Genomic DNA, 70,974 nt, shown 5'->3' on the forward strand with positions numbered 1-70,974 from the left:
TTTCTTGTAGCGTCATGCTATGAAAAGAAATCAAACACAGAGGTTGTATGCTCTTAAATCTCGCAGGAGGGCAAGCGATCAAAGTATATAACACGTTTACGTAAAGCGAGAAAAAAGAACAAGACGATCCGGCAGCTGTTTTGATCGAGAAATTCGAAGCATATTGCAAGCCAAAGAGGAATATAACATACGAACGGCATTTATTCAGTTATTTCAGTACACGTATATGCAAGATGTGAACGAAACCATTGATGCGTATGTTACTGGACTTAGACTACAAGCTAAGAACTCAGAACTGCGCTCTTTGTAACGAACTAATTCGCGATAGAATCGTAGTTGGAGTCCGAGATGATGCAGTACGAAGTTGATTACTTCGCGAAGCTGACTTAGATTTGCAAAGAGCTTTAGCTATTGTCGAGCAGGTGAACAGACTCGAAGCCATATGGAAGCCTTAAGGCCGGCGCACACTAGAGCTATGTGCTTAGCAAAAAGTCATTCGTGGCCATTGGCGTAAGCCAGTTGCTCTCGTGTGCAGGCGACTTTTCCGGCGACTTTGGTCATTCGTGCCACTTACGGCAAATATCTAACATGTTTGATCATTTCTGCCTCGCGTGCCGAAATCTTTCCGTGTGCAGCAAACTGAAAGTTATCTGCTTATGGATTGTCTTAACAGCGCATGCGTAATATACGAAAGTAAACATCCAAGATGGCGTACAGATTGCAAAAACAAAATTATGGATGAAAATGAAGACGAAGAGGTGTTGTTATTTTTGTTGCTGTTGCGTAGGACTAGACTAAACACCGTTATCCAAGTGCTATTAATTATATTACCTGTTTGAGAAAGCTCACTAGCTATTTCTGCAAAGCGCATTCCCGTTTCTTTCTGTTTCTGAAATCTGCAAAGTTCACATCATATAAACAACTGTATTCTGACCAAAGATCAACCAGTTTGTTTTCCAATATGGCCTCAGCCACCAATTCGTTTTGCTTTGTTTGCACCGCTATCTTTGATGTTTATTTTTGTATATGACGCATGCGCTGTTAAGACAATCCATAAGCAGATAGCTTTCAGTTTGCTGCACACGGAAAGATTTCGGCACGCGAGGCAGAAATTATCAAACATGCTAAATATTTGCCGTAAGTGGCACGAATGACCAAAGTCGCCGGAAAAGTCGCCCGCACACGAGAGCAACTGGCTTACGCCAATGGCCACGAATGACTTTTTGCTAAGCACATAGCTCTAGTATGCGCCGGCCTTTAAAAATGCAACGAGCACAATTGACGAAGCAATAAAGGACTCGTTATGGTCAAGCGTGTTGACTCGAAGACAAGGAACCAGCGAACGCCCTAAAAAGAACAACTGAGAAATGTTCAGTGCAAGTACTGCGGAATGTTACATCAACGAAACAAAAGCAAGTGCCCAGCAGTTGGTGAGAAATGTGGTAAGCAAAACCAAGGTATGTAAAAGTGTGATAAAAACTCATTCACTAGACACTCATGAACTGTATGTAGGTGCGTTAGAGCAGCAAAAAGAGGTAAACAGTGTTAGCAGTACAGGGACCGGTTGCTCGAAAGGCGTTTAGCTTAAACGGTGGATAAGCTAAATTTTAAAAATACTCTCATACATCTTGTAAATGACTGAATTTGCATCGTATGCGTTTAATTTGTACTTCCATTGAAAATTTAACTTTTTACATCAAAATATCTCAGCTCGGTTGTTCAATAAATCGATAATTTTGTTTTCCATTTTCAACTTATCCACCGTTTAATAAGCTAAACGCCTTTCGAACAACCGATCCCTGAGGAAGAGTGGAATATAACAGTATAAGTTTACAATCAGGGGCCGGTTGTATAAAAACGTATTTAACTTTATCTATGATTAGCGCTAATCACTGTAGGTAAATCCTTAACTATGATTAGTTAACTACACGACTTAACTGCGTTGCACAAAGCGTAGTTAGTCGGATGATTAACTAATCACGTAGTTAACTTGCGTGGAGCTTGCGGGGGGTTGTTAAGCAGAGATATAGCATGAAGTATCTCGAAATTATTGACCGCTATTATTGATTTTGGACTTGTAATTACAAAAAATTACAGTATTTTGATTTGAAATAGTGTAAAAAATGCAATAAAACTAGGAAAACGTTCAATTTAATTCAGCGAAAACGGCGCTCTTAATATAAAAAGGTCCCTTTGAGTCAAACTACCGGGTGCAGTTGAAAATGGAGTTGGCTAATCGTTGCTAGGATCATAATTTGGCATCGACACGTCTCCCGAAGCAAAAATATACCTCGTTGCTGCCCAAATGACAAAAATAAAGGCATATTGAAAGTTTAAAAGCTTCGACGGGGCCTTTTCTGAGTGGATAACGGTTGACAACCCTGGTATGTGTTCAGTGGCGTAGCCAGCCTGACGATTTTGTCCCGCCATGTAAATTTCCAGTTATTATAATTATCCATGTCTTTAGAAATGTATTGTTTTCACAGTCAGTGAACACTAAGATATTAGCATAGCGGGACAAATCGACAGGCTGGCTACGCTACTGTATGTGTTGATTTTAATGTTTTCTCACTCCTCAAAAGCTCAAGACGCCATTTTTAACTATGATTTGGAAAGTTAACGATGCCCTTGAGGATAGTTAACTTTAACTACTTTTTAACTACAATTAACGCTAACTAGCTACGTTTTTACACAACTGGCTTAACTACGTGATTAGAGTTAAATTACGTTTTAACTACTGTTGGGTGGTTAAAAAGTAGTTAAAACGTAGTTAAGAGTTTTATACAATCGGACCCTGCTTTCAGAGTTCAAACTAGATACTAGCACTACTGCCACTAAACTTGTTACGTATAGTGGAAAAGAGCTTGAAGGAACAGTCGTATTACCAGTAAACTATAGAGGCAGACAGTATCCGCGGGAGTTCTATGTTGTGAACAAGCAATCTTATCTCCACTAGCAGTATTGGTTGTCTTCCAATAACGTAACATAATTATAGAAATTGACAAGAACGTGAGACCAGTCCAATTCCTGTAGCTCTTCCTTCAAAAATTCAAGAAGAATTATATCGTATGCAGAAGTTAGAGTTGTAACGCCAAACACTACACCAACAGAATTGGTCTCGTCGCTGGTTACGGTCGTTAAACCAAATAAGATCCGCTTGAGCATCGATCCAAAAGATCTTAACGAGACGGTGAAGAGAGAGTATTGAAAACTGTCGAAGATGTTCTGACTAGACTACCTGAAGCCAAGATATTTTCGACTTTGGATGCTACAAGTGGATTTTGGCAAATCCCTCTGGATGAAGAGTCCTCATTTCTGACCTGTTTCAACACTCCATTTGGACGTTATAGGTTTAAACGCCTGCCCTATATTTGGCATCAAATCTGCTCCTGAAGTCTACCAACGAGTCGTGGAAGAATTGTTTGGTGGTTTAGAAGGTTTTGAAGTGATTGCTGATGATTTAATGATTTGGGACGAAATGACGAGGGGCACGACCGCGCCTAAAGAAGGTTCTCGACCCAGCCCGAGAAGCTCAACTGAAATTGAACAAAAAGAAATGCAAGATACGAGTTACGGATCGAGGTGTCGTATATCGGACATACGATCACGTCGGATGGAATCAAGCCAGACCAAGAAAAATTACAAGCCATTCGGATGATGCCTGAGTCAAACACGAAGCAGGATATACGACGATTCCTCCGTATGATACAGTACCTCGCAAAGTTTATTCCAAACCTGTCTGAGAAAGCAGCTCCACTACGATCCCTGCTGAAGTAGGATGTAGCCTGCCAGTGGAACGATGAGCATCGGAAAGCTTTTTCAAATATTGAAGGAAGATTGCGCGAAGCAGCCAACATTAAGTTATTCCGATGTTTTGAAGCCAGTAAAGATATCCTGTGGTAGCAGCAAATCTGGGCTTGGAGCTGTTTTGGAACAAGACGGACAGCCCATAGCGTATGCGTGGCGAGCTTTGTCAGATGCCCCAAAACGATACCTACAAATAGAAAAAGAACTTTTGGCCATCGGCTTTTCGCGTAACAAGTTCAACCAGTTTATATATGGAAAGACCATCTAAGTGGAAACTAACCACAAACCATTAATGAGCATTTTCACGAAACCTCTTAATGACTGTCCGATGACATTGCAACGAATGCTACTTCGCCTGCAACAGTACGATTTACAAGTTACCTACAAGAAAGGCACCGAATTATATGTAGCCGATACCGTGAGCAGAGCTTATCAAGAGGTCGATCTAAACGATATAATTATATCCACAAAGAAGAGCTAGAAATACACATGGTACTGCCTGTTTCCCGTCGAAGCTAAAACGTTTACAGGAGGAGACACAGAACGGTCCAGTCTTACAACGGTTGAAACAAGTTATCGTCGATAGGTGGCCACAACACAAGTCCCATTTATCCCCATCTATTCAGAGCTATTGGGGCTATAAAGAAAAGCTGACCATCTGCGATGACCTGATCCTCAAAAGAAGCAAGATGGTAATTACGGCTGTGTTGCGGAAAGAAATACTCAAGATTATACATCAACCTTACCTCGGAGTTGAAGCAAGTAAACGACGAGCTCGCAAAGCATTGTTTTGGCCTGAAATGGACAAAGAGATTGAACAGCTAGTCAAATCCTGCAGCATATGTAACCAAAACAAGCTACAGCAACCATCCGAGCCACTGAAGCCCCACCCGACTCCGTCTAGATCGTGGCAGCAAATTGGAGTGGATATCTTTACGTTTCATGGAAACAGGGACGGATCTAGGTTTTTTCGCACGTTAGTGAAAATTATCGGAAGTGAAAATGGGGAGGTGGGTCAATTGCCCCCCTCCCCCCCACGAGATTAAGAAAATTCCAAAATTATTAACTTATCATCTGAACACGAAATTTATACAAAAATTATGCGCGAAAAGTACGCATTAAAAATGTCTTAAAGTTTACTGAGCCTTCAGTTTTAATAGCAGAAACATGTGTGTCGAAATAAAGGGCAATAATAGGAAATAACATCCATGAATACGGTCAATTTGTAAGCCTGAATATTATTCATAACTGTTACAGCATAAGCTAGTATTGCTCCAAGCTATGCTACATGCCAAATATTATGGGTCTAATGCCGCTTACACTTTACAGTAAGAGTCAAAGTAGGGAAATATTGTTTATATTGTATATTTTTAGATATAGGGCCGTGTGTTCGAAAGGCGTTTAGCTTATAAACGGTGGATAAGTTCAAAATGAAAAACAAAATTACCTATTTGAATAACTGAACTAAAAAATTTCGATGTAAATAGTTTAATTTTCGATGGAAGTGCATATTTAATGCAAAAGAAGTAGGTTCAGTCATTCACAAGATGTATGAGAGTATTAAGTTTTAAACTTTTGCTTATCCACCGTTTAACTGAGCGCCTTTCGAATAACCGGCCCCTGCAGGCTACCCCATGAAATGGGCACGGGTACCCATTTTAGCCGTGCCGTGGCAATAAATCGAGTGTAGTGTAAACGGGCCTTAAATTCCATCTAAAAACGAGTATTCGGGAGGAAACCCTTGACATTAAAACCCCCATACTGCTCTATCTCTTGATTATCACTTAAACTGTAATCATGCAATTAAATTGATTGCGAATAGCCAATAGTGACATTTATGCCCATTAATTTTTGTGACAAAATCAAATACTTATCCCACATCGCGCCCCCGTTTATACTATACTGGATTCAAATAGTCACGAAATCGTTTTAAGGTGTTTTACGATATATTTCTTCACAAAACTTTTTCATCCTGCAGACCATGTTAAAGCAATGATGCTATCAAAATTTTGGGCTATAGAACTCCCTCTGACATGGCTAATTTTGATGTCGTGACAATGCGAATCTGCTATCGTGTAAACAGGGCCTAAGTGATCTATTCATTTGCATTGTTCTATTTTTACAATTTAAATATAAAGCTTAACAAAGAGCATATTTTGGGTAGGGCAAACATAAAAATATTGTGGGAACGGGTTAAAATAACCCAGAGATCCGAGTACCAAAAAAGTCATAGTTGAAGTAATTTCGTTCCACAGCAATGAAATAATGCATCTTGGATGCTCATACTGTATATCCATAGTATGAAAATGGCATTTAGTAAGGATATTGTAAACTCCATACTATTTCCATAACATGGATTTTGGAAGAAATTTCTAGTGCGTACTTCCCGTGCTAGCGGTGGCGAGAGGAAAAATGGTTGAGCAGTTGTATTAAAAAAAGACATGAGATAATTTATCCCGTTCCTGTTGTTGCTAGATATTTAGGTTTTAAGCCTGTCTGAAACGTTCAAAAAAAAACACCTCTATATTACAGTTCGTAGAGGTTTATGTTAATTTTTGACATTTTTTCCATTTCAGTTTCGAGAGCTTTTTTGCTAGAAGTCTGGTATTACAGTTTCAGTCAAGACATTCCTTGCCTGCTGTTGCTAAACACTACACTCTCAAAGGAAAAGGCATTCAAATAGAGGTAAGATAACATTCATATTCTATGTATAGCTTGTATTTAAAGAAATAAAAAGTCTTGTAGAAAGGATACAATCTGCTTGGTTTTAATATAGTAATGGACAGAAATGTAAACAAACGGAGCGAACAATTTCTAAACTTCATGATTGTCAAGTAATTTAGTCGTGTTCATATCCGACCAGCTTACATTTCTATATCGGTACTTCTTCTTTTCGCTGTTAAAAAACTTTGAAAAACGCTCCTTTGCGCTTAATTAGAGATCTCCGAGAGAACGCCACTACTGTCGCTAGCCATTTTGGAACGTTTACTGCACTGCACATAAAATTATGTAATTTTCTTCAATCATCATACAACAATTAGTGTTCCACATAATTATACCCTACCACCTTCAATCATACGAGTTATATCCTGTTTCAGTTTTAAACAATGAAAATCGGTGCACCGAATTTGCCATAATGTATTGCTCTTTTCTGATGAATTAAGAAATGTATTGAACGACCAAATTTACCCGAGTCATGTGATGTATTTCCTTGCTCAAATGCATGTTACACGTATGATGATCAGTCTCATCTTCTTCATGTATTTTAGTGGAGTTCTGGTCAATTGTAATCATGATATTCCATTTTGCAACTGTTACTTAAAAAATGAAAAGAATAAGATACAAAAGACTGCATGGCCAAAAATATGCTTAAACAAAAGTCGACATGAATTTATTTCAGTAAGGTTCGTACCGACAAATTGCGTACCTATTGTTGTGAATGACTTTTGAACACAAAAAATATTGTGGTTGGTAAAAAAAATATATCTAACTTGAAGCGGTAATGATTATTTCCGCAGTTTTTAAACAAGAACGAATTTTCACAAAGCCACACGCATTTCATCCGCACCGATTACGATCAACATGCGGAATTCTTCGTCGACAGGTGATAAAAATGCAGAGTTAACTAAAAAATTAAACAGCATGCACAGGTAATGAAAGTAAAGACGATTATATTTATTTTATTAAAGACGAGCAATTTTCTTTTTTGTTCTGCTTATGCGTCGGCGCAGGAGACGCAAGAAGGACTATACTAAATATGGTTTTCGACGAAACCGGATCGATTTCGTAGAACACATGCACGCATGTATAAAGGCCTTTTAACTCACGCTCACTTTTTATGCTACACTAAATTTATCAAACATCAAAATGTGTACCCGTACCAAATTTTGTTAGCGTTCAGCGTACCAATACAAAGACTGGGCACAAATGAAATTGGTAGGGGTACACCATTTTAGCATTGCCGTCCCGATAAATTGAGTGCAGTTTAAACGTTCAGACTATTCTAAGATTTGAACACTGAGAAAATTGGGTACGATGACGAATTTTAGCCACGCTGTGCAAAATTGTACGAGTAGTGTGAATGGGAAATTCCGTGGGAAATCTAATACGTAAGAACATTGAATCATTATAATGAATGAAAACTCTCTTTTATGCTCAACATGACTATATATTCTTTACACTGAAATCTTTACTTATGCTACAAATCTAACTTACCATGCATTTGTATACGTAAGGCACTCAGTAAGACGTGAAGTTGAATAAAAATGTATGTCTCAATTTGTCTTAAATGCGTATTCAAATCAGACTAAAGATCAGACTTACGTAGCCTGGCAATCTTCAGATCGATTCTATCAAGAACGTATTTACGTTCATTAGTCTCTTATTACGACGCCGACATGCCCTGTCCATAGTCGTTTCGAATAGAATTAACATATGCTATTGCCTGATTCTAATTTAGTTAGTTGTTTCTTACATTATCTTAGGCTACTATCGCTTTCCGATAAAATAGATATTTTTCAACATAAAAAGAACCCCCCCCCAAAAAAAAACAACTCCAAAACAATAATATTAATTTTCAAGCTTGTGCCATTAGCTAGTATGCTTATTCTTCGACGCGTGTAGCTATATATGTTTTTTCTGGGCATGTGTTATTTGTTTTCGTTGTAATGCAATCGGAGGAATGCGTCGCATGGGACCTCGTTTTCCGTTTGCATTTTCTCCGTTTGAACATTGTTCAATAATTTTGATATAAATAAATCAATAAGTACATTAGAGAATTAACGAAAATTTTCCAAAATTAAAATGATGTACTGAGCGACAAATTTTATTCGGCGCAGGTGATGTATTCTCTTGTTCAAATGCAAATTTCGCGCACGATGATCAGTCTCATCTTCTTGATGTATATTGGTGGAGTTCTGGTCAATTGTAATGATGATATTCCTTTTTGCCGCAAACACTTGAAAAAACTAAAGGAGGAAATAAGAGACTGGCGAGAAAGATGCTTGAACGAAAGTCGGCATGAAATTATTTCATCAAGTTGTGGAGCAGAAAAGGAATATTATAAGGAAAGGATGCGCACGCACAGTAAAATGTGTTTCTATGCAGGTAAAGAATGTTTTTGCACCTGTAGATCTACTCCTTCCGTGAGTCCTAACCCAACTCCAGATTTACAAAACTTTATACGCAAAGAATATTGTACAGTCCATCGAGCATCAGTTACCACTGTTGTGACTAAAGTTCATATGACAAACCCTCGGTTAATCTAGTTGTTGTTATTCACACAGTGGGCGTCAAAAGTCTGAGTCCTGTCATTTTAATGTCGCATTAATATAACGACGGCACTACATGCGCATACAATCACGATATAGGACTTAAAAAGATTGCCGCTGCTCTAATATCTTGATGACCTGTTTTACGTTTCAAAACACGCATCTGACATGGAGTCATTGGAGTGAACCAGTTTTGTTAGCACTCCTGCATGGTTCAATTCTATTCCAACTGCTGTGTTTTAGTTATATTTAAATCCTCACAATTAATAAGAGCTCTACTTGATTGACATATGTTTATATACATTACCACAAATTTTCGACATGATAATTTGCATGTATACTAGTCTGCATTCAATGACCTTCAACTTTTACTATATAAAATATATATAGTAAATATACAAGACTTGAAAATGCCGTTGACCTAGACCTTGCCTACTGTTTGCCGACCTCTAGATCGGTAAAGCAGCAGTTTAGAAACGTTTTGGTGACCGACTTTTTTAGCTTGGGCGTTTCTGCAATCTGCCAAATTTAAACTATATTGCTCAAAGTTTTGTCCGTGCTCTTACAACAAACTTATAAAATCGCTCACATTGATTCGAATATTTCGATTCAGGTAGTTGATGAATTGACGTGTAATATACCAAAAAAATGTTAAAGATATTGTCTTTCGTATTTGTGTAAAAACTTTTCTGTACGGCTCGGATTTTTACTGGAATCACTTTAAAAAATGTTATCAGTCTTATCAGGGACTTGAATAATACGAAGGCTATAACGTATACATATTTGTTCACAATCAGTTGGCAGAACGTAGAAATACCTAAGGTAACTATTCGATCATTAAAACGTTGGGAAACGGCTGTTCTATTGAGCCAGAGGTCGGCAAACAGTAGGCAAGATCTAGGTCAACGGCATTTTTAGATTTTGTGTATTTACTATATGTATTTAGTGGTAAAGGTTGAAGGCCATTATGCTGAAAGTTAAATGCAAATTAATAGAAATGCAAATTATCATATCGCAAATTTCTAGTAATGAATTAGTAGTATGAATTTAATGTCATATCTATTATTAGTAATAGGTTACTACACCAACATTGATTAAGGACACTCCACTGGTTTTCCTTATACTCTCTTTCCATGATTCCATCCTCCTTTGCAGGAGTGTCTCTTGGTCTCCCAGATCTTCATTTGATTGAATATGAACCTGATTAACAAAACGTTTCCAACTTTTCCTTCCACACATGCATATAACCTCACCTCAATTTTTTGCTTTCTCATCCCATCATTGTTCGACAAAAAGAAAAACCCGCATTTTCTGTACAATTTAAATACCATACGAATTAACGAGAAAACATTAGGGGGGGTTTCATTACTATCATAAAATACGCAAGTTAAAATCAAGATATTATCCAATCTCCATCTCACGATGCGTTTTTTATGATTTATTTCTAAATAAGTAAAAATTATCGACTTGACTAAGACTTTTGCCTCCCTCTGTAATTTATGCTATATCAATTCTTGATGTAAAATCACAACGGAGGAATACTACATCCGTATGCCCACCCGAAATCATCTAATCATGCCGAGATCTTGTCAGGCATCATCATGTTATGACTGAGAAAAATACAGAATTACTATCGTCAAAATAGTATTGAAGTTTGTTTTGTGATGACCTAGAGCTTCCGTAGGAACCGTAGAAACCCAGACATGCATATACGATAGGACATACTTTTGTAAGAAATTCTACTTTTCTGTATACACATCTCATACCAAAATTATATATACGCATGTGTTGCTCTGCCAAGCTCTATATAGAGCTTCCTACATTTGCATAAAATTTTCCACGTACTTATAAATAGATCATTTTTAGGACCCTATCCCGAACCTTACCTACTTGTTCGCCTCCCGGCGGAAATCGTTGCAACTGATTTAGAATCTCTCGATACCACTGTGCTTATCCGCGGACTAAAACATAGCGCATTCAAATATGGGCTAGAATTTGACTATATGGAAAAGAAAATTTACTTCACAGAAGCACGCCATATTTATCGGATGAATTTCGAAGGTGGAAACAAAGAAATCTTTGTGGAGAACACTGACCCCGTTGATATAGCAATTGATTGGAAAGGACGTCGCATATTTTGGATTACTTCAAAGAATCAGCGCCGTAAAATTATGGTTATGAGTTTAGACCGAGGGAATACGATTGCAAAAGTTTTTGTCGACAATGAATGGATGACATGCCTCGAAATTGATTCTGCCGCAGGGTAAGTAAAGTGTGAATTAAGCCGGTATAAATTGTACACATTTCCTCTAATACGTGCATATTTTGAACAGTTGCAATAATGAACTGATTTACTCTACTTTGCATGTTTTTTAATATCGATATTAATTATTTTGTTAAATAATTATTTGGCTTCAAAATTTTCTTCACTCTCTTTTTTCTGCTGACAAATCTTAATTGGTCCACAGCGTGTGCCGGATCGATTTCCTACTGAGCCAATTAGAACGCGCAATTTTAAATAAGGAATTTTTTATTCTTCATATAGATACATTTTTTGGGCTAATTTTCACAATTCAAATGATCTTCGACAAAGACATTTGGTTGGAAATAATAATATACGAGATTATACGATATATCAAGGTTTTTATCTAGAATTTGTTAAAGATATCGCCTTAGACTACCAGAAAAGGATAGTTTACGTCACTACAGGAAAAAACAGGCTGGTTGCAATTAATTACACCAATGAAGTGATTGGATCAGGTTATCGCTATCCAGTGGATATATATGAAACTTTGATTTACTTTCAGAAGAAAAAATCACCGGCGGATAACATTATGGAAATGAATTTGGTCAACAGAAATATATCGCGCTATATTACTTTACCTAAAAACTCCGTTCCAAAACGTTTTATTGTCGTGCACAAATCTTGACAATTTGAAGGTAGGTTATAGGAATGCATCGTATAGGAAAAGTACATTAATAAAACTTCGCACGGTAGTTGAGATTGTCGTATTTGGACGACGGGACACGGGCATCAATTGAGGGAAGCTCATTCTGAAATTCTATAATGTAAGCGCGCGGAAAGACATTATTTTGGAATTTAAATGGGGTCATCACTCTATTACTAATGTAATATTTTTATCTCTTTTTTTGTAAAAATTGATTCAATGACCAAGATATCTTTAAATCATGTTTATGAATTGAGAGATCGAGGGTTACTGGCTTGTCATATGCCGCGAGTATTTCTTTCCATTATAGCTATAACGTAACCTCTTAATTACATGGATGGGGTATTTTACTGCGAACTAAATAAAACACTCGTAGAACTCATATGCCACTATATCCGGGGTACAGTGCGGATATATTCGGTATGTCGTTTGGGGGTGACATAACGAGTTTTAAAAATTTTCCCGCCATTTTCATTGTGGTTGTGAGAATACAAATGGTCTTTGGTTCGTATAATTATTTTTTTAAAACGAAGTTAACGTTGGAAACACAAACGAAACCACTCAAAATACATCTTTCGATAAGTAAAATTTATTCTATTTAATTAATATATAGGATTTAATTTAAAAAATATTCTCTTCAATAATTGTATTTTGCGGCTTATATACTTGTCGTCTTTGTGTGTATTTTGTCATTCATAATTTAGTCCATATTATAAACAGAACATTACACGGTTTGCTCAAAGATATGGATTTTATGTTTTCGTGACAAAAACAGTGTCTTATTGTATAATATTGTTTTGCCACTCGAGCATAAAATCCATATCTACTATAGCAACTGTGTAATATCCTATATCCAGCCTCGTACCCAGGCGCTTTATTGGAAAACATAAAGGCTGCATTCAGCGTAATATAGAGATCTGTGGCTGAGATGTGCGAGCGCGCAGGGGTGCTTGGGGAGGACGCGACAAATGAAGCCAGTGTGACCAGATTTGGTAATTTTAATTACTTTTGGTAATATTTCACGATTTTCTGGACTTTTTTGGTAATTGAGTAAATTTAGTAATATTTTTGGTAAATTCGTCTAAAAGTTAGTAATATTTTAGTAATCTGCTGTAATGACACAAACTGTCATTCAAAAATTCATCCCAAGCTGTACCTACCCCCACCGGCACCGACCTTTATGCGTGAAATCCATTTCAAACAATAGATATAATCATCTTATGGGGCTAGATGAGGTTACAACTCAATTATTGTTTCAATTGGATTCAACGCAACCAAAATGCAACGCTTCAATTATGCCTAAGAATACTTGTTAAATCAATATTAGCTGTAAAATTCCCAGTAATTGATATTCATAGCGTGAAACCTATCTGTTTTATCAAAAAGACCCTAAAAGGCGGCTCTCTGAAGTGCGACATTGAGTTGAAACTCAAAATTTTGTGTGGGTGGAACACTGGGGATAGTAATTTTTAGCTTTTGGTAATTTTTAGCTTCATTTAGTAATTTTTGATAGGTTGATTTGGTAATTGCCTCTCGAAAAGTCTGGTCACACCATAGGCAGCCCAGACTTTGACTTGCGCGTGTGATACTCGCGCGCGTGTCGCGCTTACGTTGTTTACTTCGTCTATATATTATGACAAGGTAGGAAAGAGTTTATCAAAATATGACAGATATACCTTCGTAAATGTATAATTATCTAAAAAATTACTTGAAGAAACGCCACAAAAACTACAACCTAATAATTACCGATGATTAAACTACATTATCCTGCAGTTTCCATGTTTTTAAACAACATCTAAAGCCTTCAAATTAGCGAAATAAAACAGGAATTCATACGGAATTTTGAGAAAACTATCCGAGGGTCACTCCGCCTAAGGAAACGTCATCTTTTTTGAGATATTAACCAAACGCTCATTGGTTCTCATTGGTGGTCCCGCAGGTAAGCCAATGAGCGTTTAGCTAATATTTCAAAAAAGATGACGTTTCCTTAGGCGGAGTGACCCTCGGATAGTTTTCTCAAAATTCCGTATGAATTCCTGTTTTATTTCGCTAATTTGAATGCTTTAGATGTTGTTTAAAAACATGGAAACTGCAGGATAATGTAGTTTAATCATCGGTGATTATTAGGTTGTAGTTTTTGTGGCGTTTCTTCAAGTAATTTTTTAGATAATTATACATTTACGAAGGTATATCTGTAATATTTTGATGAACTCTTTCCTACCTTGTCATAATATATAGACGAAGTAAACAACGTAAGCGCGACACGCACGCGAGTATCACACGCGCAAGTCAAAGTCTGGGCTGCCTATGGTCACACTGAATGAAGCGCCTGGCAGAATATGCAACAAATATGGCGCCGGAGGACGATTTTATATTCATATATTTCATAGATGCAAATGAGCAAATTACCGTACACCCTATCACCGGGCGGTACATTTGGGAAAGATTTTGTGCAAAAATTATCACTGCGTTGTATTATTCATCATTTTCGAATATTAAGGCGCAAACAGTTATTTACGAGCGCTGAAAGAAGAGTATCTACTCGAATACAGGGGCGGATCTAGGGGTAGTCACACCGATCACGCGACTAACGTAAAAATTTCGCACTAATTGAATGCAGTGAGATTATATTTTTCAGATCGCAGTCCTGTTGTAAATTTGTACAGTCGCATAATAATTTTTGCGCTTGATAAATTAAATAAACACTGATCTCGTTCGATTTCCTCGCTCCTGAATGCAGACTTGTGCAATCTTTTCATTCGTTTCTATGGAGACAAAAATTCTGCTCGTTCTGGAGGTTTGGTCTGCTCGTTTTGGAGGTTGGTTAGGGGCGTTTCTCATCAATCTGATTGGCCCATTCGGTAGTTTCCATGGAGACAAAAATTCTGCTCGTTTTGGGGTTGGTCTGCTCGTTTTGGTCTGCTCGTTTTGGGGGTTTGGTCTGCTCGTTCTGGAGGTGTGCCTGTGAGCTTTCGTTTTGAGCTTTTCGGATGACTTCATGCAGAGAAAGCTTTAGCAGTCGAATACAGTTCTTTGCAACGGACGCTATTTGTGGCACTGATAACCATTGCTGATAACATGTTGTCGAGTAATTTTGCTATGGAGGTTTGTTTTCATAATATACTCGTTTGCGTAACGAATTGAGAAGTGTAATGTCGAGTGTTCTACGCGAAGGTAAATTTAATATTCACTCTCTGTTCATGTTTATTTAAACTATTCTCCGATAATACTATAACTTAATATAAACTATAAACCGAACGATAACATAAGCTGTATATTTCACTTGGACTTTGAAGCTGCCTTTATTAGCATTTATTTGCATTCGCCCGCCGCCGGTCAAATGTCATAAAATTATATTAATATTTAGAATTTGGAGTCGTTCATATTCTCATTTGTTGTATTGTTTATTCATATTAGCTGAGCGTGAGCTGGTGTGTTATATCTGTATTATTTAAAAGTGTGATAGATTTTGAATTTTGAATATGAATATTTGTAAAATCATGTTATGTCTGTATGTTTATATGTCTGCACCGTAGAAATAAAATCCAGACATGTTTAATAGTATTATATATTAATGTTTGTTATGTGGCCCGCGTGTTTCTGCTATAAACTTATAAAGCAATTTTGCTTTGACCAAGCTCAATACAATAAAGGTGTGATTTATATCGAATCAGCTAGTAAACTGTGAAATATAACTAATTTCATCAATCTAGGGGGGAGCGAAAATTCCTCTTACTCTGTAAACGTAGTATTGACCTGCGAAAATTTTGACTAACGTAAAAAAAATCCTAGATCCGCCCCTGCTCGAATATGCAATGATTTACATCAGATTTAGGTTGCACATTTCTTCCATCTGTTTGACTTCTTTATTAATTTGGTTTTCTTGGGAATCTGTTATTTTAACACCTCCAGAAACACTAAGAATTTTGACTTTGACCTGGTACGTTTTTATCAATGCTGAGTTTAATTTGAATCTAAGTTTGTAACCCCCTTAGCCAGCTCAATGTTTCCATCATCTAATGCAGTAATAGCAGCAGTTGATTCTGTTCATCTAAGCCATTTTCCATTACATTAAGTTCATTCTGCATTACAGAAATATTATCATTCTGCATTACAGAAATATTATGGTTTACTACCATGTGGTTTCATTAACAAATTAGTGTAAATAACTGTATTAAATGTTAAGAAAAATTAACTATTGAAACCTATGTAGAGATTAATTCATTAATATTCCTTTATAACACCAACACTCTTTGGTATACTGTACTTTACATGAAATTCAACTGGTGTACCACAAAGCAAACAATAGACTTAATTCATCCCTACAGCAATATACTTATTTAATATTCATTTTTTGTAAACTTACGTTCTGATTGGTCGATTTGTACCACGTGAGTGAATTTTATATAGCAACAACGCCACGGCAGTGCCGTTATAGGATTTATTGCACGATCAAAATGGCGGCAATAAACAAAAAATTTGCCGAACTTAGTTAAGAAGAAATTAATGTAATTATAGATGAATCCACACCGAAAAATACTAAACGGGCAACCGGTTAGGGTGTTTTATAGTATTTAAAGGTAAGCATTTGTTGTTTATTTAAGTTTTAAAATTATATAAAGTCTTTACGAGTTTACTCAAAATGAATATTAAAAGCATTAAAGCACTCTTTGTTTGTGTATTATCGGGTTTTACATGCACTCGTTCACAAACAAGGAACTCGAAGTTCAATACTGCACTCGGCTTCGCCTCGTGCAGTATTGAACTTCTCGTTCCTTGTTTGTGAACTCGTGCATGTAAAACCCGATAATGCACTCACAGAGTGCTTTAATCCTTAAATACATCACACAATGTAGATGAAGGTTGTGTACAGTATTCCAAGAAATTACTATAATACATGTATAAATTATATTGTTCCATAGTCCTATCTACTACATTATACTCTCAAAAGGAGATACATATTTTCACATCCAACAACTATTTTCTTTTTTGTAGAATGTGGGAAAATTTCTTTAATTCCCCGTGTCAAAGTATTCTTTTTATTATCAGAATGCCATGTAAACTCATTAATAATGTCTGTTTTTCATGGACATTGGAGTCTTCACAATAGTCCAACAACCTTTCTAATTCAGAGCATAAATTTGGTGATTTATATCTTCCACTACCTATGAAAAGCACAAATATGTATAATTTATGAATAACAGCCCCAATTTCTGACAATCGAGTCTTGATATATAATATGTACTTATGTTTATTCTTAAATTCCAAGCATTGGGGTTAAAGCATGTTTCCCTGCTGAAATGATTCTTTTCCTCCCTCTTTTTGTGGGGTGCTGGTAACAATCTGACCTGGAGTTTGTTATTGTATATCACTAGTAACACGCATATAAATTGCAACTTGATAGCATATTTGATATAGAATAAAAATAAAAATGTATTATTGTTTAATTAATATCAATAGAGGAAATATTTAAATCTCAAGGCAACTAAGCACTCACCTCTAACACTCAATTCTTGATTCTTCGATACCAAACGTATACCTTTCCTCCTCCAAGCTTGATGATACTTTTGTAAGGAAATTAAGATGAATTTAAATAGTGTTAAATACTGCGCGACTGCATAGTAACACAGAGGAGTATACCCATACACTGTTTACGAAACGAGATTTGTCAAAATAGTCGTATTAAAATAAAAAAATTCAGTATAAAGCTACCTTCAAATGATAGTTCTTGAAACGATCGTTCCAAATCATCCATAATTTTGATCGCAGGTTCAATTCTTCTTCAAAATATATCTACATATTGTAGTCTTCACGCATTTCTCACTTTTTGCAAAAATGGGAGCCGGAAATCTGCATATTCTGCCAGGCGCTTCGTTCTCCCGTCGCGTCCTCCCCAAGCACCCCTGCGCGCTCGCACATCTCAGCCACAGATCTCTATATTACGCTGAATGCAGCCTTTATGTTTTCCAATAAAGCGCCTGGGTACGAGGCTGTCCTATATCTATACTGATCGGTTTGTCGATGGTGACCGCTAAAATAGGTTCACCACAAAAATTATAGCATGCATGCACGTTACTTTGAACTATGACATGTGATATTGTCCCTCGGTCGATAAAACTGATATCACCCAGTGAACTTAAATAAGACTGGAACACTAGCTGTCTGACTTTCCCTCATTAATGATTGAAGCCAAGGCGGACAATGAAGCCGCCCTTGTAGGTGTAAAACACGCGTGTTTTTTGCGTGGGCAAGTCACAAAGGGCGCCGGAAGCGATGGAAGAAATTTTGTAGTTTTTGTATAAATCATACCAGCTTTTTACGCTCCTTCAAACAATTTTCAAGGGAAAAGATATTTCATGAAAAGAATGCGCATTCGACTGAAGTTGCGACTATTTTAGGCCCATATATTTGAAAACAATTTGAAAATAATAAATGTGTTTTTGTTTTCGTCGGGCACGATGTTTGTTTACAAGGTTTTCTTGAGCAATGCCGCGCACAAATGCTTTGCTGTTTCGTTAAATTTATCCAAACGTTCCTCTTATAGAATACATGCTATATTTTGGGTTACTGTTATCTAAAAATGTCTGTAAATTGAATCTAAAGACGAGCTTTAAAAATGCTGCCATTTTCCCTGCCAAATTTCGGCGCCGGAGCCGGAGGACGGATCATATCTACAAGAAAGGCTTCAATTTCTGCCATCTTGACTTCAAACTTCCGGGAAAGGGCCTAATTTTTCCAATTTATTTTGTAGAAGGTTGTCCTGTTGAAAGTTGTGGTCCCTTACGTTATTGTATAAATAACGGCACGTTCTCGTGTTTATGTGAATGGGGATACACAGATATTGGACAGACATGCACAGGTATATTACACACTAGAAATACATAGATACAAAATTCCGTCGCCTGAAGCAATAAACATATGTTTCCATCACAAAAACAATCAATTTCCGTAAAAACAATCAATTTCAAAAGAAACTAATAATGCTGAACGTGAATATATATGCATGAATATTAGCACTTAGTGTCTTAGCGATCTTTCGCGGCCCTTGCCTATGTGTGTGTTATTAGGTGCAAACCATTTAAAATTTTGGGAAAACTTGCTTTTTGAGAACGGTTTGAAAACTTGCTTTTTGTTTTTATTTTAGATATCGATGAATGTTTATCATCCCGGCCATGCAATTTAAATGTAAGTTCATGCGAAAACACAGTTGGCTCGTACAAATGTTCGTGTAAAAAAGGATACAGTTTGCTCTCGGATGGAAAGACATGTGTGACAGGTACACTATGTATATATATATATATCATGCAATTAGCTGCAGTGTGCTTTAAAATTTGTTTTAATTAATCCGGTTTAATTTCATGAATTTTTAACACAGTTCACAGTAATGAATAATGATAGCAGTGGCGTAGCCAGCCTGACGATTTTGTCCCGCTATGTAAATTTCGAGTTATTATGATTATTAATGTCTTTAGAAATCTATTGTTTTCACAGTCAGTAAACACTAAAATATTAGCATAGCGGGACAAATCGACAGGCTGGCTACGCTACTGAATGATAGTAATTCTCCTCATAAATTAAAGGAGAAATTAATACTATATAATATATAGACATGCATACACAAGAAAGTTTCATATCAATGTGTAGTGAACGATAGTAATTTTTTCGCTTACATGCATGAAGACCAGAAGTATTCGATTCCAGAATTTGGGCGGTTAGGCCACAGTACAAACACTAAGAGAAAAGTCGAAATTTATCCTTTCCCGCCTGCATGTTACGCATCGTGCATAGGCGTACGGGGCAGGGGGCAGGAGGGGAACGCCCCCCAAAAAAGGAATCAAGAAATACGAGAATCAAGAAATTCGGGCGACGTTCAGCCGAAAATTTCGGGCAAACTAAAAAAGGGTTACATACCTAGAATTTGCACATCCGGCGCTTTGCCACGGTGTCAGTTTTCTTGCCAAAGCTCACTAAACTATTTCTGGTAATCGCTGTTAAACCAAATAAAATTTATTTATTGTTACATAAGTTTATTGTGTAAGTTATTTATATAAGTTTATTGTTACAAATCTGGTAAAAGTTAATACTCGGAGACATTGTATAGTGATTCAAAAATTCGGGCGATTTTTTTTGCCGCCCCAAACAAACTTGCGGCCGTACGTACCTGTGTTCTCTGGTGAAAGGAAGACGGGAAAGAACAAATTCTAACGCCTGCTCCAAACTTGTCGGCTGCCGCATGAAAGGTTTCCTAGGATGAGTTAAATTTTCATCTGTTTTCACCATCGCATTATCCTGCGAGAAAACGGGCGAAGTTCAATGACTAAAATATTTATTTACGAATAAAGGAACTGGTATATGTCATGTATCATGCAGTTATCGATACTCGTTTCACTTCGCATCAAATGTGGTCCGCTATAACATCCGCCTAAGATAGACAATAACACCTATCATTTTAGCCAGTTTTTATTTAATTTAATTTACAAAGTTATTATGCGCTAAACCTATAAGTATTCTAAAGCGCAAGCTTTATGCCACTAATTTCGGCGAAGTTGTTAGACGAGGCAGCAAAGTTTCTCCTTAGTTATATCCTGATTACACCAGTTCCTATTTCCTTCTAATTGCATGTGTCCATAATGATTGTCAGTAGAGCATCACCATTGTAACTCGTAACCTTTAGACAGAGCCCCCTGTGTATCAATTTATTATGTACATCGTATTCTTTTAGTTCATAATGAAAATAATATCTTCACAATACGCTCTGGTTTTGGTTACGCCTACGTCCATCTTTCTAGCGTCAATAACTCGGCTGAATGGCTTGGAATATCTTACACATCCCCTCCTGCTCAATTTCGTTTCATAAATCAGAACGTGATACAGGAAATAGGCACAGAGAAATGTATCACAGCAAGGGCTGACATGTTCATGGATCTTACCTTTATCTGCGATGGACCCTTCGCTCTCAGGTGGCATTACGAACCCTTTTTTGAATCTTTGATTTTGCTGTATTTGAAAACAAAGTTCTGCTTCGTCGCGTATAGAACATCGGCGCCTCCTAAAGTCAGACCAGGTTTGACTTCCTGCAGCCTTTATAGTGACACTGTTGTTTTGGAAAGCTTGAGTTTACAGCTTATATAATTTAATAATTATCACACCCTGCATCCTGGTGCCCGACCACGTGTTTTTCATGTTACCAAAATTTGGTTTTCGAACGTAATGAATGTTATTGTGCAACTTTATTTTGGCACGAGAGTATCGGAATTCACCTCATGTAAGAATACCTATAAAGAAATGTAGAACAATCACAAGATAAATCATATTTGTTTTGATGGGAATTTTTTCACATTGGGGCCGATTTAGCAACAAGTTATAGTTATCATCCTTCCGCTTTTCCGGCACAGCATAGCCTAGCTCACCGCGAGTGTCATAAAACAGTTTTTAGAACAAAAAATAAATATAATGAATGTGAGAAACGAAGAGGCATATATGTATGTCCTCATCACTGTCTTGGATTTTTTGAGTGAATAAAAAAGTAGTTTATTTCTCAAGACTTTAAACTATTGCTATCTTTTAATGTGGTGTTTAACTTCGAGAGGTTTAGGAACTGTGGGCCTTTTTCAAATATCTTGCTTCCCATTTGTTGTTTAGATGCACGCCTCAATATCTATTGTTGTTATCATAATATCATTATCTATAGTTCGGCCGAGAGCAAGAAGTTTGAAAAAGGCGTTATTAAGATACAAAATGCGTATAAAATTACTTGCAACAAAGTCGTTGTAAATTTGTTGCCAATTGCTCTGGAGCAACAAAATTTGCACTAAAGTAGAGGGAAGTGCCATTTGAAATGTCGTGAAAAATCGTTTAGTTTACAAAACAAAAGACATTTTCGGTAATTACGTCACAGCATTATCGTTTTAAATTCATTTAGAACCACCTTAAATGAGATGGATTTCAAGTTTTACTCTCCCAAGCTATGTGCAAAGATGCAAAACATCCTCCTATAACCCGTGCTTGAAAAATAATTTTTCATTTTGACCGATAAGTATGGAAATAAGCCATAACGCGGGAACGAGGCTTGCAGTCTTGGCCCTTCAGCCTCGTTCTCGTTTTATGGCTTATTGACACATTTATTGGTCAAAACAAAACAAAATTTCATGCATGTGTTGAAGAAAGATGTTTTGCATCTTTGCACGTGGCTCGTGAGAGTAAACCTGAATTCCATTTCATTTAAGGTGCTTCTAAATTTAAAACGTTGTGATGTTAAAATGTTGCGACGTGATTACCGAAAAGGTCTTTTCCTTTAAAAGCAAGCTCAATGCTTTGAAACCAAGGCATTTCATAACAGCAATTGTATAACTACATGAAATATTTTAGGTTCGTCATTTGTGTAGCTCATCCTGCTCTGCAATTTTTTGTGTTCGTTATAATAGTGAAAAGAATTTAAAATTTCTTAAGAAATAAATAATTATATACAGGTTGTATCAAAAACTGCAAACGTTTATAAATCAGACATTTATGAAATAAACTGTTGCATAATTTAGTACTATTTGTTCACAAAGGTGTGTAAAACACAATTCATCGTCAAATTGAGTATGGAATTTTTGTGACTGTTCGATTTAGTGAAAACAATTAATTTCTTAAGAAATAATTCATTTTATTATAATATACCACTTGTCAAAGTTTGGTGTTCGTATCATTTCATTGGTCGAGAGCGAATCACGCGAGAGTGACGAAATTTTGATGTCCCAGCGCGACCCTGTGCAAAGTGAGGTAACGTGTATCTCATGGGAAATAACAACTTTCATCACGTGCGGCGCACCTGGACGTGCGACCTTTTGACTGTTCATCCATTCGAAATTATGTCTTTTATGAATAGATATTTCATTGTTCAACTTGTAGTTTCTGGTTTTTCTTTGACAAGTGGCATAGATTAAAAATTTGTTTACTGAGAACTCAGAAAACATTATGTTTTGTGGACCAGCTCTCGGGTCCACAAAACATAACGTTTCCTTCGTTCGCAGTAAATAAGTGTTAAATATACAGGTTGTATCAAAAGCTGCGAACGTTTATAAAATCAGATATTTATGAAGTAAACTGTTACATAATTTAGTACTATATTTGTTTCCAAAGGTGTGTAAAACACAATTCATTATCAAATTAAGTCATAGGCGGCCATAAGTTATATTATTATTATATAAGACTGTTCAGACAACATGAGCGTCGCGCGAGGTCAGGGAGATCAGTTCTGGGCCGCCTATGATTAAGTATGGAATTTTTGTGACTGTTCGAATAACAAGAAAACGTTTTCAAATCCCAGAGGTAGTAACAATTAGCAGAACGGTATTGACATGCTATTGGCAGTATCAATTTAATAAGTATGCAAGTTATAGTGTTTGCAATTTTTAAAAAACACCCTGTATAGCATCAAACTTGCATAATAGAACTATATCACCGCACGTCAAAGCTACGTTCAATGACAGTAAGAGCACAGGCGCGGTCTACAAAATCTGCAATTTAAATGGACTAAGGGGCTGTTCACATTAATTTCACTGGACGCTTTGGACAGCCAGGTCTTATCTAAACTTTCTGGAAAATTTTTGCACTTGATTTTCGCAGTGAACACACACCTTGGCGAGGCCATCGTGCATAATTATAGCTATACATATATCTGAATAAGATTAAGACTGAAAAGTCTGTAGATTTCCATTACTAAACTCTGGCTGTTCAAGTCCATTTACACTGAAAAAATCAATTTCATCAAAGCTAGACGTGTATGTATATAAGAAGTGAGTAAATGATATAGTAAGTTTGCACTAAGCCTAGGAGTTAGAAGTGGCATGACCTATGTCTGTAAAATTATGTAAATGTTTGATGTTAATGTTTGATCAGGAAATAATAAAGTCCTAACTTGGTATTATGTTCACAGAAATTTGTGTTGATTTGTGGTCTGAAGTATCGTAATATTCGTATTTTGGAAACATATTATATAGGAGATTATTCACAGCGCGAAATGATATCACTCCTATGTAAAGTGTGATTTGGGAATAAGGTAAAAAAGGCCATCAAATACAAATATGGGCATCACAATAGAGGCGTGGCATAACAAGCAGACTAAAAACTTCATCATTGCTCAGTTGCAATGAAGGTATAGGTCTGGGAACAGGGGCGTAAAAAGAATGATAGTTGGCGGAGGGGGGAAGGCATTAGGTGTTTGTTTATTCATATATTTTATTCAGTTCTGCCTAACGGATTTCTTTTGTAAGTGCATTAGCTTGGCCGCTATCTTCGAAGCCAAATTTGAAGATAGTTTTTGAACATTTGAGACAGACGTAGAGAGTAATTATCTATAGGAATGTCCAGAACGATGTAAAGTACACTCATGCATTTGCTAATTTGCTCTGTTTTTCAAAAAGTTTTTGCTTTTAATTTTTGACTTCAACCAGGTGTAATTCTCAAACTCCGTGTAAGATTAGTACCCTCGCTCAGCGCCAGCTCAGGAAATATAGAAATATTTCTTTTTAATACTGAATAAACTATAGACTATGTACCAAAGGAAAACACAAACATTCAATTGAACATTCATTTTTAAACTGTGCAGCAAAGAGTTTACAAAAATAATAGTAGCTATATTAACAGATCAATCAGCAGTTCCTGCAATTAATTGATTTTTCACTGAATTATATTTATATAAATTGTCTCCTTAATTATTTCACTAATTGATATACAACAAAATTTAATTATAGCTTGTATAAAATCTCATTCACACAGATAAGGTTAATAATTAACGACATATTTTAGAGCTCAAAAGCCTGAACGATGAATATTTATATTAATATAGCTTGAGCAGCAGCGCTGGCCTTTTGCTTTTTAGCTGGATTTACATTATGCTGACAATCCATGGGATCTTGGCTGTTAGACACAGAGAACTCCAAATCCTGCAAAAATGTAAACAAAAATTGTCACAGTGGCGTAAGGGAGACGATAATTGGAGGGGCACATATTCATATATTCATTTTAACAGACCTGTAAAGACAATGGATTTGAAAACAAATTAATCTTGCACGACATGACTACATGAATATGTGCCTCCCAATTATCGTCTGATTCGTCTCCCGTACGCCACTAACAATTGTGGCGTGTAATATAATCTTATTTTCTAGGAACGTTCAAATGTTGAAATATAGAAATACATGTTCGCTAAAAACTACTTTCGCGAACTACTGGGGCATACCTACAAAGCTTCTTTTCATTAACCCATGCACCTGCCGCGTTGAACCTTCATGTGGCTGTCTGTGTAGTTTTAAAAGAATTCTCGTAACGTGGAATGTAAAAATAACTTACATTATCGATCGCAGACATTACTCTTTTACGGCTTCTCAATTTACTCTTTTGGTCCACGACTTCTGCTACCTGGAAAACAGTTGATAACTACAGTAAAACACGCAGTGTGATTGTTTAATAACCGTGCAGAATGTGAACATTCTGCAAGAGGAAACTAATTGCCTTCGTTCGTGGGATTTTAAAAATGTTTTAAAACGTTATTTTGATGTAGAAAGTAAATGAGAGAATTAATTGCTGAATGGTTCTTTTGTATGTGGTTGCACGAATCATGCACTTACAGGTAGGTGTTTTGAAAGTCGGTGTAGAGTTTTGGAAACTTTGAAATACACTCAGAGTGAGTTTATAGCTCTTGTTTCCCGTGTGCATTCTCTACACGAAAAACTATTTGGTATACGCCTTTCTTAATTCTACTTCATAGAAATAATTTATAGTGAGTTGTTACCTTACTCGTCGCTTTTGCAGATTTTGCCTGATACTTGCCAGAAATATCGATTTCCGCTGCTTTATTAACCATCCTTTGCAATTCCTATCAATTAAGTCGATGCAAATGTTCGCAGTACAATATCTGCCATCAACATCAATAACCTTAACTGTGACGCTAGCAATTGGCGTTATCAAAAAGAAAACATCGCGTATTGAATACCCTGAAGCCACTGTTTTTCTTAATTTTTAGCTTTTATCTGCAGTCCTTTCGAAATTCCTGTGCATATATAGACGTCATTATGCGGGGTAAAAAAAGAATTTCGTGGACAATACCTATTAATACTAACTTAACTATTCAATTATCCACGAAAATTAATCTTTTATAAAAACGTACCTCTTCGTCCAAAGATTCTTTTTCTTTACTCTCCAGTTTCTCATTCTGCTGTGATGTTGACTCCGTATTCCGCTCAACCGCATCCTCAGATGGGTAGAAATATTTTTTTAAAGCTTCAGTAGTGACCTTCTCTTTGGTGATTAATTTTCCAAGCCTGAAAATTACAAATTTTACTGTTTAGACACTTCATATATAGAGCAAGTGTACAACCGAATTTTGGAAGTAACGATGCATGATGTGCAAAATAAGATTGCACCTCCCATGTCATGCAGCTACGATGGCAGCCAGTATTAGGTCTCAGATATGAAACACTGTGACTACCTATTAATGTTGAAAATCCAGGCATTGGTAACAGGTTGTTCATTTTAGGTTGTTTGTTAATTCGCTCGATTGGTCTTTATATCATAAAACCTGGACTCGTACAAAACTGATGGCCAGCAGTCAACTTTTGAATGCATCGGTTAAGAGTCTTGATCATGCAGTTAGATGTTTCACCAGTAAAACGATACAAAAATATGGGTTGCCGCCATCCTGGCTGCTCCAATTGGAGGTTTATTCATCTCACTAATTGGTTTGTCCTCTATTATCAAAAAGGTAAATGTACCGTTTTCCTTTGACAGCTTGTCGCAAAAATCCTTCATTTTGCATCCGCTTCATAAGACCATGAGCAACATTGTACTCGACACCTAAAGCGATTGATTTGACAAAATCAGGTCATTCATTAATCAACTTGCAGCAGCGTCCGGCTGTAAAAAGGGTAATTAAGGGGCTGTTCACATCAGCCCGGTTACCGAGATTTAACGAAGCGTAAAATGGACTTTGAGGTATTGAAAAAAGTCGTTTTGAAACAAAACAATCAATGCTATTGTTAGGATGATAAAACGACTACCAGAATTGTGTTATTTCAATACGTCAAAGTTCATTTTACGCTTCGTTAAATCTCGGTAACCGGGCTCATGTGAACAGCCCCTAAATTGGCCAATCTGAAATCTATTGTGCCATGACGTGAACTACGACTAAACCACTTGTATATAAATTATCCTAGGGCCTGAGGTTGATGTGTGAACTTGGAAGACGCAGATTTTGGCTTTTCTACATAATTTCTAAGGACATTGAAATTTTACAGTGAACAGATTGTTTGCTTTACGAATTTCTGGTTTACAAGATGTGGTTCTTCGGGATCTTATATTTTCTTAAATTGACTGGCAGGGTAATGCATTAAATGAATCTTTATGGCAGTACAGTATTATATACTGCTCTTCCTCTCTCATGGAAATTCTTCCCACCCACTTTTCATGCAGAGCATGGGTAAACACTGTAAACATATACATCACTGCGTCTAGCAATTGTGAAACAAGGTAAAGTCAGAGTAAATTGCACAGCTTGCTTTTAAATACGAAATACCGAAATAAGTATAAATTTAACAATATCAATATATGATATTTCGCTGCAAAAAATGACTCGTAGTATTGTAATTGTATCAAATTACTATTGGCAGCTGTTTGAATGTTTTCTTGGAAAAATTTTAATAATTACTATGGAAATTAATTTCCATGCATGTAAATTCAATGCTGTATGGATTTTCTAATATTAATTGGACGTACCTAGTCTATCGGCAAATTTTGGAGCCGTAAGTCGAGTTGATCCACGACAGGCAACTAAAGCACGCCTCCACAAGCATGTTGCCTATAATCACACAACAAAGAATTCGTTATCTGCACGCTTTCATGCAGAAATAATGTGAAAATGACAAAGAAAAATTCGGCTCCGCGGGAATGTACGTACGTGGTATACGTACAAAAGAAATCTCGCGAGGAACGAATATATGAATATCCAGCCCCCCGGCAATTATCGTGTCTAGTTTCAACCTTGATTGCAAGTGAGTTTCGCACTAATTTGTCTCTATACAAACCTGCAACTTTACAGGGGTCAGTCCAACTAAAGTACCATCAGTACACTCTTTATTCTCACTCTGAAATAGAAATAGGTCAGCAAGACTAAGTGATGTCATTTCAGAGTTGATTTTGAATTTTTTTTAATAATAAGTTTCTGTTCGGCATATGAAAATAGAACCAGAAATGGCATATCCATTACGAGTTTTGTAGTCGAAACGACGTTCAATTCTATGCGGATAACCCTGACGCTCTTTGCACTCAGGAAAGTCACATAATCAGATTATATTAAACGAAAACTTCGAATTATATACAATTTCTCGGATTAAGTAATGAAAAACAACCTTACAAAAAACAAAGATGAATGAAAAATGATAAAAAACAACCTTAGCACACTGAACACAAATATGCATAATCGGACAATCTTCTTCAGCAAAAAAGCGATAGCAGGAAGCATGTTGCCAGTTCTTGCAGACACTACACAAGATCATCATACCATCGTCCTAAAAATGCATTCAATAACATACTGAAACCGTATCATTGTACTATGAAATGGCGCGGGAAGGGACTGGGACTAGTTGTCAACTCAAAATCTCATGAAATGTGGCTTTTTTCTAACTGAACATAATCATGAAAACCACAAACCCCGTTGTATGCACACGAGCATTGGACAATGACTTCCTTTGAAGTTGGTACCAATTGTTCATCAGCAGGCGTCAGCGTGATCGGTGTCGGTGCTTTTTCATTTGCTTCACTTGCAGCATTGTAGAGACCTGTGATGAGGCAAAATAAATCAATTCTGAGGTCTTAAGCTTCAGTTTTAAACGCTATGAACAGTCAGGATGTACTTACTATTTGTAAGTTGTCGCAAGGCCGTCACTAGAAGCTTAATCAGGGGGGTGTATATTCATATATCCATAAGATATAGATAAGAATATATCAATATTCACCCCCCCCCTCAATTAGGCTTCTACCTATGGCCCTGAGCCTAGCCTAGCCTAGCCTAGCCTAGCCTAGCCTATATTGAAACTGAAAATCGTGTCAAGTACATATGTTTTTACGTGAAGTACCTGATATACCAGAAAGAATTGATTATTTGTTTAAGAATGCAAGTAGCACAAAGCACCTTTTTCATAGGGCGGGTCGTGTGGTGCAATATTTTTTGTTCAGTTATTTTCTTCTTTTGATAGATGGGAACGAGTGAATTAATTACTGGTGTTCAAATATAGGCTCTTATATTATACATCATGGGTCCGTTGTATGAAAGGCTGATAGCGCTATCCACCGGATAGTGTTTTTTCAAGTCGCTCCGTTGTTGGGTATAACTTTGATTAAATCTTATTACCACCAAAGTGAGGGTCCTCTTTAATAATTTTTGGCTCTAAATGAAAAATTTTATTGCTTTTCAAGCATTTTTAGAACGGTTGAAAAACTCACTATCCGGTGGATCGCGCTATCCGGCTTTCATACAACCGGCCCCAAAGCATTCGTAACTTACTACTTATTCACATCTATCAAAAGATGAAAATCGCACGTAAAATCGCAGCAAAAATCGCAAGTGTAAACGCGCCTTTAGCGCATATATCTATATTGAACCTAGTTAAAAGATTAATGGGTACCTGGAACATCTGGGGGATTCAGGGGTGCGGTAGAGCTGCATTCCATTGCTTCTTCCTCTAAAAACGTTCAATACAATTTAATTAAACAGTACAAGGCAAAGCAAAGCAATGCGGAGATTACAATTTGGAACCCAAAAGCAAAGGTTAAAGCCAGACAAAGTTGGCGATATTTCGATTTTATTACAAAATCATCATCAGACTAACGAAATTTACAATATATACAAGGTCTTTGGATTCTGCTTTGCCTTGTATTTTTTGAAATTTTAAGGTTGCAAACCTTTCATTGTTTCCTTTGATCCATCTTTCTTGGGCGGCTGTAATTCTAATAAACTTACAGCTGATTTCTCTGGTTCGGCAATAAGATACGGTTCTTCGCTATCACCTGGTGCGTTGTTTAGCGCCTTATTGAAGAAACAAGTAGAATATTTCCATGAAAACTACGTAGGATATTTCCATGAAAACTACGTAGGATATTTCCATGAAAACTACGCAGGATATTTCCATAAAAACTACGATTATATTAGCGCTAACCCTTGGTTAAATTTTAATCCACTGTTTTGGTTTAAGTGTTTCTAAACCGCATTCTCGTACAAAACATGGCTTTCGTCGGTCCAAAGTAAATTTTAAAATGATTTAAATTTAATTTGTAGGAACATAAATAACGATCATGTATAGTTAACTACATTTCTGCAGTGAAACATAGCATACCTTCGGTTTGGCTTCTTCCATATTTACAGATCTTGCATCAACCTCGTGATCAAGATAAGATTCCTCCTCCTTCATCTTACTGCAGTTTTCATCATTTTCCACATCATCATGAGTTTCATTCGCATCTTGCCATTGTTGAAGCTCAGATCGAACACGGAGTCCAACCCTGCAGTTTCATGTATGATGATAATTTTTATTCCGGCAAAACTGAACCGCATATACAGCTGACCAAAGTGCGATTTAGAAACTATTGTCATTGAGTCAACTAACAGCTTAGGACACATTCGTCTGTATTAATTCAAATAATTAATTAATTTACAATTATTTAACTATTAGTTCATTGAAATTGATTATTCAAATAATATTTACTTACATATGAAAAGGCTGCGTGGATTATCCAATACGAGTGGATGAAAAAAAATAATCCTGTTAAAATTGTACTTAGGGCAATACAAAATCAATAAAAGAAATCAGATCATATAAGATAGTTCAAAAGAACTTCAAAGTATTTGAAAATTGGTTTTCATACCGTGTTAACATTACCAACAACAATTCTCTGGATATCATCTTTAAATGAAGGCCCCAAATAATCAGTTGCCTATGGAACATATTTCAGCGGATATGGGTATACATGTATAGTGGGAAAAATTTTAGTAAGCTTTGTTTGAAGATAGCACCCTAGCTTCAAGAATCCATGATTGCATGTAGTTGCTTAGCATACCTCAAATCCCGGTGGCTGATAGTCGGGTGGTGTGACTGAAAATAGTTCAAATAGTAAAGTGATGGTAAACGTGCTAGCGTGATTAATCACATATGTAAGACTTATGTAAAAAATATGATATATGCGAATCAAATCTCGATGCAGGTGAGAAATCAACACGAATATATTACATACCATCGTCGTAGTAGAGAATTTTCATTGTCATCATCACATCATCTGTAGTGTTTCAGGTATAAAGTTTGAAGACATAATCATCAGCTTAGAATTAGGATTTTTTGGCACGCAGAACAAAGTTCTAGGTGCTTAGCCCCCTTGCTGACATGTTTACGGGTGTGGGCTAAATCCAGGATTACTGATTTGAGTCATTATCCCATACATGTTGTAAAAGCTGCATGTGTTCCTATTACCTAAGAGCAGGGGCGTTCAAATTCGAACCCACCTGCCAAACCCTGTCCTAGTTAGATGTTATAACCGTTGCTGTAATTATGATATAAACTCACTGCAGGTTTTTGGGACAACTTTAAATAGCTCAATGCATGGAGTAAAACTTGCAATCCACTTTACTCAATGTAGTTATAAGTTAAAAAAAAATCGAAGTTGTGATGCAATTTTTGAACGGGTCAGAAAATTGTTAATGCATACATACCAGGCAGAGATTTTAAAGTTTGAGTCAAAAGCACAAGAGTTCTAAACGATAACAGTAATAATGAAAATAATTTTGGCAGCTGTAATATAGGAACTATCCAGCTGATCTAAGCATATAGCAGCGAAGTAAAAATATACGTGACGTACAAAGCACAACGAGATGCGGTCGGACAGTCGCGTGAGTTCCTAACAAGCTGGTTCGACTAATGTCGGAATAAATTGTCGTTTATTTTGTATAATGCAAATATACCTTAAGAGACGGATTGTGGCTCGTTTCGTCTCATCTGAAGTCTTTGCTTGTTTTTCTGATGCGATTTCCTCGCCATTACTAAAATGATATTTTAAAATGAGCAGGCAAATAATAAAAATACTGCCATATTTGTTTGATTTTTACATTAGACGACTTTTTACATTGCATTTTCCAAATGAGGTACACAATAATAGGATTTATACATAGTTTTCTATATCATTTTGATTGAAATATCTTACCGGTATATGTTTATTCCATCACAGTAGTAATCAAACTAAAAATATCATGATTTGTTTCATTAATGTGAAGTGTAGTGAATTTAGGAAGAGTAGAACCACACAACATCAACATCAATGAAAACTTATCCACTCATTAAATGAACTTGCCTTGAAGGTATATGTTTCAATCACCGTCTACAATATGTATAAAACCCCCATAAATTTATTCTTATAGGAATAATTTGGGTAGGTGTAATGTGGTGAATGAGGTTTTAATGTTTATAGACGTAGTTCAAGAAAGAAAAAATACATGGAAGTTCTTATAACTTTAAGATTTCCAAGCAGCGGTGTCTTGTACCGTGCATGTGTAAACTGTAAACTTGCGTGATATTCCTACTAACGCCTTTTGCGCATGCATATCACTGAAGGAGAGACCGAAAAATATGACAAGGAGCAAATGAGCTCGAATTAAACCACGAACAGTTTTGATAAAAAAACATCAACCATGCATGCATATAACTGATTTTACGGTGCCAACACTGTACCTCTCCCCGAGTGTTTAAATGCTCATATGGCTAACTTACTCTCATACTCCGGTGAGGCTTAAAATGAGGATTTGTGCAAGAGGTAAATCGAATTAAAACCAACGAAATTATGAGCCTAATACTTCCCAAACTCTTGGGGTGTTTGTACACCCTTTGCCAAACAAATTCAGCCTAAAGCTACTTTTGTTTTAGCCCAGCTTGACGAAACGACACGTCAATTTTTTGCATCTTCCTCTTCCTAAACATTATTATTCTGCTTCTATTTCCCACTGCGGGCGAGAGTAAAAGAACACGCCTATGATATCACCTTAATACCAACTGAAATGTTAATACGCCAGTAGAATTGTAATTAAGAATATTATCTGATTCTCTTTTACTTACATCAGGGTCACTTGCATTCAAATAGAACTATAAAAGGATTATAAATTTTTATAATGACGAGATACTACGCCATAATAATGGAGTTGATATATGTTCATTAGAGTTGAGATAATGGAGTGGATATCAGTGAGCTATATGCCTATATTGAACAAAGATTTGTAGCACTTACTCCCAATATGATCTTCCTTAGCTATACAGCGAAACAAAAAAATATATCATAAATTATATATATATCATAGATTAACAAGTCAAGGATTAACAAGTCCTCCAAACCAACCATCCATCCTTCCCGCGCTGACAGTTCAAAGTGTAGTGTTAAATGAATATCTCTTGAATGAAAGCTAGGATTTTTCGGTTAAGATCATATAATTCATATACCGGTAGTGTCTAGCGCCTGTATTCAAACAGCTCACTCGCACTCATTGGAATGAGTGTGACATTGACATTTTGTTATTACTGATTAATGAGAAAGTTCTGTATTAATCAGTGGAAAGATCCAAGGTAAAACACTGGTAATCAAGTTCCTTTTTGAGTGGAAATGCCGCCATGAAAACTTTGTGAGAAGATTGAGATCACCCACTCAATGAGTTTGAGTGTGAGTGAGGTTTTAGAACACAGGCGTTAGATGAATTAAGTGTGAACGATATAATTGAGTAAACGTACATATTTTTTGTCGATTGCATTGAAACAGCCTTTGACCCTATAAAAGAAAAAATTTTTAGAAATAAATTGTTTCTTCTAGGATATACCTCGGATACTGACCTGCTCGCTCCAACCGTTTCGCGCTTGCTTGAAATAATAAACGACTTAATTATTGTAAAAAAGACTAAAAAGTATAGTGTCTCTCCCCACCATTGAATAACTTGACTTGATCCAGGGAACGCATCTTCGTCTCGCAAAATCTTCAAATTTAGATCTACAAAGTCAGATTATGTGCTTGAAAAGTGTTTGAAGTGTGAAGATTTCAAACTTCGAAATGTTTCAACCTCTATTTATTGTCCTATATGGCCCCGTTTATACTATACCGGCCGAATTCGCTTGTCACAATATCTTCTTTTGCCTTTAAAGAGCAATGGTTGATTATAGCTTATTTCGTTATAAAAAAACACACACCTTCCAAACACCGATCACCAAAGCATCTTTCTGGGAAGACCGCTCTGTATGCAATAAACAACTTTATATCATACTCTACTTCACGGCAAACAAATGATCAATAGCAGTTTCCTGTGCAGTGGAGAAACAGTCTGACAACTCGGCTAAAGTAGACATTGGCGTCAATCGAACGTGTCGTGCTCACTTAACGTTGGATTGACGCCCATGAAAGTATATCGTCCATACTGGTTTAAAAAGCAAGAGTTTTGCACGTTGAAGCCTTTTCAACATTGAATCTTAGCTCTTAGTATGGTTATATACTTTGAATATTTCCTGATTTCCTGGCCGTAACTCTATCGCATGACTTTTAGAAAACATTTGGCACGAGGCTCTTACCGTAAATATGTCACGCTGGAAATCTGAACGATAAAGAGGAAAGAAGTGAGTGATTTTAACAAGCTCTTGTTGTGTGTATAATTATGCATTGATTAATTAATACATGCAGCTGACTGGCGATTTAATTAGTCCATTGGCATTGTTGAAGGCGAATACACGGTTCAAGACGACGGAATTAAAATATTTTTTCTTATGCATACACGAACGGTTCAATTTTCTTGAACTGCAATTTACAGGTTCAGCCATGAGCCATATAATAAACCGAACATTACACGGTTCGCTCGAAGATATGGATTTTATGTTCTCGTGTCAAAAACGATGCCAACGTGTAATATCCTATATTTATCATGCACGTTATCTCGTATAATAGCGTGCAAGAAAAATCTCGCATCCCACGTTAATAACGTTATGACGTCACACGCTGGACATGACGATTAACACATGGCTATTAGCCTATCTTAGGTTTCGAATTCTTTTAAATAAATAATAAAGCTAATTATTGCATTCCAATAACGAATCAATGATGCATAATTGTAATTACTTACGGCAACTGCAAGCAACTTTTTCACGAAAAGAGCTGATTGGGTCTCTGTGAGAAAAGCACATGGGTAATGATTAAGAGTATCTACATGGATGATAAGGTACTCTAAAAGGAGGCTATATTACTATGAGAACTTACCATTCAGTTGCTCAGAGGAATTGAAGATACTTGACCACTGAAACACACAAATTAAAGTAGTTACGTCAGTATCGATTATCGCGTGAGATCATAATATTTGATCTTTACCATTGCGTCCCAATATAACCTGGGAGTAGCGTGGCACCGTCTTTAAACAATAAGTGCCACTGAAGTGTGGTATAACTGCCTAAAATAGACAAAAAAATCTTCTCGACGCTTCAACCGTAGGGCCTTCGTCACGAGAGTTAGTATGGATACTATTAAATCATACAAATCTCCTGACGAAGGTCCTTTCTCAAACGTTGAAAAGTCTTTTTCCGCATACTTTAGGCAATGTTAGACCAGGTGTGTAACTATAAACCATGTAGACCTATCACTTTTTGGTCAGGGAGTCATTTTATAATTGTTTGTTTACATCGGAATAAAAGATCTCATACAAAGTTTTGGATCAAATTTCGACTTGAATCAACCCTAATAAAAATATTCATGTAAAGGAACTCGGGACTATTTGCCACTTGCACGAATTAAGCGGATGAACAATGCGATTTTCGTTCTGAGGTCGATGACAATTTTTCTTTGGCTTACCGATCCAGTTTTGACTTCAGGTTTTTTCAATTGCGAAGTAGCCATCGGCATTGTGAAATTTTGATTTCCCAGTAGGCTATAAAATAGTATTTTGGTATAAAAAACACAGAATCATGATGTTTTAACTCATAATATACAGCATAAACTTCGTAGTCACGCCTTTCAATGGAGTTTTTTTCTTAGGGTGGGAGGAATTATCTGAGGCAGAACATCGTTGGCGATACGAGATAGCCTAACCTAATAGGGGTTTGCTTTCATTTTTGTAAAATTAATGGCTTAAATCTAAAGACACCAAAGCCAGAATACATCAATACATATGAAGATAGCCCTCATCAATTCCACAGGCTGCCATAAACATGTTAGATGACGCATTTTTGTGAAAATATTTATATAAATTATAGATATACGGCCAAGAGCAGAAAATGTGTGAGTGTGTGACTATAATTTATACTGCATGACAGCACTACGTCTACAATATAAGTGTTGTTTATCTTGTCACACTTACTGTCAACTATAAGCCTTAGCAACAACTATCAACGACTCCACTTATCAAATATTTGCAGCGGTCTGCACTGTGGTTAAAAATTAATACGTATACGGTATAGTATTCCTGATATTTGTAGTGAAGTTTTGTAAAGGAGAGGCCGAAGCATGCGATGGCTAACAGGCGAATCTTTGATGTTTGCATTCCGAATCAGATGTTTGAATTTGCTAGAGAAAACAATACTACAGTAAAACCACAATGCAAACCGCTACGAATATTTGCGGCAATCCTTTGACTATTTCTATACAATTCAACCACGATTCTTTGCTCTTATAAAGTACCATAATTCAACACTCGATCAACAGCTCAGAAGCCTAATAACCGTATAATTTTACGCGTAAAAATATATGCCAGTAATAAAACCTTATTAACAAGCTTACTAGCGACAGAACTTCAGCCAAGAGGGTTTATACCTTTATATTTTTCAGATAATTTTAAATAAATCGAAATTTCGTTCTGTATTTTGTAGTTTCAGACTTTCAGTACAATCATACGGTTTTTACCTTTTATTACGACTTCACGATATTCTTTCCCGAAGGCAATACGAATTTAATTCGAGAAAAATAGAACAGTCTTCCTCCTTGCTCAGCTTTTAACAATAAAATTATATTATCCAAGAAATAATATGAAATATTTTCGTCTTTGAAGCAGATAACTGCTTTCTAAATTATTGTTGTGAAGTAAAAATGGTTTTGGCGGGAAACAAAGAATGTCCCCATATATCCATCATATTACATTTGTACCCCCCGATAACCCGATAACAATCAACAATTATTGCTTTTCTTCTGTAAGTTTCTGTGTCGAGTGGAAAAAAATGCCCAGCTAAACGCTAAACGCTAGTTCGGGAAAAACGGCGTAAATAAAACATCGAATATGCTGAATTATGAAATATTGTCGTAATTATAAGATTTAACGTCGATTTAACGAATGATGCCGTACTTATTGAGTAAATTTTTAGCTTGCAGGTACACCACGTAAGCACAGAATACCTAACAGTTCCTAAGTGGAACTCCTGTACTTTTTTCGTAAGTGTGATTCGTCATATTCGTCACTTAGCAAGTGCATTTTTTTGAGGTAGTCACCCCCCTGCCAATGTCTAAAATCAACGCATATTTAGTATTAGCAGGGGGGTGACAGCCTCAAAAAAATGCACTTGCTAAGTGACGAATCATGACGAATCACACTTACGAAAAAATAGTATAGAGTTCCACTTCTATTAGGTATTCTGTGACGTAAGTATTTAATACTGCAAAGCCACTGAGCTGTGCAAAGCCGTTAACCCGGGTCTTTGCAGTATTAAAACACACACATACCACATGTGTACTTACAAGCTAATTTACTTATTGATGTCGCCGTGAAAACAGGCAAGAATAGATGTTTCTTTTACTTGATCTACAACTAATATATCGTTAAACTAAGATTGTTCGTATATGTGACGGGGCGGGGGTGTATGGGTGAACGGAAGGGACCTAATTGCAAAGCTAGTATTTGATGAGGTGGGAGGTTGTAGCCTTCTAGTGATCCTGAGATGACTTTTTATATATACCTTCTGGCAGGCTCAGTTGTATAAAAAACGACTTACTAACTTGTATGCTTTGATAAGATTGCGATAATTCACGACTCGTTTCCCTCGGGAAAAGTAATTAAATTTTTTCTAGTAATCATTGACTTAGACAAGAAAAAACAAATAACGTAGGCGGTAACATTCCTGGTAAATGTTTGCACATTTGATGAAAAACTGTAAGAACATCCCTGACGGAAGAATATTGAGGTAAGAGGGAGTGATTATATTGTAACCAAATTCCTGTAGACTTTCTAAAATCACCGCTAGGAATAAGTAGAAAGTTGTAGAAATTGTATGTTACAAGAACATGAGTAAACTAAACACGTGGCGCACACCAGGCGGATGAAGCGCTACTCCCTCCGGAAGATTCTAAAGGCCCACACAGACAGGACGCGAATTGGCAACGCGGCGCGAATTTTCAACGTTTTATATTCTTCAAAAGCAAATAAATTTTAACTTTTCAAAATTTTCTTGTAGATTACATCAATAGATTCCAAATTTTGATCTCAGAATTTAATGATTCAATAATTAATAATTTAATAATATGCTTCTGAAAACTGAAAATTCGCGTCGCGTTGTCGCTTCGCGTCCAGTCTGTGTCGAGCTTACGCGTTTCGGCCAAGCGCCTGTTTCCTGAACAATGGGCATTGTCAGTGCCGCCAGTTTTATTATTTTTATGTGCGCAGTCGTCTCAATACTACTGTGTGAATATCATACAAGCGTATTATTTTAACGACAGGATATTTTTAACGTTAGCGCTAAATTTGCTCAGACGGCGAAAGTATCGAGCGGAAGGCTTCGTCGTGCACGAAAATTAATTATATAGACATTGCCTTCAGGCGACTGTTCACATCTTCATTTATCAATAATGTCGCAGGGAACAGCTTCATTTTAGATACAATTTTTAACAAAAAAAGCTAGCCGCCAGATAAAAAAGTTGTCGCGTTCACAATATTTAATCTTTTTGGGAATTAATCAAACGCATGATGAGAGGTCAACAAAATAGCGGGGAAATTTTACGCCATGTAAAAGCCAATATTATGAAAGCTTTGAATTGTGGTAAAGATATATTCATATAAACCTTACCCTGTGACAGTCCAGTCATTGTCATAATATTTGTCATAATCAGTCAGAATCAATTTCAAAATCCATATTTACATTTTGATGGCCTACCGCTGACCCAAATTTCATTAACTGTCAATGGTGAGAAATTCCAAAATTATTACATAATGTATTAGCAGTAAGAAAGCTAGTATTGTTGCCTATTATGCAAATGGTGAACTGTATTTTCGTTTTTGTATATTCCCTACAACGGATATGTGCAACATCAAGTGTCTAAAATCGTTGAAAGTTGTTTTCACTGTGTTTTTGATTCTGTTTTGGGTAAGTACACAATGTATGTCCAAATTATATTTGCTGAAAATGATAGGCGGAAAATTCGATTCTGCATGGAAGTGGCACATGGCCAGTTGAGATAAAAAGTTATCTTTCGACGAGGACCTAAACGTAACAGGCCCTTTAGTGGTAAAATGTGTGAATCAGAATGTTTCCAAAACTTGGTATATTAAACGACGGATGATACGCTTTAGAGGCCTGTGCTGTTTTCTCCGTAAATATTTTGCTAAATGAGAAATGACATTTTGTACACACACATGTTCTCAGCTTGACATCCGTTCCGCTTTCAGCTGCTCGGTGTTTGCCTTTTATTGAATACCCTAACCACATTATATTAAATGAATATTTCACTATTTTTGCTGTGCTTTTATCTACAAAACTTAATGCTTACACAGACAGTTTTGACATTTAATTTGCATTTCGTATCAGATTTATAATATTACGCTGCTTCATCCGGAGATGTTATTAATCGCAATATCGTACATTGTGCATGCAATTGCAACTCAAAATACTATCGTGTAAAAGATATACATATAATCAAGATATTAGTTTCACGGTATATTTTAGAGTTGTTTAAGGCATTCACTCACTCACGCTTTAGCTTGCTAATATGAAAATAGTGTTAGAATGATATTGGCAAAAGCAATGAACTTTAATAAATCATGACCAAATAGAGTTAAGGGAATAACAAATTCAAGAGGAAAACGAGTGGATAGTCCTTGCGTTTTGCAACTAAAAATTTGGCGCCATCCTTCACTATGAGGATCTATTACATGAGAGTCTTGCAGAAAGGGAGGTTAACACAGTCAATAGTCCGATTCTTTATCCGAAATATGCTGCTGGCCTATGAAGTCGTACATTGAAGTTATTTGAAGTTTGCGTGACTGAACTCAACGTGACGACAATCGTGAACTAGTAATATTTGCTATTATTAACATCCACCAAAAGCCTTGAACCGGCCAACAAGTCAGATATTTATCTGTTTTATTACTTTACCTATGCACCATGATCTTAGAATGTGATAAGCCCCTCGTTTTTGGCGCGCTTTAAGCATAATCCACCGTAATACAAATAATCCGGCCCCTCCAGATTATATATCCATCTAAATATATCACTTATCCCATCCCAGTAATAGCGAGTTTCACACCTAAACTATCGCAAATTACGGTAATTAAACAGCGAAATGTTGTAGCTGCATAACGCCCGAATAATTATTCTCATTGAACCTTGGACCTTCGTACTTTAAATGTGCAAGGATATATTTTCCTCTTTAATCCCCACGGAATTATCATACTGAAATAAACAACTGTCTACGTAAACCGCCCTCTGATATATCATTATGGCCACTCTAGTATAATAAATCCATCTTTAGAAAACATACGCTAGCTTTGTGTATAGGAGCATAGGGCTTATATTATTTCTTACTTCCTTTACCAGGATTTATGACAAAATGTAAAATCGTGACGCATAGTATGTCCAGAGTTTCAAACAACAAAATTTTAAATTTTGTACTCAAAAAATTATCGACATGCAGCACCTGCCTAGGCGTCCTGCTAACTTTATAAACAACTCGTTGAACGCATTCTGATTTAAATAACTAGCTTAATTAAGGCAACGTTAATGGATAATGCGAAACAAGCCTTACTTGTTGCATTATGCAGAAAGCAAATATTGTAAATGTTAATTATTTATCAGGTCAGTTATTCTGTACCTGCCCGGCATTGTTCTTCACTTTCACAATGACATTCTGTCATATCTACGACATTTGTCTGTACACCGACCTTTACCGTGAAAACAAGAAATACACCCCGTCCAGGTACTATGTTGTGATGGCTGCAGTTCACATCAGTTTAATATATACATCTCTAAAGCAAATGGTCCTACTACTCTGCATGTCGAGCAAAGTTGGAGGGACACCCGAAATCAGTGGTAGTAAAGGTTATGAAAACATTTTTGTGATATCAGTTCATCCACAACATGCAATATACTGACATGCAGCGTGACAGCGAGACATGCATATATTTTGCCTAGACGTTTGCGATGCGATCAGAGAAAGTTATGAAGATATGGTTACTAAACAAAGCACATTTTCTATCTGATAATGAATCTTGTTTTCTTTAGCTAGTTTGGGCAGTTTTTCTAAGGTTAGATCAACAGTATAGACCACAGCAACCAGAGGTGAAACGGATTAATCTTACCCCGAGAGAAGTACATGCTATAGCGGAAAAATATTATCTTTGAGCATCTACGAACACTGAGATAATCGGCAACACTACAGTCCACTAACTAGAACCTTTTAAGTTAATAGCTGCGTGTAAAATTTTAAATAATTACGAAAATATCACCATAATCTATTGACGTTCGTCCACAGCGAGAACTATATATTATTTGCACTATTTTCCCTTTGCGCACAGGCTTAAATATATATATAGGCTCGTCTACACTTGCGATTTTTGCTGCGATTTAATGTGCGATTCTCTCCTTTCGATAGATGTGAACGAGTAATAAGTTACGAATGTTCTGAATATAAGAGCTCTTATTTGAACTTCAGTAACTAAATCACTCGTTCACATCTATCAAAAGAGGAAAATCGCAGACATGAAATTGCAGCAAAAATTGCAAGTGTGAACGGGCCTTATTACCTTATGATTTCAGTTAAGATTACCAGACCCAATTAAGAGTACAAATTCCCGACTTCATGATCAATAATGCTGGAATTCTGCAGCTAACCCCCCCCCCCAACACCGCAGAATTTGGTGTTTATGAAGTTTCAACCCGAAAATCTGATCACTGGTTCACATTGTGCATTGCTGTATTGCATCAAAGAGAAAACTATTGAATAACGTTAAAAAGTTCGGGTTTTTTCCGAATACGCATTATGCAATCTTTTGGCAGCTCATCATACACATCTGACCGCTGTGAAATGGCCATTTTGCGGCTTAAAGTGTACACAAGGTTATTAATTCAGACGATTCATTTTTGCCGTGTGCAAGCTTCAAATCTTTTGTGCAAGACATATTTTGTGTAGTATCTATAAATATTTTTTCTCATCAAGTTTGAAGTCTAAGTATTGAGAATTGCGGCTAAGTATTTTTCAATGTTACCAATTTCCGCGGTGTCCCCCCCCCCTTCCCTCCTGAGAAGGAACCAATGGAAGTAAAGCAGAAATTGAATGTGCAATTACCTTGATCCTTGGTAGGTTCAATGCTAGGTTAGGCCCGACCAGAAAAGTCCAACAGGAAGCCGGACAAAAATGGTCGAACATGCAGTTTCGTTTTTTTTCAGCGCACTTCATTGTGGTTGCTACCAAGGCGCTTAAAACGTCAGAGTGCGCGCTTGAACTGGTTTGGGGCCAGTTGTATAAAACTAATAGACTAGTTAACTTTTAACTGTAGTTAGGGACAGAATTGGTCAATCAGAGTTGTGTATTTCTGAGATAACTCAGTAGGATTTAAGTATGTGTAGTTAAAGGGTTTTATACAACTGGCCCCTGGTCACGTTATTTCAGCTATATGTGCAATTATGAGGCAAACAAATACGTTTTGTTGTAACAAACCTTGCATACAGCGTGAAAAATTATTTTAAAGAATGCATGCCATTCTGTGTTTGGAGCATAAACATAGTACCTCCGGGGCGGGTTTTGCGTTAATAATTAATGGCGGATATAAAACAGCTGCGTGATTAACTAGCCGAATTCATATTAGAGACGGGAAACTCGTCTTAGAAGGGAAACTCGTCTAATGAGTAATGTGAATCCGGTCACAGACGGGTTTCTCGTCCGAATTTACCCGTCTAACTTTCACGTCTAAACAGACGGGTAAGGTGGACACTGGACGGGAATCCCGTCTGGACGAGAAACTCGTCTTAAATTTGCATTTAGATGGACCAATGAGACGAGTTTCTGCAATATCAGCACAGTCAAGGACGAAACAAGGCTAAGAGAAAACAAACAAAAATTTTAGCGTATAATAATTACGATACGCTTTTTAGCATTACCCGACCCATCACACGTATAAATTTATCCATTCCTATTCATATTTAGACGGGCTTTTACGATCAACTTTCCCGTCTAAGATGAGTTTCCCGTCTCTAATATGAATTCGGCTAGTGTGAGGACGGTTTTTGCACTTTTGTTAATGTAGCGCTTATCACACGGTTTATCCTTATACTTACGATCAGTTGTAAAAAGCGCATATCGCATTATGGCGATGTGGCTTTGTGGCGATGTTAAGATGCACCAAATCAGTTTTAATTTATACGGCCCTGACTTTGCTTACCGAAAGGAGTCAATAATTTTCATCCCTGTTGCGATACTGTAGAAATAATGGCAGTTTTACTTCACGTCCACATCGTAGATTTTTTGCATCTTAATTCTCAATCACTCATGATACAATCTTGCTAGCATACAGGGAAAACCCCGCATGGCATAAATAGCATATCATTGTCGTATTAGCGATAAGTATATGAGCAGCAGATGAATTTGAAATCTTAGACGCTTTTCGAGTGATTGATGACCATTTTAATTATAAACATGCATTAGACCGTATCGTATTTCGGGTGAGGGCATTTTTAACATTTCTAGTAATTTTTTCCGCCTTGTCAGCGCATCAGCGTATGGCGAAAGTTTTCGCCAATGTCGCTTTTAATTTAAAAGTATGTATCAGTGAAATTAAGCTCGCCGTAGTGGTAGAGCGCAACATATATGTGATCATGAGCTGAGATTCCCGTCATGACAATGGAAAATTTCTGCCGAAAAATTTTCCTTTTTAAGCGGGGGAGGAGATAGTGTTCTAATATTTTGTCAAACAGTGCATGTGAACTAAATTTTCTGCTATCAATCGACCATATTTCATAGTATCAATAGGCAATTGTACGTATCTTATTCAACGATAACTTCGAATTGTTGATTTAAAAATGCGGGAAAACTCGACCCTCGATATTCTACCCTCGACCCCCTGATCCTCGCAGTCTGTCCCTCGATCATTCCTAAACTCGATTAGGGTTGACCGGAATGAAAAGAACGCAACAGCCATAACTGGGAGTGTTTGTAGTCAGATTGTTATTTCTGTTATTTACTGTGGGTAAATATCGATAATTTACTATGAAGGAGAACGCTTGCTTCAACGTGAAATGTCTAAAGACTATTCTTTATGTTCTTATCTTTCTATTCTGGGTAAGTAAATGCAATTTTTATTTTAGACAACCTTAATCATAACACCGTTTCATAAATACCATCATTCGATTGAGCCTTGGTGAAAACGTTGCATATCTCAAAATTACTTCAATATTGAGACATATATTAGGCAAAATATAGGCAATTCTGTGTATAATATTTATATAGGAAAGGAAATATTGGGCGATTTTTTAACAGGTCCAATATATGTCTTTCAAAGCCGCTTCGTGTTTGCCAAGCCACACACAGATAGCGGTAACTCTATATATATTATTAACTGAAGACCATGTCATAAACTGGTCGCAGCAATTTTGTTTAAAACCACATTTGAGATAGCCTGGTACAGGATTATAAGTCTAAAATTATCCTGAACTGTGTATGGATTTAACATATATCATTCGCAAAATTTGCATTCGCTGTTTGTCATCGGGTTTGTAATTGTATGTTTATAATTTTTTGACCGCGATAATGTGTTGATTATTCTGATTGTCGATTCTGGCTACACATTTCTTTGTTTCGCTTATATCATGTGCATTTATCATCCACTGTTCGGATTGTGTCTGTGATTTTTATAAACAGTATCGAGAGACAAGCAATAGAGCTATTCGGCATTAATAACCGTGAACTTTGAAGTATATAAACTTGTTTCAATACTGGCAGCCGATGTAATTAATGAACGATAAAAATAGCCAGTATTCAGTGACCTAAATTATGCTCTATAATCTGTCCTGAATTTTAACGCAGTGTAGTTCTTGTTTTTAAACTTTTTGTGCATGCCACATTTCCCGTAAATGCGTATGGGGATTCGGGCTTATGGGGATACTTGGTCGTTAATTCCATGTTTGGTTCACGTGTTAGTTATGATTTTGAGTTGTGAATATAACATAATATAATTTGATATATAATTTAATATTTATATATAATTTTCTATTTATATACTGTGCAATAGAGATAAGACTATTATGATACGCATAATAAGAAAACTTGCATGAACAAATCGTTTAGTCAGCATTAGAAAGATTCAGCCATATAGTTATATTACTTATATATGACCCCCTTTTGCATGTAGAATTGAAAATTAAGTGATATTTTTCATATTTCTCCATTCACACTGACCTAACACATGATATTTTATACTAAGGAGAATTTTAAGAACCCATAACTGGCTCCTAGCTTAAATATTAGTAATGTCAATCTGTACTTTGTGGAGAAACTTGGAGTGTCAGAAATTAACTTCCTAATATTAAAATCCTTATAATATAAGTGCATTGCCAATAACTCCATTAGAATACAGATCTAAATGCAAATATTTCTTGATATGGATTAACTGGATTGACTAACAGGAGTTCAGCTACATACATTTGAAAAGATCTATCTATAATTTCACATGTAATTGCATCCTTTAATACAATCAACTTTCCTCTTTTAGATCTATATATATTATTTTGCATTGTTTAAAATACTTACTTGTGCATCTTTATTAATAATTTCACTTGCAACCCAATATAAGGCTTGCAATATGTTTGGATGCATCCTATATATGTATGGCCTGCCTTGATTCAGTTCCTGCCTTATGCGCTCATGTATATATAACCAACAGTTCAATGTTTTTATCGAACCAAATATTGAACAATTATAGTGTTTTTTTTTCACTCTAAACATAATAGTTGTGAAAGTTGATATAAATGCACTTGTAGTCAGATTAGAGTAATACAAATTGTAAGCAGGATCAGACCACACATCTTTGATAATCAGACCACACATCTTTGTTTTTTAGTGTGCTGGGGTGACCTTAGTAGGCGTTGGAATATGGACATTGGTTGACAGATTTGAATATAGTAGTCTGTTAGGAAGTGATAATTACATCATAGTAGTTTCGTTAATGATCGTAGCTGGTATTGTGGTCATAATTGTTGGCTTCCTGGGATGCTGTGGTAGCATCAAAGATAACAGATTTATGCTTATTGCTGTGAGTATATATTTTTAATAATTATAGGGACATTGTGGGTAATGTTGATGGCACATTTTCAAATTGTGATACAAATATTGTCTCTTAAGCTTTCAATTTTCTTAAATGGTTTTTTTTTAAATTTCAGCAATATCAATTAGTAATTTGTGAAATATTAGTGAACAACATATGGTAGCTACTAGCGAAGTTTTTTTGTAATACTATTTTTGGCTTTTCAATTAGCACCACAACACAACCCTGTTGAACTTTGATATCAAAACTTCATCTTAATCACTATCTCTAAATAGAATTACTCAATTAGCAATTCTATAATTTTAATATTGATTGTAAAATTATACTATGAACAGTATAGACTAATCCCTATACTTTCAATATTTTAGTTCTTTGTTATGGTAGTTTGTGTGTTCTTGGTGGAATTATCGGCTGGTATTGTCGCTTTTGCTTATAGAGGCCAGGTTTGTATATGATTTTTTTAATATCATCAAAGTGCCCAATATGGCAGTAGATTCATGGACTATTCACCCCTGCCATCAAAAGAAAAATTCCTTGCAGTCTGATAATTCCTAGAAGCTGGAGGTAATTTGTTGAACAGTTTATCATTGGCCAAAACTATTCTTTCGCCACCGTCGTACTGGATGCCTCCAATAACCTCATCCTTGTGCAACAAACACCTTAGCCTATTGCTTGCTCGACATCAAAACTTCTTTTGTAACAGCTAAACGAACGCACGAAAATCGTGCGTTAATTCCTGCACGCGCCTTAAGTGGTCCTAAGCACTTTTAGTTTTACACTAGCCGGTCATACTGGAGCAACTATCATAATTATTTGAGGCCATACAGCTCAACGGTAACAAATATTTCTAGAAATTGCAACATCTGTCTCAATGCAGTCGATCAAATTACCCAGCGTGCGTTTGGTTAAAAATGCTTGACCTGCCTTGCCTGCCAACAATTTCAACAAGTAAAGCAACGAAGCAAATACCTGGTATATGACTTGTACAAGATGCCGTTTAAACTATAAATTTCTTTAGAACAAATCGACTTTGTTCTAAAAATATCTTCATTTTTCATTCTTTCTATACTTTGAGATACATGAAGTCAAATATTTTCAGTCAGTTTTAACGGTGTAGTGAGTGTACTCCAATTTAATAAACAACTTGGTCTTGGATGGACGTTGCGACTCATTTGTGTTCGTGCCTGTGACACAATCTTTTTCCTTTCATTCATTTCTCGTTGTTCTTATAGCTTGAAAATGAATTAGAAGACAGTTTCTTGAATGCAATGAATAAATATGCAATCGACGATAAGGAAACAAAAGCAATCGATAAAGCACAGGAAAAGGTAGGATTTATATTTTCTATATTACGGTAGTGTCCAGGCCCTGCTCACGTATAGTTCATAGTATAAACATGTATAAAGTAGTGAAATTAGTGATGGAAATATCAAGTCAGGCATTCTTGAAGAGCACTACGAATATAGATGCAGTGGAAATTCCTAATAGTGAGGTTCTTTGATTCTATTGCGGGTTTCTGTTGTCATTTTGTGGCTGGCTGCGCCCATATATGTCAGAACTGTAAGGTGTCTGTTTTATGTCCTCAGCCAGCGACACATATACTGTGTTGGCGTGAAAGCAAATGTAAAGTATCAAACTATTGAATAATATAAATATAGATGTAGGTTGAAACAACGGCTTCAAACAACTTCGCATTGCATGTAAATGAGAGGATGTGACAAAAACAGTTCTCGACGTTTCGCCTTGAGGGCCTTCGTCAGGAAAGTTCACTTCTATACTGATTAGTATGAGCTAACTCTCCAAACAAGACTTTTAGTGAAAACGTCGAGAAGTGTTTTTGTTGGCCTTTTTAGGCAGTTGTTATTCCACATTTGATGCAAGAATGGACTGGTGTATTTGCTAAATCACAATTTTTATTGTATATAGTGTTATGCAATTCTTGTGTTTAGTTATATATCATGATATAATTTTATAACTAAACACAAGAATTGCAAAACACTAGATTACCATTCTGCCATGCATGCATGATAGAATGGTAAAAATAGGAATGTCAAAATATAAGTGGATTTAGCATGGCAAGGGGTTGTCCTAAAAAGCATACAGTAGGTAAACCATAGATAATTAAAAAGATTTATTAGCCATAAGTAAACTTATTTTCGCCGGTCATTCGCAAATATTAATTACAATTTTTCTGTCATGTATTAGGCTACGTTCACGCGGTACGTATGTAAGCTCGTAAAACCTCATGTCAGCACGTAAAACCTCATGTAAGCTCGTAAAACCTCATGTAAGCACGTAAAACTTCATGTAAGCACGTAAAACCTCGTGTAAGCACGTAAAACCTCATGTAAGCACGTAAAACCTCATGTAAACACGTAAAACCTCTCGTGTAAGCACGTAAAACCTCATGTAAGTACGTAAAACCTCGTGTAAGCACGTAAAACCTCGTATAAACGTTCATCCATTTTTACCGTATGAAAACCTGATTTCGAGCAAGCCAAATAGCTTACATACGTGAAGAATTAGAGTAGTACTGATTTTATTGTCAATCGTTTTGTCCAAATAGTCGAAGGTGTTGTTAAACATTGTCGCGTCGAGTTCTGTAACGTTTACATAATTTGGAATCCCAAGCCAAGCTAAATCTAATCTTAATGTACAATAAGCTGGCTGCAGGTTGTCGTGTCAATCCACTCAACCGTCGTATAAACACGTCATTCCAACCCAAACTCATGCAGCTGTTCACTATAGTTAAACTATGAGACTCATAGTAAGCTTAAGAAAACGTGGAATGCGACGCAAAAGATCGAACACAAAACAACATAGGAATTTCGAAGAAAAGGCAGGAACAATTTAGTATTTTGTTTAGAGTATTCATGCATACACACTGACATTATAACCTTATACCACAGAATACCTAACAGAAGTAGAACTCTATACTATTTTTTCGTAAGTGTGATTCGTCATGATTCGTCAATTAGCAAGTGCATTTTTTTGAGGCAGTCACCCCCCTGCCAATGTCTAAAATAAGGGCATTTTAATATTGGCAGGGGGGTGACTGCCTCAAAAAAATGCACTTGCTAAATGACGAATCATGACGAATCAGAACTTACGAAAAAAGTACAGGAGTTCTACTTCTGTTAGGTATTCTGTGCTTATACAGATACGGAAGGCACTAGATTCACTAGATTGAGTTCCGCAATAGCAGCTTATCTTTTGCTTGAGCTGGTGGCTAGTCTTGAATAAGAGCATGTATCGTAATCAAACTAATTTTTCAGCTTGTCCGGTTGGTAACTCAGAGTAACACCGCCACAAAATTAATAAACCGAGTTTCAGACCTCGGACTTTTCATTAGGTTTGGCGCATAATAAAAATGTTTGACCTCTGAAACGGGCTTCACATGCACACGCATGCAGTAACTTTAAGACACATGGGACTAGATTGGGTTCCATGCAAATTTATCACCAATATAAAATTATATGTTCGAAAACCGTCTTTATCCAGCATGGCAGTGGCTCTGTTAAAAGAGTATTCGATTAGTAAACCAAATGTCGCAGGTTAGTGTTCCACTGTGGCCAAGCTAATTTTTTAACTTAGTTCTCCCGTTGGTAACTCAGACTGTGTAAACTGTCGAAACTAATGGTGCCATATAAACTTTATTTGAATCATATACTAATATATTACTAATGCGACCAGCGACTAACCTTTTATCTTGATGTAGTTACGTAATTACTGATTAAATTAATTTCAACCAATCGTAGAACGTTATTTACAATAGTGATTTGAGAGATGGGTTTTTGGAATGAATGAAATGTGACTTGCGAAGGCGACTTCTACTTTTATTGATATTGATTAAATATTAAGATTTAAACTGTAGCTTGTTGTTAGTATTTTATATCTGGGCGACGGATATTTCTCAACAAGACCATTACAATGTTAATTCACACACGTGATACACATAATCATTATTTTTGTTACAAATCCGTCGTTTATGCAGTTTAGGAAAGATTGAGGCAGTTTTAAGGCCCTGTTACACGGTGCAATTTTTCCTGCAACTTCCTGCAATGCAATTCTTCTTTTGAGAGATGTAAATTTGGCAATTACAAAAACTTTTGTCTGTATTACACTCCAAGGCGTATCTTACACTTACATTTTGAAGACTCTTCACAAATGTACATCTCTTTAAAGTAGAATTGCATTGCAAGTTGCAAGTAAAATTGCACCGTGTATAACATGGCCTTTAGTAGCCGTATATTTAACGACTTTACGAACCGGTGATACTGACCAGTGTGCTGTATATCTGTTTCAGTACTGGTGTTGTGGAGCCACGAGATACTATCAGTGGAATGAGACTGTTTGGTTTAATCTTGGTAGTGGAAATGGAAATAAAACGTTAGCTGGTAGCAGTGATAAGTTAAAAGTTCCTGACAGCTGTTGTAAACCACCAATAGTGGAAGGCTGTGGTGAAGTGACTCATCCCTCTAATATCAACTACAAGGTAACGCTTGTAAAAATAATCATTACCCTCTTCAACACATGCATGGCAAATAAGAATGCAAATAAGCTATAACGCAAGAACGATCGCTCGCAGTCTTAGCCCCTAAGCCTCGTTCTCATGTTATGGTTTATTTCCACATTTATTGGTCAAAATGCATGTGTTGAAGAAGGCATGTGTGTCTTATGCATGTGTTGAAGAAGGTGTTTTGCATCTTTGCACGTGGCTCGTAAGATTAAAACTCTAATCCGTTTCATTTAAGGTGGTTCTAAATTTAAAATGTTGTGCGTAATTAGCGAAAAGGTACATTCGTCCTAGGCTAGTTTGAAAGTGGGTTCGTGGGCTAGAACTAAGGGTTCTTCTCGTTTTTTACTTAGGCCCGTTTCAAAGTTCAAACGTCGTTCTTCCCATGTGCCAAACGCACTAAAAACAGTAGAAAAGTAGTTGAGATGCCTCGTTATCTAAAGTTGGTAATGCCTTCGGCACATGAGAAACATGACGTTTGACACATTCCTTAAGGAATGTTTCCACTGTTGCGTTTTTTGTACGTAGCTACATAAAAATTTAATTAAAATCATTTAAATGACACTTGAATAGATGCATGGGGTTGGATTCTGTTGATGACTTGTTGTGGTTTTTTTCTGGCATGAAATTAATCATACAACAACTTAGAAAGTATTAAGCTTTCACGTGCGTGTACGTACGTGCAAAAAACGCGACAGTTGAAGCCAGCCCTTAGTAATTAGAAAAGTAAATGTCATTGAATTGACTCGAGTTCAACCCGTGACCCGTGTCTGTTTGCGTCGGGTAAACGTGCATGGATTCCCTCTTGCAGAGAGGTGGTTTTTTCCATGTCAGAGTTTCAATGTTTTCTCTTGCTGATAAAACAGCATAAATAATCCAGTAATTCTAATTAGTATGCATGACTGGAACCTAGTCTCACGAGAAGTGCACGCCACCATTGAGACATGACTGTGTTTATGTGACAAAAAAAACACAACATCACAACCATGATAAAATATTTATTTGTGGATTCTTGACATATGGAATGATCACCAACGCATGGGTTGAAATGTAATTCGCTTGAGTATTTTTACCAGTTTCGTGAATATTCTGCCGATCCCTGAAATGGCAATGAAAAATGCGAGAAAGGTGGAATAAATACCGTGCGGGCATATTTGCCTGCAACTATTTCATAAGTTAAGAAGATAATACAATATGAAGATAATACAATAAACCTTGCAGGCTTTGTACGTGCTTAAAACGTGCTAAACAGTCCCTAAAATATTTTTCCTTTTGAAGGGTTGCATTCAGAAGTTATCAGAATATATCGAGGACCATCTACTTATACTGGGCGCTGTTGGACTTGGAGTTTCAATACTACAAGTACGGCTTGTTCCAATCTTTATACTTTTTATGTGCTGCATGATTACGTTAAAAACAATAGCTTCATTATCAACTGCATGTCTTTGATGTATGTATTTGGCGTATAAGCTCGTCACAGAACTTAGTTCATTAGTGGTGTCATTACCGATACAATATTCTGTTGAATCAATTTATGAAATATTCTGCTCTTGTTTAAAGATGATGTCTAGTGATGTAAGCAAGCACTTTGTTTGCATTTTAAACTGTTAAATTTTTTGAAATGCGACGAACTGTCTTGACACATTATTGGTTGCTTATCTCACACAATATAAGCTGGAGCCAAAAAAAATTTTAAAAAATCCGAAACATACGGGTAGTGTCGCAGCTCCTCGCAAGAATGATTTTCATTGGCTGAACTTTACAATACATTTCTGTTTCAACCAATAACATAGCTTCGTTCTTTAGAAAGCATAGAAAAGCATTATCCAATTGGACGAAAGCTTCCGAGAGCTGCGACATGTCCCAAACATACGATATTTAGACAATTTGCGGCCCCTCATTGTTATGAGCAGTACCGATGCGCAAACCTAACTGGACAATGGACATTACCTCAAGATTAATCCTTAACTAGAATTATATTCGTAGTGTCTGGACATGGAACTACTTTACAAAATAAAACAGATTCTGAAGATAGTCATCTCATGTTCTTGATATTCAAGATACAACAAGAGTGTAAATGCAAAAGAAGTGATATTTCGCTTTTATCTCAAAGAGATCGTCAATAGTCTGGGAAAAAAGACGAAATATCACTTCCTCTGCATTTACACTCTTGTTTTATCTTGTTTTATCAGTTTTATTTTGTATTTTCTGAAATTGTCTGCTTGCCGTGGTTACTGGCATTACTTTAGGTTACAAATTTCTCTCCGAATCCCTCAATCACCTCAGGTGCCTTCAAGTTTATTTTCTCTCCTCTTAACTGTGCAATTTCCTTTATAGCTTCTTGGATTAATAGTCACAGCGTTGCTTATCCATCTCGTGGAAGAATACTAAAGTCGTCCAAGAATTACAGAAATGAACAGTTTTAAATAAGAAGTGTTTGTATATTTTTCTTAGTTATAAATAGGATTAACTTTTTAAAAATGGAAATGTTATTTTAAAGACTCTTGTAGATCTAGGTTAATAAGGTACTGACTATCTAAGAACATTTGTACATTACCTGGAAATACTTTAACCGTTTTTAAAAGGCCCTGTTACACGGTGCAACTTTTCTTGCAACTTGCAATGCAATTCTACTTTTGAGAGATGTATATTTGGGATACACACAAGTGTATTACACTTCATGCACTTTTCTTCTGCAAGACTCTTCACTAATTTACATCTCTTAAAAATAAATTGCATTGCAAGTTGCAAGAAAAATTGTACCGTGTAGCATGGCCTTTAGTAAAAACCGACAAATGGACTGATTGTTGGCGGGAATAATACTACCGATATTTCATGACAGAAAATTGGACGAACTCATAATTTTTTGTGCTAATAAATTTCTTCATCCATAAGTTGGTTTATGCTATAACAATTAGACAAGTCGGAATCGATGTGTAATTTCTAATTATACAATAAAATAAAAATATTGCGTTAAAGATTTCAAAGGTGGATATTATTGGGAGACGGGGTCTAGAAACGTGAATCAAAGAGCATGCATGGCTTTGTGTCGGAAAAGAGAAATACAGATAAATGGTTGTCTAAAATTACATAGAACCATACACAAAAATATGATTATCAACAGTTAAGGCTAACGCCTGTATTCAAAAAGCTCGTGTGGCTCCCCATTTCCCTGACGAATAGGAATTGTTTAGTGTGGAAATTGTCTAAAGAGCTGCTATGGTGGCTGATGACAATGTAATGGCTGATAAAAAAAGCTTCCTCCTTGTACTAGTATAATGACTGACAAGCGCATGGAATGCACTGGCGTAGGTTTTTAAAATATCCAAGCTTGCGATATTAGTTTTACGAAAAAATGGAAGCGAATATTTCACATGTTATATTTTTAATGCGCCGTGTAGTGACTTCGTCCGACTCGACACAAAACAGGCTTTCTCGCTCTTTTTGACATATGTGAAATAACAGCTTCATATGCATAATCTTGTTTACTTCTTCACAGGATTGAGCCCCGAATTCTTTCTTTTGAAAGTTTAGTAAAGCATGCAAATTACTTGTGCTCTCGTTCAGTTAAAAACAATAGCATGCATTCCTTGTTCTTGCTGACCAATCAGAGCCAAATAATTTGATGACGTAAGGAGGGAAATTTGGAGAGGAGTTGGGCGTGCTTTGATACAGAAAGTCATTATTGAACATTTCCTTGTTGGGGCTAGACGTTTTGGACATAGAATTGTGAAAAATCTTCAAGTCCACGAGAAGCGAACCTTTCATGATCAACTAACAAGGCGTCTATCTTGTTAGCGCTGTTGATGACTACGTCTGTACAGGTATTTATACTTAAAGATAACCTATTTCTAAATGTTCTCCGTAATGGATCAACGCGTTTTGTTGAGTCTGAATGCATGCAAACATTTTTAATGCCGGCTGCCACCATATATACAGACCGATTTTTTCTAAATATTAAACTAGTTCAACCATCATACGTTTTCAAACACTTACACTGCCATTTCTTGTCACTTTAGAGCAAAAACGGGAGAAAAAGCGCAAGATTTGAAGGGAAATGACCAGTTCATGCGGTTAGTTCATGGTTAGTTCATGCGACACCAGATTTTACATTATAATTCTCTATGGGCCATGGGCATGCATGTAATGGGTTTTCGATTTGTTTTCTTTGTATAAATCGATCATTTATGCAGGTGATGAGAACTTATAAATTGGTTTCGTTTAAATTTCAAACTCTTTAATAAGTTTGTCGATTTGTTTTATGAATCAATGGGACTCTGCTTTTAATGAGTGTACTTTTAAATTGGCTCCGTTTGAATTTCAGCGAAGTTAACTCTTTGTATTCTTATTTGTGATATGATCGTCCTTATTAACTTAATTTGAACCTTATACTTCTTCCAACTCGTTTTATAAGGCCAGACTGTCTATAATTCTATCTATAGAGTCGTTTCACAAAATCTAGACCCCGTTAAAACACAATACACAAACGTTATCGGAGCAAGATTAAAGGTTTTCTACAAATCCAATGTAAAACGTCCCACAGATCTTTGCATGGACTGTTTTTCGTCTGTGCCTTCGTGTACCACCCCGCATAGATATCGGCGTCACCGACAAATTAACAGCGTTGATGACACTAATCTCAAAAAAACTATTTTCACTGAATTTGTCAATGAAGTGTTAAAACATCAAAATGTTCCTTACGATTAATTTGTAGAAACTGAACAAATATCTATAAATATACTGGCTTTACATGTTGGTACATAGTTTCAAGCTTTTCCCTGTCAATTTTTGTTCATCAATTCTCTTTTTCCAATTTTTAGAAAGAATCGTTCGCTATCTTCGAAGGAAACGCCCCAAGAAAGGTGACTGAAGGCAATCCTTAAGCGCTCGCAAATGCGTCCGACGTTTTCTAATAAAAATTGCAGGTGCCACTTTCAAGGGCAAGGAAATTGATGATAACAAGTTGGACTTCAATGGGGTGAGGGCATGGGGATTATTTCATTTTTGTCCATTGTTGTCCTTTTGTGCAATTTCTGAATGCTTTCGAGGTTTCAGTTGTGCTCTTGAAGTAGGAATCTTTGTGAATGCTCCAGTGACTTCGTAGTTCAGTCGCCTGTACCGGAGCATGCTTTGAATGATCGACTGTGATGTTGATTTTCCCCGGGTGTCAGTTGTGTGCATGTGGGGGGAGGCGCCGCCCTTCGTGTGTTCATCTTTCGGGAGGCCTGCGGGCCCGATTGGCATTCGGGGAGAGTCGACTTCGCAGCCGAGCGTCCGGAGCTTGTTTTGGTCCAAGCAACTGAACTGCGAAGTTCCTGGAGTGTTCACGAAGGCTTGTACTTCAAGAGCACATCTGGAACCTCAAAGGTATTCGGAAATTGAGCAGAAGGTCTACAGTGTACACGGATGGAATGATTTTCAGAAACTCGCCTAATTGAAGTCTCACATGTTTGAATTTTTGGAGATGTCCTTTTGACTGGCATTTGTACTCGTTCCCAGACCTTTGCTATATGCGTACGGGTCATGTTTGCTAAGACTCGCTGTAAAGCTGTATGTTCACAGTCAGGTTCTAAACGTACTTCTAGGTATCGCTGCTATACGCTTATGATCGTATTTTGTACTTCCTGACTTTGCTATATGCTTACAGTCATGTTATGTCCTTATTTATTGACCTTGCTATATGCAGAGGGTCGGAATTTAACAACGCGAGTCATTTCTGACGGGAACATTTTCTTTAGTTGTTTGGCATTTGACTATCAAAATCATTCTTGAAGCGTGCATGTGATGCTTAGACTATTGCATAATATTCAGTTTACCTTTCTTGAGTTTCAATTTTCGAACTCGCAGTTTAGGCTATCCAACCAGTTGGATTTAACTGGCCGCTTCTAACAATGAGGAAATACGGGTGAAAGGGGCCCCTCATTTGTATTTCTGTGTTGAAGCATCAGCTATAGGCAAAATAATCCGCTCCCGTGAGCGCCTAAACCTACGAGCATGATAAACGATTTTAGCAAGGGGTTTATAGTATATAATGCTCTAGTCTGCATCGGTTTAAAGTGAAAAAACACGCAAGCATTCATGATTTCGCTTGCACCAAAAACAAACATTTGAGCTAATAATTTTTAGGATTAATTTGTTTCCTGACTATATGCAGGAATAGGTTCTTTAGGGAATTGAAAATACTTTTCAATACGATATTTTAATTAGTTTTTTGGATAAAATTATATTCAGGCTAAATTATGCTTTTGCGTGCAAATTGTTATTGCCTTTATGATCCAATCTTAACATGAAGTATAAGCCATGACGGAGGTCAAAAGCAAATGATCCATTAAACAACATGTGATCATGAACAATCAGATCAAGACACTGGACGAAATGAAACCATCTTTGTCCTGATTAGAAGTTTCCAATCGCTTAAACTGAACATCCTAATTGACCCAACCACATGCATTGATCTTCCTACGCCAGAGTGACCGTTGGTGTTGATTTGAATCGAAGGCTGTAAGCTGTTCTAAAAACTTGAAGTTCCGAAGTGAAAATCGAATTAAGGTTCTGAGAACCAACTGAAGCCTGAAAACGAATACGAACTGAAACTGAGGTTCTTAAAACGACTGAACGGAAGTTCAGAAGGACGAACTGTGCAAGGTTTAGATAATCCTTAATTGACTTCGAATGTTCATCGGATTGTATAAAGATGACGAAGACGTATACGTCGAAGACGACCGACGATGATTCAAGGGACGACGCGACGACGACGACCGAAGACAAATGCGATGACAGATCGACGACCACTGATATGTACAACGACCGCTAATTCAGCTGCTGCATTGGATTAAAGATGAAGAGGATGACTAAAAACTTTCAGGTTCATACTATAGGTACTATAGGTATACTGTAGTTCAATCTCGAATCCAGAACTTCCAGATAAGCTTTGCATGAAATAACAAATAGGTTATTGTTAAGTCTGGGTTTGAGATCTCCTGGTGGTGTTCATGAAATTTCAAAATTTGGCGCATGATTTTTCACGTTAAAATCTGAGATGAAATAATGAAGTGAATGAACAATATTCACACTGAAAGTTGAGGTGTAATTTTGCTAGTTGCATGGTTCCTCGGTCGCATGTGCGAGGTTTGAATTAGATACATGATACCTCAACTAAGTTTGGCATCATACATTTTCATCAAAGAAAATTAGCTTCATGCATGTCATAGGACCATCAATAATGATGGCTGTTTTCACAACAAAAACGTGACAGAACTTAAAATTATAAATGCAGGCTTTCAATTTCGATCGCGCAATAAGAGTTGGCGGATTTTGATTCCAACTTGGTAATCGACGACGACTCTTCAAAATGAAAGCAGCGCGCGCAGTCTTTCAAACCACCAGGAGCGTCTGATGAAGACTAAGAACACATGCAGCTGCCAATGTTCATCGATTTTTTCCCGAAAACTGGTTTTTAATATCCAGTTTGCATGGCTGTTCTTGATCTTCAGTCAGACGAGCGTTATCGTAGTGCGCGCGTTCGGTTAACGTTGTGCTCCAAGATATTTTTCACTTAGAATTCAGATCTAAACTGAAAGCTGTCTTATGGGGTCCACGTTATAAGCGCCGATTGACAGCGTTTTTCTATTTGAAAAATTGTTGTGGCGCTAAGTACCATGTTGTAATGATTTTTCGCGCTGAGGCACCTGTTCTGTATTGTTTTATACGGAACGGAGTGTCTTCAGCTGCACGCTGCGCACTTTCGGACGAATATTTTTGCTTTGAAATCTTCGCCGGAGTAAGTGGAGTTCGCACGGTCTGAATTAGGAACAACTGACGGACGATTAAAACACAGCCTTAAGTTCTGTTTCGGCCGACAACGACATTAATGCATGATCCGGGTTCATTCAGACCGTTAAAGCGTCGTCGACAAACCAGCTTTAAAACGCAGCGCTCGCAATCGCGGCGAAAAATGCAATGAAATTGAAAGCGATGTTGAAATACGTGATGTCAATACATGGTACTTAAATACTTCAACAAATCGTAATTCTGCGGGAACATAAGATTGTGTTAACGTTGGAATGAAAATTCGTTAAAGTATGCGACGCACTATCATGCAAAAAGAGCGACATTTTTAGGCTTAAAATGTTGTCTCTGGGAAGGTTGGATGGGAGTTTGACTAACGGACAATCATATAGGGGCATGCAACCCAGTTTGTGGAGGATCACCAGGGTGCGATATAGGATGCACCATAGGTTAAGTTAGGTTTAGGGACATGATTGAGAATCCACATCTGGGTTTATCTGACACGACATTGCGCGCGCTAATTCCCATTTCAACCTTCAAATATGGCGTTTCAAACATGGCGTTTCAAATATGGCGTTTCAAATATGGCGTTTCAAATATTCAATGCTGCAGCGGCGACATTTTTAATGATCATGCATATTGTTCTTTTTTTTAGGTTATAAGTTGTAAATAAATGTATTTTGTAATAGTAAATAGTTAGGTTTGGGGGGCCCCATTAGGTTCCGGAACTTCGGCTATTTCGGAAATAGGTTTCGGAACTTCGGCTTTTTCGGAAATAGGTTTCGGAACTTCGGCATTTCGATTTCGGTGGAGGGTTTTTCTCCGGGTACTCCGGTTTCCCTCCTTAAAAAAACAGTGTCCATGTTTGGGGCCAAAGTGACTGGATTTTTTATTATGAAACGAGTCAGACAATTCTGATATTCGGAAAGAAAAGTAGCTTTCTATGCACTAAATTCTTAATAGTTTCATGAATTACTCGACTTAAGAGGCGCCGGTACCCAGCCTCGATGCATTTTCGTTAATAACAATACTTATTAAATAGATGAAATGGGCAAAAATAGTACCAATTGAAAGCAAAGATTGACGTCTCTCAAGAGATATTTGATAATCAGTGGTTAATCAGTGACAAACAGAAATTTCGTTCGTAGAAATAGATGGGCATGCATGTTCCTATGTAATTTATGTTAATATTAAACTTTGATAGTGAAATTCCCTGGCCTCTGGGTTCAATTCCCAGAACACTGAGTAAAAATCGCGGCAAAAAGACGAATGATAGAAAATCGAATGAGTTAATGCAGGAACTAAAAAGCATAGAAACGTGTCTGAAAAAACGAGTCCGACGATCGTCAGCTTGGACCCCTTTTGAAAAATTAAAGATCAGTATGAGATTTGAAGAATGAAGAGAGCCGAAAATCATGTGAATTTGATCATACGCCTAGCTGGTACGCAGGGGCGTAGGAAGCATATTTAAGTTGGGGGGGCATTAACGTCTAGAGCACTTGCCTGATGAAAAGGGCATTTAACATTGGTACGTATTATTGTTGAAAAAAGTTGACTTTATATCATTATATTGTTGCGTTGGCATAGACGTTTCCACAAAGAAAAAGGGCACTTTACCTCAGCAAAAGGGCACTTTTCCCGTTATTTTTGAAAGGGGGGGGGGCCTTGGCAGCTTGTACTTGTACACTACAAACATATTGCCAATTTTCAAAAATTTTTGATTGAGTTTCATTTAACCTTAAATTTCGATGATCGTAATTCTACAACCCAAACCGGCCAGATATTATGCCTGGAAATATTCCAAGCTCATATTTGTATCATAATCTCATCCCTGCTGTTCTAGTGTAAAGTTTGAATTTGATTATTTTGAGACCATGCATGGGTAAGAAATGGTACGACGGGGTATCCATTTTTAGCCGTTAAAATTCAATTTAAGTGGCCTAAAACTAAAAGATTACGAATGTTTATAAAGGTTCTTACGAGTTCAATGAAACGATTACGCATATATCATATAGCGTGTCAATGTAATATATCACGTCTGATTTAAAAAATTCATGTCAGTTACATGAAATATTTCTGCAGCTCTGCAGTGGAAGCGTGTGACCGTGACCACCCAAGATCGTTTAGCCATTATTTCTAGGCCGATCAGGCCGTGATAACGTGATCGTGATAACGTGATCAACAAAGGTGAAAAACGTCTTTGGCCAATCAGCGCTTTTGTTGACATTTTTATTATTAACCAATCAGACTCTTTGTTTTTACGCTACCTCCGGTGGCACACAAGAAATTTACTAACAGTATAGTATGTTGAATAAAGCCTTCGGGGGGACAGGATTTTGAACTTTTTAGATTGAATACAACGGAATATGAAAAAATATTCATTTATCTAAAAATCTGTCGGCCAGATTTTTGCTTTAAGGTCTAGTATTAATGCTATCGACATTTAAACAACGACGTACGCAAAAATCCGGCCGACAGCGAAAATCTGGCCGACAGATTTTTAGATAAATGAATATTTTTTCATATTCCGTTGTATTTAATCTAAAAAGTTCAAAATCCTGTCCCCCCGAAGGCTTTATTCAACATACTATACTGTTAGTAAATTTCTTGTGTGCCACCGGAGGTAGCGTAAAATCAAAGAGTCTGATTGGTTAATAATAAAAATGTCAACAAAAGCGCTGATTGGCCAAAGACGTTTTTCACCTTTGTTAACGTGATCGTGATAACGTGAACGAAATAGGAATGTGAATTTGCGTATAATAATGTTTATTGCTGAAGCATTGAAAATGCTATTGAAATACCAAGTCCCAACTGAAATAGCTGCTTTGTTGATACAATATATTAATTAAATCTTCGCAAATCCCAATATAAACGATAGACTCCCGGTTACAGTCAGGGTTATCGCACTTTGCGTGGCGCCACCAGGATTTTTTTTGAGTAGGCGGATTCGGCTAGCATTTTTACTTCCTAAACAAGCCCCTCCTTCCTTCTCAACCTTGCCCCCGCCCTCTTACCCGCCCCTCTCGTATATGTCACTAAACTAAACTCATAGAGCAAAATTGAAACAGTCCGTATGCGTAGTCGTATGGATGTCTGTTCTATAGTATTTTATACAAATATTTATTACTCACACTCTGTATAAGACATAAAGACTATATATTGTTCATTGTCATAACACAATGTACCATAGTACATTTATGTTGAAAGTGGCTTCAATTTTAAACATCTGTAAGTGGTTTCTTTCACGTATGAATTGTGAATGGTCATTCCTGCCATAGGAAAATCTAGTATAGGCTCGTTTACACTTTTGCTGCGATTTTCTTCTTTTGATAGATGTGAACGAGTATACGTAATTAGTTACGAATGTATGAAAGCTTTTATTTGAACATCAGTAACTAAATCACTCGTTCACATCTATCAAAAGAAGAAAATCCGGTAGGAAAAATTGCAAGTGTGAAATGAATGGGCGTTAGCTTCATCGCTGCTTGGCTCCCCAGCTGGAAAGAGCTGCCCAAAATTACAAAGGTTTGGTGGTATAATGTTGAAAAATGTTATAAAAAGTGCTTGAAAAGTTGCCTTAACACTTTTCTCAAAGAGCCTGGCTTGCGAGGTTGCACTTTTCTGTGCAAAGTTGATTTCAACAAAAATGCCCAAATGTCGACTACAAGTAGCCGAACTTATTAAGAATACTACATACTTGCGGGGGAGCTGCAGTTCCTCACGGCCCACTCCATTCCACCGCTACGTACGCCTACGAATAAACAGTTGATGAGATATAGGAACTTTTTGGGATAAATTTCGACTTGTTAGAGAATAACATAGATAATGATCACGGACAGACATTTATGTTTTATTGACTAAACTATACGAACAGCTGGTGTTCTGGGCCAGTTGCATAAAAGGCTAGTTAGTTAGTGACAGAATTGGCCAATCAGAGTCGTATATTTCCGAGTTAACTAGGATTTAACTATTAAAAAAGTAGTTAAAAGTTTTATACAACCGGCCCTAATTGCGCTGAACAAATGGTTTCAATTTGAAAAGCCTTATATTTAAAACGGAAGCACGGGAAAAAGAACAAGTATTTGTTTATCTTTTTCTGATTGGATGAAATGGCGCACGTGGTTAGGAACAGACGTAGTTTTAAAAGTATACGATATAAACACGGAAGAATCGACTCAGTCAAGACTTAAGAGAGGGGAATAAAGCTTTCGGTTTGTCTATGAAGCGGAATAGAAAAAATTGACCGTTTTACGGCACGGATCTACGATAACTGAGTGAAATTCCGACACACATTTCTATGATGCTTTATGAAACAGAGAAGGATGTAATTTTTTTGATCGAAGGAACAGCGAGTCTTGGGCTACATTATGGAAAATTCAAATCGTATCTTGAGAAATTTATAGAGTAAGTGATAATTGTTCCTTGATTTATATTCTGTGGGAAGTTGAATGATAGATTTACTTGTATGGCTACTTTTATTGCAAAGAGTAACGTGAACACGTGAACTTATAATCACATTTTACATTAAATAATACAACACTCAGAGGCTGTTTATTAATAAGTAAATGTGATTGACAATATCAAAATGGACTCATCATTCTTAACATGGGCATTTTAACTTCTCTTTAATGGTTCCCACATGTATTTGATTATAGATTTTAATGTAGCCTTTTATTAAATCAACATTCATAATTGCAAGTATAAGAATGTAACAATCTAATCTCTACTATTTGTTTGTGAGAATTAACTGTTATTGGTCACCATGGTTCAAGCTCCAATGGTAAAAGGTTTTGTCATGCAACTTCAAACATTTGTTATTCAGTGTGGAGCTACTGTGCACTTCTAGCTGTCATATCAGTGTTTTATTATTGGTCATTTATGGATTACAACTACATAGTTTAGTGATTCCTGTTAATATATCATTGAATTTGGCAGTGGGACTCTAGTTTCAGCTAGCTTGAAGCAAGCAGGAAGTCTAAAAATGGTTATGTGGGAGAGATCATGATTCGCATTTTATTACATCCCACGTTAATACTAATGGCCATGTTATTGCTCTGGGAATTCTATAAGGAAGTAAATTTGGCTGATGTCATTATATGGCATATCTCTCGGTCTTTCAATTATTTAATGTAAAATTATAATATAAAGCAAATAGCTCACATGAAAGTCAGACATGGGGTCCTCTTTGAAAAAACAAGTCAGCTTTAATGCTCTCAGTCACATGCTGGGGGACTTTATCTAAAAAAAGAAGTGGGATAAGTGTCAGAAACTGAAAAAGAAAAAGCATGTGTCCCACAATCACAAGTATTCATTTGTCATAACATTAAGCCAGCTTTGTATGTTCAGGATTGTATTCATTACCTAAAGTGAAACTAAAACAAATATTAAACATTTTAACAAGGAAACCACTTTTATGCATTCACATAATGAATTAGTTGCTGAAAAGAATTATTGTAGTGAGATATTCTATTAAAAATTACATATGTTTGCTACTGCAAGAAAATAGCGATAAATATTTTCTTGATTTCACAACCCAAGTAGACCTAGCAATATTTGATCGGACCCCAAAAAGTCAGGTTCCCAATGTTGAAATACCACAAAGAGAAATATCTTGTATCCACTTGTCGCAGTGATTATAGCACTGTAGTGAATGAAATTATTAGATAGTTTAAACTTATAATTAACCAGTCTCAGTTGGAAAGTGCCTACAGACCTGACTATGGCAGGATTGAATGATTTATTTTCGAGGGAAGCACACCCATTGGCCCACTGTCCCAGAGAGTCAGTGCCGAATTTGAGTTTTAACTTAAATTTAGGGACAATATGTAGTGGAAATATGTACACAATTATATATGAATACATATTTAAATTTTTTCGTGCGCGTTCAGAGTGTCATAGGAAGCTCTGATAATTTTTGAACAAAAAGCTGGTGCTCTACTCCACCCTATGCCTGGCAACAGGCCTGCCTCCTTAAAACTACATACAATATGATTACCAAATACATAAATTTACCCATATATGTCATATAATTATGTCAATAATTTATGTTCTCAATTGATTTTTTAAAATTCAATAACGTTAGTTCCTTTCTTACAGATACTTCAATGAAGGACCAGTTCCAGTGGAAGAAATAGCTGCTAATGTAAGTATTGCTATGAAAATTATAAAATTACATTAACAAAGATAGCACAGCACATAATACATGCAGTACGTACAGTTCATATATTTATGGCCATCTACAAAATGTAACAGAATTTGTCAATTGTCATCTTAAGCAAAGGTATAACTTTGTATTCCTTGGACATCATTATACAATACAAAGCTCAAACATGTGATTGTATATTTTGACAAACTAATCATGTAAAAATAGAACTTATAACAGCAATTTAGCAACTATATCAGCCCTAGCAAAGGCAGCAATCAAATATATGTCCCATATTGTTATACCAAGGTTAATATTAAGAAGCACTACCTCCCTTCCAAAGTTCTTTTGTAAAAATTGACCTTATTTAGATAAAATCCCCTTTGATAAACATGCAATTTTGTTTTCATTTGTGAATCTGGATTCTTCTCTGGAAACTGGTTAGGTACATGCAATAACAAAATGTGTGATTTTCTGCATTTGCTCACTCTCGGTATATTGCAGATATTTCAGGCCAATAAAACTGATATTTTACCATGCAGTCATTGGCTGGTCAGTGCTCACTGATTTTATAAACTTTTAAGGCCTAGCTGTCCGAAATAATTTTGAATCAGCCAATTAAGTGCCAAAATTTCTTCATTTTTCAGTATGGAAACACCAACTATATTTTGGTGACGTATGGTACGCGGGAAGCTCTTCCCGGTTCAGCGGTTAAAATAGTCTGTCGAACGAGGAACAGTCGAAAATTCCTGAGGGAAATCACAGAATTCAAGTGTCATGGCGGGGGCGGAGAATGGCACACTTTGCTTGCAGATGGTATGAGTGTTGCTCTGGAGATATTTGATCCTTTACACGAGGGTGGAGTGAGAGAGTGCAATGTGAAGAGATATTGTGTTATTGTGGGTATGTCGCCACCCAGTCCTAATGCAAAGAGCTTGGAAAGCAATCTGTTTTCTGATATGACCATCGATGACCTTGCTCTTCAAATGGGAAAGGTTTGTTGTATTTTTAAGGGCAATCTTTGGGGATGTTTCGGAGATGTGGATGGAGGAATTGAGAGGAGGGGGAAAGTAGTTTTTAAAAGGGATATATCCATTTTTGTTATTACCCCCTATGCCCTAATAATTCAAACCCTCTTGCATGTCTTAAATTTCTCAGATGGAATTGCAGTGTAGAATTGAAGTGTTTGTTTTTTAAGCTAAATACATTAAATTATTATTAAATTACATAGGTACTAAATGGTAATTTTTTTTATTTAGCATGGAGTAAACCTCTCTGTCATTGCACCTCATAAAACGTCTGTATTTCAAAGCATATTTGACCAGGTAACATACGTTATTTAAAATACTTTACTAATCAATGCAATCATGAATTCAAAGAACCTGATTATATTGGTACCGAAATGGTAGTAACAACACAATAAAATTTTATGGTACCGAAATGGTAGTAACAACACAATAAAATTTTATGGTACCGAAATTCATGATGAACCAAATCTTCTTGAGTAAAATCTACTGTCAGATTTTGGGTAAAAATTTCCACAGTTGAAAATATAGAGTCGCCTGGAAAACATATTTGAACTGCACAGTTCTTATCACTAGTGGTTGTTTTCATGTCACGTCCGCGTCGTATATTAAAGACTCGCCAATTATACTGTAATAGAAGGATAGTTTTATGCACCTTCTACATGCATGTAATTACTTAATTGTGCTATCATACAATCATAATTTCGTACAATGAATACGTATAGCTATGTACTATATACAGTACACGTGGTCCCTAATATTCTAAATGCCGTTTATAGGCTAATCTTGATAAGAGAAAATCATTCGTTCCAAAGGAGTTCATAAAAGAAAAGAATCACATGGTGTGTCTTAAAGGAATTGATTTTCATGGTAAGGACATTCGATTTTTCACTTCACCACGCAACAGTATCGCTTCGATTCTACGTTTTAGAACAGGAAGGAATATCGTTTTAGACCAAACATTAAGTTTGTTCACATTTTCAGTAACCCAATCAGACTGCGTAAATATTCACTGCTTGCGGTATGGAATTTAGTTTGGCAAATTCTGAAGAGACGAAAAAACATCACAACACAGATTTTAAGCAAATGCTTATTGTGTAATCATAATCAAGGCCTAGGTTAAACGTCGAATTTGGTCTCGTCGAATGCAATTGAAACAGTACATAATGAGATGATAATGAAGCTTAATGAGGTTTATCATCTCATGATCTATTGTTTGAATTGTATTCGACGCGACCAAATGCGACGTATAACTAAGACCTGATGTACCCTTATCAACTCACGGACGTTACCATGTTAATGATTCCTTTTCTAGTTTCAGAAGACCAAGCTGTTTATCCTACAACCATTCAGCCGCAGATTCCACCTCCTGTCATCCCTAAAAAGGAGTTACCACCGGTACAAAACAAGATTATTTCAAGTACAGAAATTGAAGGTAAGGACCTTATATTAATTGATCTTCTCATATAGTGGATTAAAGTTTTGTTCGAAAACAGCAATAATAACTTTAATTGGCAAGTCTTTTAATTTGAAAGGCAAATATGCCATGTAGCTTTTCGAAGGCGGTTTTATACGGGGGGGGGTGATGTAGGGGGGTGATGTAGGGAGGGCGGTGATGTAGAGGGGGGGGTGATGTAGGGGGAGCGGTGATATAGGGGGTGATGAGCAGTCTCTGACGTCGGGTGTGACACAAGCAGCAGCTGAAACATCAATGTAGGTTTGTTCAAAAAAAGTATAGAAATGAGACAATGTTATAGTAGATTGCCAGAGCCTCGGAAATGACCCTAATACTTATAATTGGATACGGATTTTTGAACATAGATAATCCTCCGAAATTCAAATTGATACCCAAATTACACGCCTGCATCCCCTCTGCATCTCGGCTTGGGGATGCGCACCCTCACTACACTTGACTGAGGGTGCGCCCCCTACCATCCACATCTCCAGTAAATATATCGCTAATCTATCCTACACACGACTAAATTTGTAGTTCCCGATCCTGTTCAAACAGTGGTTGATCCAGGAAACACTGGAGGTAAACAATCGTAGTCATTTATTTCAGGCACCCTTCAGCAACACAATGTGCTGATTATGCTGTAGTATTAGGGCACTTACACGCACGTAAAAGTATAAAATCGTTTAAGTGATACGTAGGGTCCCTGGGTACGAGGTTGACGTAGGGTTGGATTCTGTTGATGATTTTCTATGTTTTTTTCTGGGGTAAAATAAATTATACAACAACTTAGAAGATTTTAAGTTTTTACGTGTGTGTACGTACGTGCCAAAAAGCGCGACAGTGGAATGAAGCCCTAAGAAACAGGGTTTTCATAATTTATCTGCACATACTTGTCCAAATATATGAGGGTGAAATGGAAAAAAAACGACAAAAAAAACGTTTGAGGAATAATGTGTTTATAATGACATTTATATTAACCCTCGTTCTATTGTGGTGAAATTTTTCAAGGAAATTTCCTCAGATTTTGAAACCCTGCAATATATATTCTCTAAGATTTCAAATATTTTCTGGGTGTGTAAAAAGTTTTACCTGTCACCCATGGCCCGATTATTTTGATTTAGGGACAATACTCGACTGTGGCCGGTTGTATGAAAGCCGGATAGCGCTATCCACTGGGTAGTCGTTTTTTCCTCTGTAAAAGAGGACACTAGGAATACTAAGACTTAATCAAAATGAAACCAAACAGCGGGATTTAAAGCGATTGAAACACTATCCGGCTTTCATACAACCGGCCCCTGGAAAACTGTATGTCTGACAAAATAATTGAATATATCCAGGGATATATGGGTGGGTTACCACTTGAAGTAAAGGAATTTTTTTTTTAAAGGGGCTGCAGCCACCGGTGCGCCAACACAAGCCTTAGCTTGGACAGGTTTTTTGAAATGGCAAGAAACGGTAATTATTGCACATGTTTTACCACCATTGCATTGCATGAAATATTCCGGGGGGAGGAGAGCGGACAGGGGGGGAGGAGAGCGGACAGGGGGGGAGAAGAGCGGAGGGAGGGGACAGGGGGGAGGAGAGCGGAGGGAGGAGAGAGGACAGGGGGAGGAGAGCGGAGGGAGGGGAGAGGGAGTAGAAGCGAAGCTGACAAGTATCAAACTCCACTAAAAATAGATCCATTGTTTCAATGATGTTAAATCAGTCTTTAAATACTTGTTTCCCTGTTCAGTCGTTCCTGTCCTTCCCCTCTAAAGCGAAGCCACCTTCCAAAACTCGTGAAACATCAACATTGCTGTAGAGGATAAATTTAGGTTTTTTTTCAACGTAGTCGTTTTGAAATACCGAAACTGGAAGGCGGGCTTTTTTGGATTAGACATTCGCAATGAAATCTACCCTATTTTTTTTTCTAATCATCAGATCCGCACCGAAGCTGGTACTGCGAGCAAAGTCACGAGAGTCTTATCTTGCCATGTTTCAACACCACCTACCGATAATTTGTAAGTAATCCTTCCTTGTAAGTAAAAGATGCTGGAGCAGTGTAGGAGTGCATGTAGAAGGGATCAGGACATGATCAAGACCTTACACAAAATATATCAAAGCTATAATTTTACGTTGTTCACAAATAAACCCTACAATATTCACATTTCGAGTTCATTATATGGTCAGCAAGTGCGTTTATTTGTAAACAAAACACGAACATAAAGTCTCTAACACTTTTAATATACAATCTGAGTTCATTGATTGCTGCATTGAAGACCCAAGCTTCGCTGCAGGCTGTCATTTTTGAATAAACCATGATTCTCATGAGTTATTGCGAATAAATTATGATTCTCATGAGTTATTGCGAATAAATTATGATTCTCATGAGTTATTGCGAATAAATTATGATTCTCATGAGTTATTGCGAATAAATTATGATTTTCATGAGTTATTGCGAATAAATTATGATTTTCATGAGTTATTGCGAATAAATTATGATTTTCATGAGTTATTGCGAATAAATTATGATTTTCATGAGTTCAGGCAACAAGAAACCACGTGATTGATTTTGACCAATCCCGTGAGTAGATTGAGGCTAATGCACGAAGATTGTATATTAAACTGCAATAAACAGTGCTACCAACTACCAAGGCTACGTTTACATAGGACTCAGTGAACACCACTGCATGGTTTGCTTGTGCGAACCGAATTTGTTTATATTTTTCTGATCACCTTACATGTTGATATAGCCTTGACTTTCCTTTTTTTTTGTAATTTATTTCAAGACAAACCGAAAAGTGGCCAAAGGAACTGGTAATGCAACTGATACCTCAGTCATTGCTGGTAGGTACTCTATTGTAAGAAACAATAAAAAATCTTCAACCTCTGCTTGGGTCATGACTAGTCTGCAGTACTGTAAACTTCCCCTGAATAAATCCCCGTGCTGTGTTAAAACATGACGTACGTGTGATCACGTGAAGTCTATAGTTGAAGTTAAACTCGCTGATGGTTGGTTTCCTCGCTCCTCTTAACGATAACAATCGCCCTCCCCCCCTGTTAAGTTTTTAACCTTAGTAAATCATTTCTTAAGCCAAATATTTTGCCTTTTTTAGACAAATTTAGGATCATTGCTCCACAATTCAAAAACGGTCAGTTTCCACTTTGCTGCAAACGATCCCGAATCTCTAAGAGCCTTGTATCGAGTAATGGCGACCAGTCGTGTTCGATTTGTAAGTGATTATTACAGTAATGAGTGAATATGTAATATTGGATCCCAGTTCATAATATACCCAAGTCAGACACCGCGGAAATTGGTAAAATTAAAAGATATACTTAGCCGCAGTCTCAATACTTACGCTTCAAACTTGGTGAGAAAAAAATTTATAAATACAAAAAAAATATGTCTGGTACAAAAGATTTGAAAAACGAATCGTCTGAATTAATAACCTTCATGTGTATACTTAAAGCCTCAAAATGGCCATTTCACAGCTGTCAGATGT

At 36.7% G+C, this 70,974-nt stretch overlaps 6 protein-coding genes and 1 long non-coding RNA gene across 8 annotated transcripts in view; 4 read left to right on the top strand and 3 right to left on the bottom strand.

Moving 5' to 3' along the window:
• Positions 1-1,252: 1,252 nt before the first annotated feature.
• Positions 1,253-18,855, top strand: LOC114528973 (low-density lipoprotein receptor-related protein 1B-like). Its single transcript, XM_028550681.1, has 6 exons — positions 1,253-1,457; positions 6,384-6,492; positions 8,646-8,913; positions 10,944-11,340; positions 11,623-12,017; positions 18,777-18,855. Exons 3-5 carry the CDS (start codon positions 8,649-8,651, stop codon positions 12,005-12,007), a joined length of 1,047 nt encoding a protein of 348 aa, XP_028406482.1. The 5' UTR covers positions 1,253-1,457; positions 6,384-6,492; positions 8,646-8,648; the 3' UTR covers positions 12,008-12,017; positions 18,777-18,855.
• LOC114528974 lies at positions 17,050-17,949 on the bottom strand. The gene is made up of 3 exons (XR_003687565.1): positions 17,738-17,949; positions 17,523-17,589; positions 17,050-17,190 (listed from the first exon to the last, which is right to left on the bottom strand). It is a non-coding gene; the product is annotated as an uncharacterized LOC114528974 (long non-coding RNA).
• LOC114528924 lies at positions 18,575-21,884 on the top strand. Its single transcript, XM_028550634.1, has 3 exons — positions 18,575-18,884; positions 19,170-19,301; positions 20,748-21,884. Exons 1-3 carry the CDS (start codon positions 18,575-18,577, stop codon positions 21,155-21,157), a joined length of 852 nt encoding a protein of 283 aa, XP_028406435.1. The 3' UTR covers positions 21,158-21,884.
• A 2,959-nt stretch (positions 21,885-24,843) lies between these two features.
• On the bottom strand, positions 24,844-33,167 carry LOC114528925. Its single transcript, XM_028550636.1, has 21 exons — positions 33,157-33,167; positions 32,399-32,425; positions 32,252-32,286; positions 32,013-32,090; positions 31,764-31,804; positions 31,292-31,333; positions 31,118-31,152; positions 30,926-30,994; positions 30,770-30,780; positions 30,397-30,562; positions 29,966-30,089; positions 29,689-29,745; positions 28,715-28,842; positions 28,456-28,572; positions 28,090-28,149; positions 27,782-27,863; positions 26,782-26,863; positions 26,178-26,331; positions 25,803-25,886; positions 25,361-25,429; positions 24,844-24,954 (listed from the first exon to the last, which is right to left on the bottom strand). Exons 6-21 carry the CDS (start codon positions 31,323-31,325, stop codon positions 24,844-24,846), a joined length of 1,383 nt encoding a protein of 460 aa, XP_028406437.1. The 5' UTR covers positions 31,326-31,333; positions 31,764-31,804; positions 32,013-32,090; positions 32,252-32,286; positions 32,399-32,425; positions 33,157-33,167.
• Positions 33,168-33,295: 128 nt separating this feature from the next.
• On the bottom strand, positions 33,296-36,067 carry LOC114528926 (HORMA domain-containing protein 1-like). Its single transcript, XM_028550637.1, has 8 exons — positions 35,909-36,067; positions 35,324-35,360; positions 35,190-35,233; positions 34,645-34,667; positions 34,270-34,313; positions 34,009-34,072; positions 33,820-33,856; positions 33,296-33,346 (listed from the first exon to the last, which is right to left on the bottom strand). The coding sequence occupies exons 1-8, from the start codon at positions 35,957-35,959 to the stop codon at positions 33,296-33,298; spliced, it is 351 nt and encodes a 116-aa protein (XP_028406438.1). The 5' UTR covers positions 35,960-36,067.
• Positions 36,068-39,263: 3,196 nt separating this feature from the next.
• LOC114528981 (CD151 antigen-like) lies at positions 39,264-53,738 on the top strand. 2 transcript variants are annotated; one of them, XM_028550692.1, is made up of 7 exons: positions 39,264-39,399; positions 46,362-46,553; positions 46,934-47,008; positions 47,798-47,893; positions 50,872-51,060; positions 52,360-52,443; positions 53,419-53,738. In XM_028550692.1, the coding sequence occupies exons 1-7, from the start codon at positions 39,334-39,336 to the stop codon at positions 53,470-53,472; spliced, it is 756 nt and encodes a 251-aa protein (XP_028406493.1). In that variant the 5' UTR covers positions 39,264-39,333; the 3' UTR covers positions 53,473-53,738. The 2 variants fall into 2 exon arrangements, with proteins under 2 accessions (XP_028406493.1, XP_028406492.1); XM_028550691.1 differs by lacking the exon at positions 39,264-39,399 and adding an exon at positions 44,399-44,584.
• A 9,286-nt stretch (positions 53,739-63,024) lies between these two features.
• The window catches only part of LOC114528977 (mediator of RNA polymerase II transcription subunit 25-like), a 13,243-nt gene continuing 5,293 nt past the window's right edge, over positions 63,025-70,974 (top strand). The window contains exons 1-11 of the mRNA XM_028550686.1: positions 63,025-63,273; positions 64,966-65,011; positions 65,659-66,006; positions 66,271-66,336; positions 66,816-66,906; positions 67,352-67,471; positions 68,027-68,071; positions 68,880-68,947; positions 69,413-69,492; positions 70,261-70,318; positions 70,588-70,704. Of these exons, the coding sequence (XP_028406487.1) occupies positions 63,167-63,273; positions 64,966-65,011; positions 65,659-66,006; positions 66,271-66,336; positions 66,816-66,906; positions 67,352-67,471; positions 68,027-68,071; positions 68,880-68,947; positions 69,413-69,492; positions 70,261-70,318; positions 70,588-70,704 (1,146 nt within the window). The 5' untranslated portion in view covers positions 63,025-63,166. The remainder of the gene's footprint in view (positions 63,274-64,965; positions 65,012-65,658; positions 66,007-66,270; positions 66,337-66,815; positions 66,907-67,351; positions 67,472-68,026; positions 68,072-68,879; positions 68,948-69,412; positions 69,493-70,260; positions 70,319-70,587; positions 70,705-70,974) is intronic.

The sequence above is a fragment of the Dendronephthya gigantea genome, unplaced genomic scaffold (assembly GCF_004324835.1).
Source record: "Dendronephthya gigantea isolate DGI-Jeju-01 unplaced genomic scaffold, DenGig_1.0 000052F, whole genome shotgun sequence".
Taxonomy (NCBI): domain Eukaryota; kingdom Metazoa; phylum Cnidaria; class Anthozoa; order Malacalcyonacea; family Nephtheidae; genus Dendronephthya; species Dendronephthya gigantea.

What these genes read in the sequence shown, in the direction of transcription:
- LOC114528926 (XM_028550637.1), bottom strand. Translation starts at nt 35,959, where the DNA reads ATGCCGATGGCTACTTCGCAATTGAAAAAACCTGAAGTCAAAACTGGA. An exon ending in AAAAGTTGCTTGCAGTTGCC is followed by an intron (nt 34,668 to 35,189) that starts GTAAGTAATTAC and finishes TTTATCGTTCAG; the next exon opens with ATTTCCAGCGTGACATATTT. An exon ending in ATGCAATCGACAAAAAATAT is followed by an intron (nt 33,347 to 33,819) that starts GTACGTTTACTC and finishes TTCGCTGTATAG; the next exon opens with CTAAGGAAGATCATATTGGG.
- LOC114528924 (XM_028550634.1), top strand. Translation starts at nt 18,575, where the DNA reads ATGCTATATTTTGGGTTACTGTTATCTAAAAATGTCTGTAAATTGAAT. An exon ending in TATTGGACAGACATGCACAG is followed by an intron (nt 18,885 to 19,169) that starts GTATATTACACA and finishes TTTTTATTTTAG; the next exon opens with ATATCGATGAATGTTTATCA. An exon ending in TGGAAAGACATGTGTGACAG is followed by an intron (nt 19,302 to 20,747) that starts GTACACTATGTA and finishes GTATTCTTTTAG; the next exon opens with TTCATAATGAAAATAATATC.
- LOC114528973 (XM_028550681.1), top strand. Translation starts at nt 8,649, where the DNA reads ATGTATTCTCTTGTTCAAATGCAAATTTCGCGCACGATGATCAGTCTC. An exon ending in TAAAATGTGTTTCTATGCAG is followed by an intron (nt 8,914 to 10,943) that starts GTAAAGAATGTT and finishes GATCATTTTTAG; the next exon opens with GACCCTATCCCGAACCTTAC. An exon ending in GAAATTGATTCTGCCGCAGG is followed by an intron (nt 11,341 to 11,622) that starts GTAAGTAAAGTG and finishes TTCTTCATATAG; the next exon opens with ATACATTTTTTGGGCTAATT.
- LOC114528981 (XM_028550691.1), top strand. Translation starts at nt 44,513, where the DNA reads ATGAAGGAGAACGCTTGCTTCAACGTGAAATGTCTAAAGACTATTCTT. An exon ending in TTCTTATCTTTCTATTCTGG is followed by an intron (nt 44,585 to 46,361) that starts GTAAGTAAATGC and finishes TTTGTTTTTTAG; the next exon opens with TGTGCTGGGGTGACCTTAGT. An exon ending in CCTCTAATATCAACTACAAG is followed by an intron (nt 51,061 to 52,359) that starts GTAACGCTTGTA and finishes TTCCTTTTGAAG; the next exon opens with GGTTGCATTCAGAAGTTATC.
- LOC114528925 (XM_028550636.1), bottom strand. Translation starts at nt 31,325, where the DNA reads ATGATGACAATGAAAATTCTCTACTACGACGATG. An exon ending in ATCAGCCACCGGGATTTGAG is followed by an intron (nt 30,995 to 31,117) that starts GTATGCTAAGCA and finishes TATGTTCCATAG; the next exon opens with GCAACTGATTATTTGGGGCC. An exon ending in TAATGTCTGCGATCGATAAT is followed by an intron (nt 24,955 to 25,360) that starts GTAAGTTATTTT and finishes ACATTTTTGCAG; the next exon opens with GATTTGGAGTTCTCTGTGTC.